General features: G+C 45.7%; 2 protein-coding genes across 20 annotated transcripts in view; both read right to left on the bottom strand.

Moving 5' to 3' along the window:
* Window positions 1–409: 409 nt before the first annotated feature.
* prim1 (DNA primase subunit 1) lies at window positions 410–32,136 on the bottom strand. 2 transcript variants are annotated; one of them, XM_038786596.1, is made up of 13 exons: window positions 31,979–32,136; window positions 30,305–30,462; window positions 25,934–26,040; window positions 24,550–24,623; window positions 19,497–19,633; window positions 19,323–19,381; window positions 17,626–17,738; window positions 15,918–15,994; window positions 14,716–14,836; window positions 6,157–6,226; window positions 3,171–3,268; window positions 1,943–2,041; window positions 410–755 (listed from the first exon to the last, which is right to left on the bottom strand). In XM_038786596.1, the coding sequence occupies exons 1-13, from the start codon at window positions 32,091–32,093 to the stop codon at window positions 736–738; spliced, it is 1,248 nt and encodes a 415-aa protein (XP_038642524.1). In that variant the 5' UTR covers window positions 32,094–32,136; the 3' UTR covers window positions 410–735. The 2 variants fall into 2 exon arrangements, with proteins under 2 accessions (XP_038642524.1, XP_038642523.1); XM_038786595.1 differs by having other exon boundaries at window positions 31,904–32,114.
* Window positions 32,137–41,930: 9,794 nt separating this feature from the next.
* The window catches only part of LOC119958254 (CAP-Gly domain-containing linker protein 1-like), a 113,656-nt gene continuing 94,638 nt past the window's right edge, over window positions 41,931–60,948 (bottom strand). For all 18 annotated transcript variants that reach the window (XM_038786685.1, XM_038786683.1, XM_038786686.1 and 15 more), the window contains 3 exons: window positions 47,668–47,705; window positions 44,093–44,177; window positions 41,931–42,007 (listed from right to left, as the gene is read on the bottom strand). In XM_038786685.1, coding sequence (XP_038642613.1) covers window positions 41,987–42,007; window positions 44,093–44,177; window positions 47,668–47,705 — 144 coding nt within the window. In that variant the 3' untranslated portion in view covers window positions 41,931–41,986. The remainder of the gene's footprint in view (window positions 42,008–44,092; window positions 44,178–47,667; window positions 47,706–60,948) is intronic.

The raw sequence follows: 60,948 nt of genomic DNA, 5'->3' as shown, positions 1-60,948 counted from the left end.
TGGGTTGTGGGGGCGAAACCCACGCAAACATGGGGAGAATGTGCAAACTCCACAGGAACAGTGACCCAGAGCCGGGATCGAACCTGGGACCTCAGCTCCGTGAGGCAGCAGAGCTAACCCACTGCGCCACCGTGCTGCCATACAATAGTTTTTTAAAAAGCAGATGAGTGGGTTGGGGCAATGCAAAATAAAACCCAGTGCTAGGGTTACATCAAGGGAAGAAAACAGGTCAATAGTAAAAAAGAAACAGCAACGAATGACTGGCTATTTCATTTCTCGATTAAATAGTCCGCCATGGCACTGCTGATGGACAAAGCTCTTTCTTTCCAGATCTCCATCTTAATTACAAAGTTCATGCCTCCAATTTATTTCTAATTTCAGTTACGACACATTACTCTTGAAATATATGTAGCTTCAGATTGGTTCCATTTTATTTGAATTTTTAAATGTTTTTAAGCTGCTTTACCCTAGATACAAAATGATTGTACAGAAACTTCAAGTAGGAATTCTGAAACAAGGGTTCCATTTCATTTCATTTTTTTCCACTAGCCTTCTCAGCTGTTCAGAGCTGATAATGTGCATTTTGGTACATCATGAAGAACTTTTAAATCTTCACTGCAGCTACAGAAGCAAAGTCCTGAAGATAGTCACTGGTCCCAGGCTTCAGAATCTGGTCATTCAAATTGACATCCGCCAAAATGCATTTGAAAAAGGAACCTCCACTCATCGCTGACATCAAAAATCTCCTCCCCTATCTGGAAAAAATATGTATTTAAACAATTAATCAAGCAGACCTTTTAAATGAAAGTAGCAGATACAGTATTTCACATTTCTGGCTGTAAGTTTCAAAAACAATTCTCCATACAGACTTCATGTTCCCCAATTCGCTTGTCTCCTGAACTGCCCTCCTTCCTTTCCTGAAGCTACCTTATGGGAAACCGACTTCTTTTCCCCCCTAAATTTAGAGTACCCAATTCATTTTTCAATTAAGGGGCAATTTAGCATGGCCAATCCACCTACCCTGCTCATCTTTGGGGTTGTGGGGGCGAAACCCACGCAAACACGGGGAGAATGTGCAAACTCCACACAGACAGTGACCAGAGCCGGGATTGAACCTGGGTCCTCAGCGCTGTGAGGCAGCAGGGCTAACGCACTGAGCCACCATGCTGCCCTGGGGAAATGACTTCTTGATCAGATATCAGCATTTGCACTACCTTTAGGACTTAGGAGTGAAGTTGCAGTACCTGAGCAGTGAACCACACCGGATGTCTTGGGCTGTCAGGCTGTAGTAAACCACTTGCCCCAGTCACGTTCAGTATTAGAACCATAGAATCCTTACAGTGCAAGAGGCCATCCAATCTGAACTGATCCTCCAAAGTAGCACCTTACTGAGGCCCACTCCCCCACCTTATCCCCGTAACCCCACCTAACCTGCACACCGTTGGACTGCTGACAGTGTTAGAATTCTGACTGTGGAGGAGGCCATCTGACCCATCGATTCTGCACCGACCCTCTGAAAGAGCAGCGTACCTAGGCCCACTCCCCCACCCTATCCCCGTAGCCCCATCTAACCTGCGCATCTTTGGACTTTGGGAGGAAAGCAGAGCACCTGGAGGAAATGCACGCAGACACTGGGAGAAAGCGTGAAGGCCAGAATTAAACCCGGGTCCCTGGTGCTGTGAGGCAGCAGTGCTAACTACCGTGCTGCCCCCACCATGTGTTCGGGATTCTAATTCAAAAATGAAAGGGAAAAACACAGCTCAAGCACATCTTCACTAGAGAACAGTTTCTAGACTTAAATCAAATATATGCTTACAGAAACATTCCAAATTAAAAAAACAAACAGAAAACTCCAGGAAAAAAAAAAAACTTTTCCCACCTGCACTGACTTTGCTCAGAGCTCTGTATTTTGACAAGCTCATGCCATAACATTGATACTCACCACTGTGTTCCAGCAACTGTCCTTTTTGTGACTGCTCCATTTTCTCTATAAACTGTTCAAAAATCTTTACGGGCCCCAGGAGGCTGGTTTTCTTATAATCTGAGTGCAGAGAAATTGAAAGGAACTTATTCACCCATGTGCATTGCTTTCCGTTGCACACTATTTCTGTTCAGTATTCAGTTTCATAAAGATAATAAGAAATTGGAGGCCATTCAGCCCCTCGAGTCTCCGCCATTCAATAGGATCATGGCTAATCTGATTGTGGCCTTAACTCCATTTTCCTGTTTGCCCACCCCCCACAATCCACAACTCCCTTGTCAATCAAAATCTGTCTAACTCCGCGTTGGATATCTTCAACAACCCAACTGCTGTCTGGGGAAGAAAATTCCACAGACTAACTATTCTCAGAGAAGAAATTTCTCCTCATCTCAGTCTTCAATGAGAGATCCTTTACATCCTCTCAGCATCTACCCTATCAAGCACCCTCAGAAACTTATATGTTTCAATAAGGTTACCCCCCAGCCTGCTAAACTCCAATCAACATTGGTCTAACCCGATTAACCTTTTGTCATAGGACAAACCTTTGATTCCAGGACCTGTCAAATGGACCTTCGCTTCCAACACAATGATATCACTCCTCGAGTAAGGAGACCAAAACTGTACACCATACTTCAGATGACATACCAGAGGGTGACTAACATCCTTGGAGTGAGGCCCCAACAGAAACCAGGACATTCGGGGGAGGAAGATGACAAAGATGGGTGATCAGAGGTTTTAGGATCAGATTGGACCTATTGCATTACTACGGATTGCTCCCCCACAAAATACAGTGTCATTGCGGTAATGTCAGTGGACTAGTAATTCAAAGTTCTAGGCTAATAGCAAGGGGACATGGGTTCAAATTCCACCATGGTAGCTAGTAGAATTTAAATTCAAATTAATAATTGCAATTACATTTTTAAAATCTGCAGTTTAAAGCTAGCCTCAGTATCGGTGGCCATGGAACGATTTATAAAACCCACCTAAGTTCACTAATGTCCTTGAGGGAGGGAAATCAGCCATCCTTACCTGATCTGGCTTACATGGGACTCCAGATCCACAGCAATGCGGTTACATCTTAACAGCTCACAAGGACAATTGGGTTCGGGCAACATATGCTGGCCTGGTCATTAATATCTAGATTCCATGGTAGAATAATAAGAACATAATGATCTTGCTATTCATTTACCTCTGATGCGACGCTTCACCTCTGGTCCCTCACCATTCTCAGTATGTGTATTCTCCTGCTCTTCCTTAGCTTTCCTATCAAGTTCCGTGCATAGAGAACTGAAAGACAACACAAAATCAAGGGTTTTTCTGCTGTAAATTACAGGAGACACGGTCCTTTGACTTTCTTTCCCTCTTCCCCAGAAGGCATCAAGCCTATGTGAGGGTAAGGTTACATGGATAACAGGTACCCTTCAACACCTAACCAGCTACTGCAAGTTTAGACAGATTGTATCAGCATGCTATCTGATAAAGGGCATTATAGTTGAGGACCACTGGTGCCTCACGGTGCCGAGGTCCCAGGTTCGATCCCGGCTCTGGGTCACTGTTCGTGTGGAGTTTGCACATTCTCCCCGCGTTTGCGTGGGTTTCACCCCCACAACCCAAAGATGTGCAGGGTAGATGGATTGGCCACCTAAATCGCCCCTTAATTGGAAAAAAAATTGAGTACTCTAAATTTTAAAAAAAATTATAGATGAGCACATTGCTGCCCTCACCATGGTTTCCTCTCCTGCCTCTGCTTGCGGTGCACTTGTTGCACTGTGCAATCCCTTGAATATTGATGCGCAGCCATGCATACGCACATCTTAAAAGGCATTGCCGCCCACATGCAGCCTGTTTGCTCCCTGCATATCACATTCCCAATTGCTGCGTGGCCACATATCTGCACAGTTTAGAGAGAACGAGTCAGCCACCATCCAAACACACTCAGTTTCCAATAAGCAAGCTGGTGTTGCAACGAGGCAGAAACATTAGATGGTTTTCCTAAAGTAATAACTGGATGTCTACCAAAAGGATTGACCCCTTGCTGGGCGATAGTTCTGTGCGGCCAGGTCAGCTTTGTACACTTTGCCCAAGGACTGGTTGGATTGCTCCCTCACAACTTCCAATGAACTAGTCTGATGACAACTGCAGATACTGTGAAAAAAAGCACTTTTTTGCTCCTGTATTTCTCCATATTTGCTCAAAAAGCAATTGTCTGGGCAATAACACCTATATAGCAGTGTTTTTCAAACTTTCTTTCTCCTGGGACCCACTTTTGCCAACCGGCTGTCCTTCACATCCCACCATTTTCACTTATCTTTAATGCGACAGGTCCGCCTGCTTGGTCCTCACTATCTCACTTGAATCAGGTTCACAGGAGGAGAGGACAACGCGCATTTCAGGTGCAGAGTCAGCCAGTTCCTTTGTGAGGACGGTAATTCCAACCTCACACATGTAGGTTGTTGTGAAGGGCAATCGCAACTAAATCCTGGTTTCACTCAGCACAGGATATTCTTCGGAGACTCCAGAATGCTGACAGCCTCATGGACTTATGGTATGTTCTTAATTTGCTGTCACAGGTGAGGCGCAGAAGTTCAATCTTTTCATTTGGAGTCAGCTGTAAGTTAATAATTGACTCCGGGGTCTAAAACTCAAAAGGATTTTTCACCCACTCTTCTCTTACAAAATCTGAAACGTCGCCCCTGGAATGTAGCGACAATATCCGTCAATCAGGGCATCACGGTGGCGCAGTGGTTAGCATTGCTGCCTCACGGCGCCAAGGTCCCAGGTTCGATCCCGGCCCCGGGTCACTGTCAGAGTTTGCACATTCGCCCCGTGTTTGCGTATGTTTCGCCCCCACAACCCAAAGATGTGCAGGGTAGGTGGATTGGCCACGCTAAATTTCCCCTTAATTGGAAAAAATTATTGGGTACTCCAAAATTTTTTTTTTTAAAATCTGAATCTGTCGATCAGTGCAGCCAGACGCGACTGAATAAGGCTTGCCAGTATTTCAACAGTTTCAACATCGTTTTCTTCGATGTGTCGTAGCAGTGTGGGGAACATGTAGTAGTTTTGGCTTTGGACTCGCACTTGACAAACTTTCAATGACTTTTGGAAAGCATCTGTTTCTTCACAGTATCGAAAACAATCATCATCCTTCCCTTGCAATTTGAGGTTCAGTTCGTTTAGTATTGAAAAGATGGCTCCAAGGTAAGACACTGCAATGAGGTTACTGTGAAAGTCTCCTCGTCGCCACATTCCGGCGCCTGTTCGGGTCACAGAGGGAGAATTCAGAATGCCCAATTCACCAAACAGCATGCCTTTCGGGACTAACAAACCCATACCACAAAAATAAAAATCATCTCAACTGCTTTCTTCCCGATTTCAGTTTCTTCTTAATTGTTTGTTCATCAGAGGCCCTGGAGCTCTGTATACTGCTCACACCACACTGCTTTGTCCTGCTGTGGACTCTCCTGTGCAGCTCTCTCCAGCAGATTCAGTTTGTGAGATCCTGGTCTGTTTGGCCCTCTCTTCCTTATTACGAAATGACCCATCTTCAGCTCTTCCCAGTCCTGTTGCTTGCTTGGTAGCAGATCTCTCCTCCGTGATTTTGTGTCCAAAGCACAGAAGTACATGGCGGGTGACGCCAGTGTACGTGCCGGGCACAGGACCTGCTCTCTGCCACTGCATCTGGCGGGAAGAATCCATCGTTCACATTTAAAAGGCAGGTCGCAGCCGGCATTCCTAAAAGTCAGTCACAGTTGTTGGATGGTTCTCTCGCAATCGGGAACGCCGCAACCGATCGTTCCGCTACCCTCCCGACACCCATCCACGGGTCGCGACCCCCAGTTTGAAAAGCCCTGCTATACAGAATGTGAAATTCGAACAGGTTGTACCAACATGTAGTTGGCACTGTCGTGCAATATTCACAATGCGCATGAAATAAAATTTAATATTTTAATACTTTGGGATTTTTTTTTTGATAACTTATGCAATCCTAGCTGATGCACTAAATTACATCTACAAACACCTGGACACTCATGTTTCATTCTATAGAGCTACTTCCCTGCCATATCTAGACTTTAAAGAACTCTAATGCGTGGCATTAACACAGTAAATGAAAAAATAAAGTTAAATCACTTTCTAAAGTATGCAGAAATAATCAATGCCAAAGCCCTTCCTACCTTACTGTAGGGACACTAAAGGGGTCAAACGTTTCCAAATTCTTCACATCTATCGGCACTGAAATGCGTCCTGGAACAGCAACAGAAATGATGAGCAGAATAGAATACTTGCATGCAGAAAACTTGCAACCAATGAGAATAGCGCTCGACAAAAATGAAGTAGTGGCAACACTATAACATATTAGTGACAGGAGATCTTTTTAATGCCGTTTTAATATCAAAGAGAGAACCTAAAAGTGACGTAACACATGTCACATTAAATTGAGTGGATAATGAGGGTCCTGTAGATAGTTACATAGAATATAGAGTGCAGAAGGAGGCCATTCAGCCCTTCAAGTCTGCACCGACCCGGTTAAGCCCTCACTTCCACCCCATCCCCGCAAATAGAACATAGAACATAGAACAGTACAGCACAGAACAGGCCCTTCGGCCCTCAATGTTGTGCCGAGCCATGATCACCCTACTCAAACCCACGTATCCACCCTATACCCGTAACCCAACAACCCCCCCTTAACCTTACTTTTATTAGGACACTACGGGCAATTTAGCATGGCCAATCCACCTAGCCCGCACATCTTTGGACTGTGGGAGGAAACCGGAGCACCCGGAGGAAACCCACGCACACAGGGGGAGGTCGTGCAGACTCCACACAGACAGTGACCCAGCCGGGAATCGAACCTGGGACCCTGGAGCCGTGAAGCATTTATGCTAACCACCATGCTACCCTGCTGCCCATAACCCCTCCCAACCCTTTTAGTCACTAAGGGCAATTTATCATGGCCAATCCACCTAACCTGCATGTCTTTGGACTGTGGGAGGAAACCGGAGCACCCGGAGGAAACCCACGCAGACACGGGGAGAATGTGCAGACTCCGCATAGACAGTGACCCAGCGGGGAATCGAACCTGGGACCCTGGCGCTGTGAAGTCACAGTGCTAGCCACTTGTGCTACCCAGATGTGGTATACCTGGATTTCAAGAAAGCATTTGAGAAGGTGCCCACAAAAGGTTAATACACATGGCAAGATCACATGGGATTGGGGTAATTTATTAGCTTGAATAGAAGACTGGCTTCACCAACAAAAGGCAGGGAGGTGGGATAAATGGGTATATTTCTGGTTGGCAAGCTCTAACTAGTGGAACCCACAGGGTTCGGCCCTTGGGCCCCAATTATTTACAAACTATATCAATGACGTGGATGTAGGTATAGAAGGTACTATAGCCAAATTTGCAGATGACACTAAAAATAGGTGGGTTAGAAAGCTACAATGAGGAAATAAGAAATTTAACAATAGATATAGATAAATTACGTGAATGGGCCAAAATGTGGCAGATGGAGTTGAACGTGGATAAGGAGTTGAACGTGGATAAGTGAGATTATCCATTTTGGTCAGAAAAATGGAAAGGTGACTTATTATTTAAATGGAAAGAAACTGCAAAATATTTGGTTGCAGAGTGATCTGGGTGTCCTTATGCGTGAATCGCACAAAACTAGCATGCAGATAATAAGGAAAGCAAATGGAATTTGGGCCTTTATAGCTAAAGGAATAGGGTATGCTGCAACTATACATGGCATTGGTGAGACCGCACCTGAAGTACTGTGCACAGTTTTAGTTGCCTTATTTGAGATGGATGTAGTTGCATTAGAGACAGTTCAGAGGAGGTTCACTAGATTGAATCCAGAGATATAGGGTTTGTCTGACGAAGAGAGATTGAGCAGTTTAGGCCTGCACTCTCTTGTGTTTCGAAGAATGAAAGGAGATCTAATTGAGGTATGCAAGATGATAAAAAGTATTTACAAAATAGGCATGGAGTGGATGCTTCCTCTTGTGGGTCAATTTAGAATGAGAGGCCAGTTTTTAAGATGAGACACAGCAAATTAAAAACAGAGATGAGGAGAAATTACTTCTCTCAAAAGGGTCATGAACCTGTGGAAATCACTACCCCAGAGTGCAGTGGATGCCAGTTTAAGGAGATAGAGAAATTTTTATTTAGTTTGCAGTTGAAGGGTTAAGGAGTACAGGCAGGAAAGTGGAGTGGAGGCCGAGATGAGATCAGCCATGATCGTATTGAATGGCAGAGCGGGCTCGAGGGGCTGAAATGCCTCCTCCTGCTCCTAGTTCTTACTTTCTTAAGTAGAGGCCTTTCTAGACATGGCACAGAGGAGAAAGACAATTGGTAAGTGGCAGGTGGGTTATTATATTATATTATACCATAGTAAACACATTATAAATACCATAATAAACACTATATACATTTTAGAACAGGTGGCACAGTAGCACAAGTGGTTAGCACTGTTGTTTCACAGCACCAGGGACCCGGGTCCGATTCCCTCTTTGGTCGTTGTCTGTGCCGAGTCTGCATGTTCTCCCCGTGTCTGCGTGGGTTTCCTCCAGGTGCTCTGGTTTCCTCCCACAAGTCCCGAATTCTCCCTCCGTGTACCCAAACAGGTGCCGGAATGTGGTGACTAGGGGATTTTCACAGTAACTTCATTGCAGTGTTAATGTAAGCCTACTTGTGACACTAATAAAGATTATGTAAAGTTTAAGTTGGATATTTTCCCAAATATATTAAATTGCAAGTCATTGTTTTAGCAAAGGTAGGGACTTAGTTATTTATTTTTTAAATACAAGTCTCCTAGTTTTTAATTTAAAGGGTTTAGTCATGGCAGGTGAGGTCAAAGCAGTGGTATGCTCTATGTGGATAGCTAGGCACGTTTCAAGTCCCTGGGACCAGCATGTGTGCAGGAAGTGTGTCCAGCTGCATCTCCCGGAAGCTCGGGTTTCAGAGCTGGAACGGCAACTGGAGACACCGTGGTGCATCCGTGAGTCTGAGAGCAACGTGAATAGCACGTTTAGAGAGGTGGTCACACTGCAGCTGAAGAGACTCGTGGAAGGAAGGGAATGGGTGACCACCAGGCAGCCCCAGAGAAACAGGCAGTTAGTTCAGGAGTCCCCTGGGGTCCCGCTCACAAATCGGTGTTCCATTTTGGAGGATGTTTCCTCCAGCGAGTGCAGACAGAGCCAAGCTTCTGGCACCACGAGGAGCCTGTCTGTACAGACGGATGAGGTCTTGCATCAAAAATTCAGGGAGCTGGGCAGTAGACTAAAAAGCAGGACCTCTCGGGTTGTAATCTCACGATTACTCCCAGTGCCACATGCTAGCGAGCAGAATAGCACAGGTGAATGCGTGGCTTAAGAGTTAATGCAGGAGGGAGGGTTTTAGGTTCCTGGATCACTGGGACTGCTTCCGGGGAAGGTGGGACATGTGCAAGTGAGACGGTCTACATCTGAACCAGAGCGGGACTAACAGTCTTGCCAGTGGGTTTGCAAGTGCTGTTGGGAGGAGTTTAAGCTAATTTGGCAGGGGGCGGGGACACAGACAGTTAGCAGAATGTGGACACAGTATAATACAGTAAAGCTATCAAGTCAGAGGGAATACAGCTGGATTGATTTTCAAGGGGTTAGGCAAGGCTGGAAGGCCTCTACTTTAGAGACAGGAGTATTACTTTAGAGACAAGAGTATTAGAACATAGAAAGGTACAGCACAGAACAGGCCCTTCGGCCCTCGATGTTGTGCCGAGCAATGATCACCCTACTTAAACCCACGTAACCCGTATACCCGTAACCCAACAATTCCCCCATTAACCTTACACTACGGGCAATTTAGCATGGCCAATCCACCTAACCCGCACATCTTTGGACTGTGGGAGGAAACCGGAGCACCCGGAGGAAACCCACGCACACACAGGGAGGACGTGCAGACTCCACACAGACAGTGACCCAGCCGGGAATCGAACCTGGGACCCTGGAGCTGTGAAGCATTGATGCTAACCACCATGCTACCGTGAGGCCTTGCAGGTAAAACAAATGAATCAAGGGCAAGGATGGATTGTGATATAGTAGCCATGGATGGAGACATGGTGGAGGGTGGGGCAGGGTTGGCAGCTCAACATTCTGGGATATAGAATCTTCAGGCGAGACAGAAGAGGGGGTAAAAGTGGAGTCATTGCGAGATTAGCTGAGTCAGTTACTGCAGTAAAGTGAGATGATATCATGGAGGGCGCATCAAATGAAGCTCTGTGGATAGAGCTTAAGAATAAAAAAGGGACAGTCACATTGCTAGGTGTTTATTATAGACCCCCTGATAGTCAGCGGGAAATTGAGGAGCAAATATGCGTGTAATTTGCAGGTGTGTAAAAATAATAACACAAGGGTAATTAATTGTATTATGTGATTTCAACTTTCCCAACCTTAATTGGGGTAGTCATAATGTTAAGGGCTGAGATGGAGTGGATTTCTTAAAATATATACAGGAGAACTTTTGTCAGTAAAAATGTAGAGGGTCCAACAAGGGACAGTGCAGTGCTGAACCTAATTCTGGGGAATGAAGCTGGTTAGGTGGTTGAGGTGTTGGTGGGGAAGCATTTTAGTGATAGCGACCACAATACGGTAAAATTTAAGTTTGTTATGGACAAAGAAATAGACAAGTTGCAAAAAACAGTTTTGGATTGGGGCAAGAGTGGGTTTTAGTAAAATAAGGCAGGATCTGGTCACGGTAGTCTGGGAAGAGTTACTTGCGAGGAAATCTACAGAAGAGCAGTGGGGGGTGTTCAAAAAGGAAATGGGGAGGGTACAGGCCCAACATGCTCCCTCTGGGGTGATAGGAAGGAGTAACAAGCTCAGAGAACCATGGATGTCCAGAGACATTCAGGTTATGATGAGAAGGAAAAGAGAGGCGTTTAGCAAGTACAAGATTAGGAAATCAACAGAGGCATTAGTGGAGCACAGAAAGTGCAGGATGGTGCTTAAGACATCAATTAGAAGAGCAAAGAGGGGATATGAGAAATCTCTGGTAAAAGTAGAGAAAATCCCAAGATATTCTATAAATATATCAATGGGAAGAGGATAACCAGGGAAAGAGTGGGGCCCATTAGGGAAATCTGTGGATGGAGCCAGGGGACATTGGTCAGGTGTTGAACGAATACTTCACATCTGACTTCACCCAAGAGAATAAGGGTGTAGATATGGACTCAGGGAGAGACTGAGGTTCTCGAGCAAATTGACATATGGCGTGACAAAGTATTGGAGGTGTTGGCAGATTTCAAAGTGGACAAATCTCCAGATCTGGATGAACTGTGTCCCAAGCTGCTGAGGGAGGAGACTGAAGGGGCTCTGACCAAATTTTTTTAAATTCCTCTCTCGCCACAGGGGAGGTGCCAGAGGACTGGCGAACAGCGAATGTGATTCCACTATTTATGAAGGGCTGTCGAGATAAGCCTGGGAACTACAGACTAGCGAGTCTCACAACAGTAGTAGGGAAACTATTGGAGAAAATGCATCTTCACTTGGAGAGGCAAGGTTTGATCAGGGATAGTCAGCATGGCTTTGTCAGAGGGGGGTCATGCCTAGCTAATTTGATTGAATTTTTTGAGGTCACCAGGTGTGTAGAGGAGGGTAGTGCAGTTGATGTAGTTTATATGGATTTCAGCAAAGCCTTTGACAAGATCCCACATGGGATGACACGAAGATTGGTCGGGTGGTTAACGAGTGAGGCGGAGAGTCTTGGGTTACGGGAAGATATAGACGAGATGGTCAACTGGGCAGAGAAGTGGCAGATGGAATTTAACCTTGAAAAGTGTGAGGCGATACACCTTGGTCTGACACTGGGAAGTTCAGAGGAACAAAGGGACCTTGCCGTGTTTGTCCATAGATCTCTGAAGGCAGAAGGGCAGGTTAATAGGGTGGTGAAAAAGGCAGCTGGGACACTTTGCCTTTACCAATCGAGGCAGAGATTACAAAAGCAGGGAGGTTATGTTGGAGTTGTATAGAACTTTGGTGAGGTCACAGCTGGAGTACTGTGTGCAATTCTGATCGCCACAGTATAGGAAGGATGTGATTACACTGGAGGGGGTGCAGAGGCAATTCACCAGGATGGGACACATAATTTATGAAGAGGTTGGATGGGCTTGGGTTGTTTTCACTGGAGCAGAGAAGACTGAGGGGTGACCTGATCGAGGTGTACAAGATTATGAAGGACATGGACAGGATAGATAGGGAGCAGCTGTTCCCCTTAGTTGTAGAGTCAGTCATGAGGGGACACAAGTTCAAGGGCAGGAGGTTTTGGGGGGGGGGGGGGGGAAAATCGATTTTACCCAGAGGGTGATGGCGGTCAGGAATGCAGTGTCTGGGAGGGTGTAGAGGCGGGTTGCCTCATATCCTTTATAAAAAGGTACCTGCATGAGCACTTGGCACATCATAACATTCAAGGCTATGGGCCAAGTGCTGGCAAATGGGATTAGGTGGGCAAGTCAGGTGTTTTTTATCTCTCAGTGCACTCGATGGACCGAAGAGCCTCTTCTACAATGTATTTTCTATGATGTGGCAATTCAGCACGTCCATCTGGAATGTGCATCCTGCAGGATGTGGGAAGCTGCACAGGAACAAAGTGCCCTCGATGACTATGTCTGCTGAAGTGTCACCAGCTGCAGAAACTGGAGCTCAAAGTTGCAGAACTTGAACAGTGGCTGCAGTCCCTGAAAGGAATGAATGTGCAAGGCTACGGGGATAAGGCAGGGAAGCGGGACTAGATAGGATGCGCTTTCAGAGAGCCAGTGCAGACTCAATGGGCTGAATGACCTCATTCTGCACTGTAGGTATTCAGTGAGAATCAGAGATTTTGGGGGGGGGGGGGCGTGGAGGAATTTGAAAACCAGGATGAGAATTTTGAAATGAACAGCTTTATTGCATTATCATTTTATTTGGCCTAGGCTTCAAATCTAGCTCTCAAATGGCTAAAAGTCTTTGCTTTTCCAGTTTCATTGGAATCTCGCAAGGTCAATTTGGAACGCCTCAAACCAAATCGTTATGTCTGAGATGACAGCACAAAACAGAAAATTATCACACTAATCAACTCAGAGAGGCTGCCATGGTATTAAAAATAAGAGTGATAGCAATAACCTTCAATTCAGAATTGGCATAAAATTATGAGGGAATGTATCCCAATGGAGTGCCTAACTTGCATACTCGGTTCTAAATCAGATATATTCCGAAAAGTGTGGGACCCCATCTCAAATTTGTAGGCTCCGTAATAGAACATAGAACAGTACAGCACAGAACAGGCCCTTCGGCCCTCAATGTTGTGCCGAGCCATGATCACCCTACTCAACCCACGTATCCACCCTATACCCGTAACCCAACAACCCCCCCCTAACCTTACTTTTTAGGACACTACGGGCAATTTAGCATGGCCAATCCACCTAACCCGCACATCTTTGGACTGTGGGAGGAAACCGGAGCACCCGGAGGAAACCCACGCACACACGGGGAGGACGTGCAGACTCCACACAGACAGTGACCCAGCCGGGAATCGAACCTGGGACCCTGGAGCTGTGAAGCATTTATGCTAACCACCATGCTACCCTGCTGCCCCTGCTGCTTGCTCCTGCAAGGTTTTCCATAAGTTACGTAGCATCATCTTGGAATTCGCTAAACGTGATGGTGTGCATCAGATTATGTTTTCATGGCTTTATCTTTTCCTCCTCCATCCTCTAGCTTATCCGTTCACTGTTTTTTTCATTGTATAATCGGAGTTTAATGATTGAGCTAAACCAACTGTGTTGGTGTTCTCCTGTCGTTTTCAGTATTCATGTACGCTGAAGCGTTTATACTGTAATTGTACCAGTTTTGAGAGTTTGTTGCAATATATTGGTAAAAATGGAAAATCTCTGATAAAAAAATATATTGTTTAAACTTTGAGTGGCGGCAGCAGAGGGCACTAGGAGAGAGCTTCATTGAACTCTCGATCCTACTCATGCTACATCAGGTGTGGGAGTAATTGATAAGGGATAACAAAAGGAGAAAGTGTTTCAATTTCCAGAGCTGATTATCTCCACATTTAAACACAAACGGCTATATAATTACAACAAAATTAGATACTTGCACACAGATTTCTTGAAAAGCCAAAATAAACAAGCTGTCAACTTCAGCTGTGGGGCGTGCAAGGCAAGGAGCAGGTGCCCAAGAGGCAAGATGCGTCACCACTAAATTCTAATAGGACTAGATGGAAGAAGGATGTTCCCTATGGTGGTGGTGTCCAGAAAAAGGGGTCACAGTCTGAGGATTCGGGGTAGACCATTTAGGACAGAGAGGAGGAGAAATTTCTTCTCCCAGAGAGTGGTCGGCCTGTGGAATTCATTACCACAGGAAGTAGTTGTGACTAAAACATTGGATGTTTTCAAGAAGCAGTTAGGGCTAAGGGGATCAAAGGATATTTGGGGGGGGGGGGGGGGGGGAAAGAGAGGTTAGGCTATTGAGTTGGATGGTCAGCCATGATCATAATGACAGAGCAGGCTCGAAGGACCAAATGGCCTCCTCCTACTTCTATCTTCTATGTATCTATGAAGGGAGGATTAAAACAAAATGTACTTATTCCCCATTAAGCTGCAAAGTAGCTACAGACCTAGAATTATGTCTCCTAACGATCCGTTGGACAGGGTTGGTGCAAATCACAGTCAATATTTAAGGGGGCAAAAATAAAATAAAAGACAAGCACACACTACCCGTTTTGGGATGGACAGAGAATGGACTTTTCAGCAGATGGTTGATGCCTTTACTGACATTCACGTCCAAACGAGGATAGCAGTACTGCAGCTTAATCTCTTCTAAATGGATGGTGTTCAACTGTAGAAAACCATTTGATAAATGGCAAGTTATTTTTCAAAGACAACATAAGCAGCCTGTGCAGCAACAAGTCTAGCAGACTTCCAAGTCTCTTCAACCGTTATTTCAATAGCAAAACTGACATCCACCAATCTTTTGAACAAAATGGTCAACTCATTTTCAAGATTTAAAATTTTCACGTGTTGTCATGCAACTAAATACCAACAACTTGGGACAATGAAAACCCTACATTTTGACTTGGAATCTTCTGAACCAACGTTAAACGAGCCTAGAAAATTTATAAACACATTGGCCACATCAGAGATAAAACCCACTATGTGACTATGAAAATTATGAGACCACATTTAATTCCATGCAACCCAGTTTTCCATTCCCCTGTAAGGCGAGGGTTCATACAGGGGTTCAGTTACCCCAGATACAGGCAGAGTAACTCATCCCAGATGGCCATTCTTTACTTGAGCCCGTAGAAGTGAGTTTGATGATGAAATGGAATGAAATTCGGGGAGGCTGGTACGGGAATTGAGCCGTACTGCTGGTCGGCTTTAAAAGTCAGCTATTTAGCCCAGTGTGCTAAATCAGCCCCTGAGACACAAAGGGTGAGCCTAATCTGACATTTATACACACACCAAAATCAGTACACGGAGAATCAATTCCTTGTAACTCACATCTGTGGTCGACCTTGTGATGGATTAAAACTCCATCAGGACTAAGCCATACTGACCAGAACCAGATTCAACTGTTAGTCTGTGTGGAGCTAGCCATTTTCAACCAAAGGCAGCAAAGGAACACAATACGGGATGGTTAGGGGGACAGGATGAGGTCTGCAGTACTGCTTTCAAACAACCTGTTGACACTCTTCTCGTATTTACAAATGATGATGTGGATGAGGAACCCATGGCTTCCAATACCCACAGAACTGTACTGTAGCAGGGCAGTGCTGTATGAGGAGAAAGCGGAAAATATTTGAAGATTCAATGCATCAGCATTAATGCTGACATCCCATTTTCTCAAATGCGCCATTTGTTCGAATCGCTCTTGGGTGCGCGGTGGCTAATTAAGGTTCAATTGTGTGATCACTTACGGTGCGCTGCAACAATTTCCAACGCTCGGCTGAATTCCGCACTTCGACAAAATCAATTTGCAATCCCTCTCGCAACTGTGCATCGCTGTTAAAGAAGATACCTCCACTGTCTCATGTAAATACTTGGAACAGATTTTTAACCACAGCACAAAAGTTTAAAGAAACAAATCTTATCAAGAGATCAATTCTTGTAAGGAACTTAACTTTCTGCTCCTTTGGAATTTTGAGAATGGAACAGTTGTGTAATAGTAATCTAAGAAGTTGCTGTGTTAACATTAGCTAAGTCAACATGTCCCAACATTTTACAGCAGGAACCGTTGTTGCATTTTTGCATCATGTGTGGTTACACTGTGAAATCTGGTGCATCAGTCAGACGATTGTGTGTTTACATGCTTTCTATATACTTATTTGGTAATTGATACAGCAACCATAAAACAAGAGTCAAATTACAGAAAACAGAGTTCTGAAAAAAATCAGTTCACTTTTTGCACGTTGGAGTCACTGACGTCAGAGCTTATTGACCATAACTCCCACTCCATCATAAGGCAATAAGTGATAAATTCTGATGATTACAATGTTCAGCATAATTTCCGACTCCTCAGATACTGAAGCAGTTTGTGCCCAAACACAGCAAGATCTGGACAACACGAAAGCTTCGGCTGATAAATGGCAAGTAACAGTCGTGCCACACAAGTGCCAGGCAATGGCAAAAGAGAATCTAACCATCTTCCCTTAATATCCTGAGAGTTACCATTGACCAGAAACTGAACTGGATTAGTCATATAAATACTGCAGCTACAAGAGCAGGTCAGAGGCTGGGAATCCTGTGGTGAGTAACTCACCTCCTGACCCCCCAAAGCCTGTCCACCACCTGCAAGGCACAAGTCAGGAATATGATGCGTACTCTCCACTCACCTGGATGAATGCAGCTCCAACAACATTCTGATCTTCAACACCATCCAGGGCGAAGCAGTCCCAGTTGATTTGCATCCCATTCACTGCCTTAAACTTTCACTCCCTCTGTCACCAGCGCACAGTGGGAGCTGTGTGTACCATGTACAAGATGCACTTCAGGAACTCACCAAGGATCCTTCAACCTTCCAAACCCACAACCTCTACCACCTAGAAGGACAAGGGCAGCAGCTGCACGGAACACCACCAGCTGCACGGAACACCACCACCTACATGTTCCCCTCCAAATCACACACCATCCTGATTTGGAAATATATCAGCTGTTCCGTCATTCTTGCTGGGGCCAAAATCCTGGAGCTCCCTCCCAAAAGCACTGAGGATCTACACCACAAGGACTGCAGCAGTTCAACGTGGCAACTCGCCACCTTCTCAAGGGCGCTCAGTGATGAGAATAGATGCTGGCCTAGCCAGTGATGCCCACACATCACAAAAGATATTTAACAAAAACGTAGCTGTATCAAATATTGGTGTGGGAATGGCACCAAAAATAAAGCAGACCAGGAAAGGCGTCAAGATTCCTTTCCTGAAGGACGCAAGTGAATCAGTTTGATTTTTCCCAAGGAGAAACGATTATCCTTCCTATCTATACAAGATCAATGTAGAGACATAGGGACAGGACAGCAATATTCAGAGACACTGCACCAAGCAAGCAACTTCCAGCATCAATGGAAAATAGGTACTTTAAAAAAAGTTTCTACAGATTTGCCAGATGTTGCTAATTCCAATGAAAGGATATTATCATCAGGGATCAAAGCAAGGACTTTCTGCCAGGTTTCTTTACTGCCAAAGATGTCTTGCTCATTCACGGCATAGTCTTCAAAGTAGCTATCTATCACAGTGATAGCTTGCCTACAGGTAGATAAACAGCAATGGTTAGCAATTGCACCTACAAAGTAAACCCTTATCAACTCATCATTCCTACTTCACTCTCCTGATCACCAATGCAACACAAGCAGAAAATTATTTGCTTAGACCTCATCAAGGCATCAAATTTAGTATACAGGCTAACTATCATAATCAACTGAATTACAACAAACAAAAGTACAAAGTTTTTTTTAAACTTTAGAGTACCCAATTATTTTAAATTTTTTTCCAATTAAGGGGCAATTTAGTGTGGCCAATCCACCTAACCTGCACATCTTTGGGCTGTGGGGGTGAAACCCACGCAGACATGGGGAGAACGTGCAAACTCCACACGGACAGTGACCCAGGGCCAGGATTCGAAACCGGGTCCTCAGCGGCGTAGTCCCAGTGCTAGCCACTGCACCACATGGCACCCTCAAAAATACAAAGATAATCAGAGTTTGTGCTCAGTAATAACCAACATTCCCATACAAACGGGAGGGTGGCACAATGCCGCAGTAGTTAGCACTGCTGCCTCATGGCACCGAGGTCCCAGGTTCGATCCTGGCCCCGTGTCACTATCTGTGTGGAGTTTACACATTCTCCCTGTGTCTGCGTGGGTCGCAGCACCACAACCCAAAGATGTGCAGGTCAGTGGATTGGCCACGCTAAATTGCCCCTAAATTGAAAAAAAAAGCATTGGGTACTTTATTAAAAACATACCCATTCAAATGCAATTTAACTTCAACCACTAGATCACCAGCATTAATATAATGCACATTATACAGCATACTCTGATGCACTGAGCAATGCCACAGGTAATTTGCCATACTGTATAATATAGGAGCTTTATATATGCACATTTCAGTCAATCACACAGGCAAAGCACTGAACACAAAAGGCTAAAGTCACAATATCTTGTCTCATCGTTGACCTTGTGACAAAGGTACGGTTTTCATTGACAGCCTTGAATAAATTAACCTTTGAACTCATTGTGTGGTTAATCACCATACTTTAAGGACAAGACATTGTATTTTAAATGGTACAATGCTCCGGTCCTTGCATGGTAATGATCCAGCTACAGATGGATACATTCAGATGTCCCATAAAAGCTAGCATTTCACAACCTTGACATGCAAAGAAATGCTTCATAGCCCATGAAGGGCTTTTAAAGTGTAGTACTGCCGCAATAGGAGGAAATGCAGAAGCCACTTTGTGTCCAGCAAGGTCTCACAAACAGCAATGAGGTAACAATCAAATAGTCTTTTTTGTGATCTATACTGGAGGGAGACACTGAGGATAACTCCCCTGCTCTTTTTTTGAATGGTGCCATCAGATCCACAAGGGGGTAGATTTAATGGTCTCATCTCAAAGACAGCACCTTGAACAATTCAGCCTAGATTGTGCTCAAGTCTCTGGAGTAGGGTTTGAACAAGTGACCTACTGGGTCAGAGGAGAGAATGCTCCCAATACAGGCACAGTTGACACTTAATCCAGAAAATGAGGTTTGTATCTTATAACCACATTCGTGCATCAGACATTCTCCATGTAACCATAGACGGAGTTACTGTCTTACTCTAATTCACTCACTGAATAGAAGGATGAATGGGATTAGTCAGATGGACTTTCTTGATTGCTTCTGTTCCACCCTGTAAAACATTCAGTCGCATTTGTTGGTACAAACTGATGGTAAAGTGGTTACATATTATGATTTCTATGAAGGGGCAATTAATCACATGGCTTATGTGAAGATAACATACATACCTTAACCACACTCAGATACTCTGCAACAGCAGACCGAGCTGCCTGGGAAAGATTCCGTGCATTTTTATCACAGACCCAGCAATGGACCCCTCTTCGGCCAGAATACACCCAGAGCCGGTGCCTAAACCCAAAGTCCTCTGTGATGGGAACATAAGAAACTTGCATTATAACAGGTGCTGAACTTCTCGGAGTACCTGTGACGTTGAATTTCAGAATACATGGACCATTGCATTCCTGTTACGACAATAATGTCTTTTTTTTTTAAAAAGGGGTTCATTCTTATTTAAAGTCTAGTATTTCTTTTATTTAGTTAATTAACTTAAAAGTGGCTGTTTGGTCTATAAGAAGGTGAATTTTGAATCAGCTTTAAACAAGGTTCTACTTGTACTTACTTGCAGCTGGAGCTTGTTAATTAGTTAATTGCATTAGGCCAGTTTTCAGAAGCTAGAGTCACAGCATAAATAGGAGCTAGTTACAGTGCAGACTTTGTTTGCACGGGAGTGCTGAGCTTGTGGCATTTGAGTGCTACAGTGAGAGTTTGGTGACTGAGGGAGTGCTGAGCTTGTGGCATTTGAGTGCTACAGTGAGAGTTTGGTGACTGAGGGAGTGCTGAGCTTGTGGCATTTGAGTGCTACAGTGAGAGTTTGGTGACTGAGGGAGTTAGGCGAGGAGGAAGGTGCTCCTTACATTTCATTTCCTATATTTATCAAAGAGCGTGAAGGGAGCCAGGAGTTTAGAGTACAGCTGGAAGCAGAGTCGGAGGGCGGAGGTCCAGTTGGTCCACGGGGCAGCTAATTTTGTAAAGTAAGAGGGGATGGAGGCTAGGGCAGTTGCATGCTCCTCCTGCAGGATGTGGGTGGTGAGGGATACCACTGGTGTCCCCGCTGACTATACCTGCGGGAAGTGCACCCAACTCCAGCTCCTCAGAGACAGTGTTAAGGAGCTGGATGAACTTCGGATCATCCGGGAGGCAGAGGGGGTTATCGGGAAGAGTTACAGGGAGGTAGCCACACCAAAGGTACTGGACAAGAGTAGCTGGGTTACAGTCAGGGGAAAGAAAACTAACAGGCAGACAGTGCAGGGATCCCTCGTGGCCGTCCCCCTTCAAAACAAGTATACCGTTTTGGATGCTGTTGGGGGGGGGGGGGATGACCTACCGGGGGAAGGCCCCAGCGGCCAGGTCTCTGGCACTGAGTCTGGCTCTGGGGCTCAGAAGGGAAGGGGGGAGCATAGAAAAGCAATAGTAATAGCAGATTCAATGGTTAGGGGAATAGATAGGAGATTCTGTGGTCGCGAGCGAGACTCCCGAAAAGGTATGTTGCCTCCCGGGTGCCAGGGATGTCTCGGATCGTGTCTTCAGGATCCTGAAGGGGGAGGGTGAGCAGCCAGAAGTCGTGGTGCACATTGGTACCAACGACGTAGGTAGGAAAAAGGGAGTTAGGCTGGAAGTTAAAGGCCAGGACAGACAGAGTTGTCATCTCTGGTTTGTTGCCGGTGCCACGTGATAGCGAGGCTAGGAATAGGGAGAGAGTGCAGTTGAACACGTGGCTGCAGGAATGGTGTAGGAGGGAGGGCTTCAGGTATTTGGATAATTGGAGCGCATTCTGGGGAAGGTGGGACCTGTACAAGCAGGACGAGTTGCATCTGAACCAGAGGGGCACCAATATCCTGGGAGGGGGTGGTCTTCGGGAGGGTTTAAACTAATTTGGCAGGGGAATGGGAACCGGATCTGTAGTCCAGCAACTAAGGAAGCCGATATTCAGGACGCCAAAGCACGTAGTGATGCAGTGGGGAAGGTAACACTGACAAAGGAGAGTACTTGCAGGCAAGGAGATGGGTTGAAGTGTGTATACTTTAATGCAAGAAGCATCAGGAATAAGGTGGGTGAACTTAAGGCATGGATCGGTACTTGGGACTACGATGTGGTGGCCATCACGGAAACTTGGATAGAAGAGGGGCAGAAATGGTTGTTGGAGGTCCCTGGTTATAGATGTTTCAACAAGATTAGGGAGGATGGTAAAAGAGGTGGGGGGGGGGGGGGGGGGGTGTGGCATTGTTAATTAGAGATAGTATAACAGCTGCAGAAAGGCAGTTCGAGGGGGATCTGCCTACTGAGGTAATATGGGTTGAAGTCAGAAATAGGAAAGGAGCAGTCACCCTGTTGGGAGTTTTCTATAGGCCCCCCCAATAGCAGCAGAGATGTGGAGGAACAGATTTTGGAAAGGTGCAGAAGTCACAGGGTAGTAGTCATGGGTGACTTCAACTTCCCAAACATTGAGTGGAAACTCTTTAGATCAAATAGTTTGGATGGGGTAGTGTTTGTGCAGTGTCCAGGAAGCTTTTCTAACACAGTATGTAGATTGTCCGACCAGAGGGGAGGCCATATTGGATTCAGTACTTGGTAATGAACCAGGGCAGGTGATAGATTTGTTAGTGGGGGAGCATTTTGGAGGTAGTGACCACAATTCTGTGACTTTCACTTTAGAAATGGAGAGGGATAGGTGCGTGCAACAGGGCAAGGTTTATAATTGGGGGAAGGGTAAATACAATGCTGTCAGACAAGAATTGACGTGCAGAAGTTGGGAACATCGGCTGTCAGGGAAGGACACAAGTGAAATGTGGAACTTGTTCAAGGAACAGGTACTGCGTGTCTTTGATATGTATGTCCCTGTCAGTCAGGGAAGAGATGGTCAAGTGAGGGAACCATGGTTGACAAGAGAGGTTGAATGTCTTGTTAAGAGGAAGAAGGAGACTTATGTAAGGCTGAAGAAACAAGGTTCAGACAGGGCGCTGGAGGGATACAAGATAGCCAGGAGGGAACTGAAGAAAGGGATTAGGAGAGCTAAGAGAGGGCATTAAAAATCTTTGGCGGGTAGGATCAAGGAAAACCCCAAGGCCTTTTACACATATGTGAGAAATATGAGAATGACTAGAGCGAGGGTAGGTCCGATCAAGAACAGTAGCGGGAGATTGTGTATTGAGTCTGAAGAGATAGGAGAGGTCTTGAACAAGTATTTTTCTTCAGTATTTACAAACGAGAGGGGCCATATTGTCGGAGAGGACAGTGTGATGGTGGATGGCACATATTCAGCCTGGAGCCCAGTTATCAGTGGCGTACCGCAGGGATCAGTTCTGGGTCCTCTGCTGTTTGTGATTTTCATTAACGACTTGGATGAGGGAGTTGAAGGGTGGGTCAGTAAATTTGCGGATGATACGAAGATTGGTGGAGTTGTGGATAGTGAGGAGGGCTGTTGTCGGCTTCAAAGAGACATAGATAGAATGCAGAGCTGGGCTGAGAAGTGGCAGATGGAGTTTAACCCTGACAAGTGTGAGGTTGTCCATTTTGGAAGGAGAAATATGAATGCGGAATACAGGGTTAACGGTAGGGTTCTTGGCAATGTGGAGGAGCAGAGAGATCTTGGGGTCTATGTTCATAGATCTTTGAAAGTTGCCACTCAAGTGGATAGAGCTGTGAAGAAGGCCTGTGCTAGCGTTCATTAGCAGAGGGATTGAATTTAAGAGCCGAGAGGTGATGATGCAGCTGTACAAAACCTTGGTCAGGCCACATTTGGAGTACGGTGTGCAGTTCTGGTCGCCTCATTTTAGGAAGGATGTGGAAGCTTTGGAAAAGGTGCAAAGGAGATTTACCAGGATGTTGCCTGGAATGGAGAGTAGGTCTCACATGGTTGAGGGTGATAGGCCTTTTCTCATTAGAACAGAGAAGGATGAGGGGCGACTTGATAGAGGTTTATAAGATGATATGGGGAATAGATAGACAGTCAGAGACTTTTTCCCCAGGTGGAACACACCATTACAAGGGGACATAAATTTAAGATAAATGGTGGAAGATATAGAGGGGATGTCAGAGGTAGGTTCTTTACCCAGAGAGTAGTGTGGGCATGGAATGCACTGCCTGTGGAAGTAGTTGAGTCGGAAACGTTAGGGACCTTCAAGCGGCTATTGGATAGGTACATGGATTAGGGTAGAATAATGGAGTGTATGTTAACTTCTTAAGGGCAGCACGGTAGCATTGTGGATAGCACAATTGCTTCACAGCTCCAGGGTCCCAAGTTCGATTTCGACTTGGGTCACTGTCTGTGTGGAGTCTGCACATCCTCAGTGTGTGTGCGTGGGTTTCCTCCGGGTACTCCGGTTTCCTCCCACAGTCCAAAGATGTGCAGGTTGGGTGGATTGGCCATGAAAAATTGTCCAAAATTCTATGATTAACCTAGGACAAAAATTCGGCGCAACATCGTGGGCCGAAGGACCTGTTATGTGCTGTATTTCTCCATCTATCTATTTACTCTTTTGCTCACCCTTACTTTTCCTTCAAGGGCAATACAATATATTGGATCCAATCTCTCTGCCACAAATTGGTCAGATATGGGTGTGATCCACATGAAGTTGCTGCTTACAGAATGTACTGGACAGAAACAGACCACTAGTTCTTGCTGGTTATTTGTAATCTCAGCATACAGGGAAAGACATGAGTCACTCCAGAGAATCTGGGTTGAATGATAGAACACCATGTTCCTGTCTCAACCTCAGAAAAACAATAAGATAAGAGTCCAATCAGGTTCAACCACTTTGGTGGTAGTTTATTAGAGAAGAGCTAAAGTGAACAAAATGTAGATGTCCACCAGCATTTAAAAATCAAAATCCATTTATTAGGATAGAGACAAAGCAAATATCTCCACGTTGAGGTGTCTGGTGTATTGTCGAGTTAACCTAGAAAGACTAAACTACCAACAGGTTTGAGGCTAGCTGAGGCAGCATTAGCATGTTTCAATTAACCTCAGCACTCAGGTGGCAATAGAACGGTAAAGAAGGCAAAACAAGTAAGAGTTTGTGTCTCCGAACACTACCCGTGAGCTCCTTTGGAATGTGTGATGCTCTCCACTGTCTATTAGCTCGCTGACACTCACTCAAGGACAAAGGCACTTGCTTCTAGTATCAAAAGGGCTGCAAGGCCCCTGAAGACCTGCAGCAGAGATTAATTGCGCAAAAAAACAAAAAGCAGAATTACTGGAGAAAAAGCTCAATGCAATTTTACCTCCCAAGGCTCTGTCCAAAATCTTGATAGCAATGGTCATTAGTGTCCAGCACTTGCGGCAAATATCTGCAGAGCTGAAGAATACAAAATAATTTGACAGAATTCTTCTGAAAGATTTCAAAGACATTCCAGCACAGGGCTAAATCGCTGGCTTTGAAAGCAGACCAAGGCAGGCCAGCAGCACGGCTCAATTCCCGTACCAGCCTCCCCGAACAGGCGCCGGAATGTGGCGACTAGGGGCTTTTCACAGTAACTTCATTTGAAGCCTACTCGTGACAATAAGCGATTTTCATTTCATTTTCAATACGAGCACTACAGGCTTCAGCCACGATGCACAGGAGACACGAGTAACGGTGAACTATCACAATCCAATATGAGCCAGTCCACTTCCCACCCCTTCAAACATCAACCTGCAAAGGATTTAATAAAAAAATATAAACAGTAAAACGCTTCCATGACCAATAAACAAGTTAACCAGTAGAAAATTTAATCCAAACCAAAAACACCTAGCTAATTGGAGTTGTGTTCCAATTTACTAAACACAAAGACTAACTACCTAGTCAGTTTCCAAAGTTCCTGAATATTGAAACACAACTTAAATTGCACCCACATCTTTCAAACTATTGCACAATTCTCATTATACACATTCTTCTACCCCAACTTTCTGTAAAAGCTGTGGGGTTCTAGAACAAGAGGCAACATAGTCTTAGGGGTGGCAGAATTTAAAACAGAAGTCCACTCAAAGGACTGTGAATCTGTGGAATTCTTGACACAAGAGTGCAGTGGAAGGTGGAACACAAAACAAATTTGAGGAGACATAGGTTTTTAATTAGTAGCGAGATGAAGGATTATGGGGAGCAGGCAGGAAGGTGGAGATGAGGCCTAGAGGAGATCAGCCATAACCGTATTGAATAAAGAGCAGATTTGAGGGGAGGAAAAGCCTACTCCTGAGGTAATTTAAAATCCAACAGTAGCCCTTTCTATCACTGAAATTACAGCTAACAGGAAGCCTCAAAGTTCCTTTTGAACATACTTGCCTAGCACATGTACTTTTATCACTTTACTCTCCTTAACTATGCCACACATTGCAACATTTTAGCATCCTTAGCCGACAGATCTACTGTTAGCGTAAGGGAGCTACTTTTAGCAGGGTTAATGCAGGGAGTCAGTGCTCCTCTGCAAACCAAACTACAAAAGTGCCAATTGTAAAAACAACTTTTCCAGAATCTGATGACAAGTCAGCAATCTGAAACATTAACTCTGCTTCCCTTCCCAGATACAACAATTGTTGCCAGCATTTTCTGTTTTAGTAGCAAGAACCACCTCAGGTTTAGCACTGCAAAACGCTGGGTCCGTGCAAAAAAAACATTTCAAATCAACATACCTGCAACAAGTTCGAACATCATCATAGTCTGTCATGTCAATATCAAAGACCAGCTCTTTAGATTCAGCATGGAAGGATCCTGACTTCACCGAGTTATGCTGACTAGGCTACAAAAGACAAAACACTGAACAGTTATGAATCACTCCACATCACTAATTTCCTCCTCTCTCCACCTGAAAGAATTAACACTTTAGTGAGAACTGACTGCTATTAATAACTGAATTTTCAGAGTACCTACAGGCCATCTTATTGCACAGGCAGCATAGCTGAGCTCAATACACAACATGCACACAATTGCATTCCCCCCTCCCTCTCTCTCCCACAACCATGGTCAATGGATTCTATTACAGTTATATCCCTGCTGGAAGCATGGCTACAATCAGCTAAAGTACTCAATAATATGCCAGTCAATTCATTCATCGGTCACATATTGATGGTACACAGTGCATATGTATCATTCAAAACTGAACAGATGTGTCTGCATTACTGATTACTCCTGTAGGTGGTACTGTGTTACATGTTCACTGGTGCTATTTAAGTACACATTACTGAGAATTTGTGCAGGCGCAGTGGATATCATCCCTACACCCGAGCCAGAAGCACCAGATCAAACCCCACCCCATGACTGGATGTTCAAATAAAAAAGCGATGTTCATAATGCAGCCAATCGGTTTGACTATCAACTTGCAAATCCTTCCAATGCATCCGATAGCAGGTGTAGGAGCAGAGAGATTCCTGATCAACTATGTGATGGAAGAATGTTGCAGCCTCTACCATCGCTAACCATAGTTCCAGACTACAACATGCTTATAAAAGTGTATGCTGCCACAGCAATTCAGGCTCCCTCTTTTAAAAAAAAAAAATCAATTTACAGGATGTGGGCATCGCTGGTTAGGCCAGCATTTATTGCCCATCCCTAGGTGCCCCACGAGAGGGTGATCATGAGCTTATTTCTTGAACCGCTGCAGTCCCTGCAGTGTAGGTGCACCAACTGTGCTGTTAGGGAGGGAGTTCCAGGATTTTGACCCAATGACACTAAAGGAACGGCTGATATATTTCCAGTCGGGATGGAGAGTGACTTGGAGGGGAACCTCCAGGTGGTGGTGTCCCCACGTGTCTGCTACCCATTGTCTACTAGATGGTAGCAGGTGCGAGTTTGGAAGGTGCGGCCTATGGAACCTGGTTGAGGTTCTGCAGTGCATGTTGCAGAAGGTACACACTGTACAAAACAGTGCGTTGGAGGGACAATGTTTGTGGAAGGGGGAGCAAACAAGTGGGTTACCTTCACCTGGATGAAGTTGAGCTTCTTTTAAATAATAATCTTTATTATTGTCACAAGTTGGCTTACGTTAACACTGCAATGAAGTTACTGTGAAAAGCCCCTAGTCGCCACATTCCGGCGCCTGTTCGGGTCACAGAGGGAGAATTCAGAATGTCCAATTCACCTAACAAGCACGTCTTTGGACTGTGGGAGGAAACCGGAGCACCCGGAGGAAACCCACGCACACACGGGGAGAACGCGCAGGCTCTGCAGACAGTGACCCAAACCGGGAATCGAACCTAGGACCCTGGCGCTGTGAAGCAACAGTGCTACCCACTGTGCTACCGTGCCGCAGCACTCATCCAGGCAAGTGGACAGTATGCCATCACACTCCTAATTTGTGCCTTGTATATGATGGACAGGTTCAGGGGGTAATTTAATCACTGATAGATTCCTAGCCTCTGACCTGCTCTTGTAGCCAAAGTATTTATAAGGCTAGTCCAGTTCAGTTTCTAATCAATGGTGCACGCACGCACCCCCCCCAAAAGGATGTTGATAGTGGGGGATTCAGTGATGGCAATGCCATTGAATGCCATGGGCAAGATCCTCTCTTGTCGGGGATGGCCATTGTCTGGCACAATATGCTGCTAGCCACTTGTCCACCAAAGCCTGAATATTGTCCAGGTCTTACTGCAAGTACAGTAAGAAGTCTTACAACACCAGGTTAAAGTCCAACAGGTTTGTTTCAATCACTGGCTTTCGGAGCACTGCTCCTTCCTCAGATGAATGAAGAGGTGGGTGCCAGAAACACGTACATAAACAAAGTCAATGATGCAAGACGATACTTTGAATGCGAGTAATTGCAGGTAATTAAGTCCACAGGTCCAGATGGAGCATCTGGAGAGAGGGATAATCACAGGTTAAAGAGGTGTGAATTGCCTCAAGCCAGGACAGTTGGTAGGATTTTGCAAGCCCAGACCAGATTTTGGGGGGGGGGGGGGGGGGGGGGGGGGGGGGGGGGGGGGGAGGGGAGAGAGCATGAATCCAAGGTCCCGGTTGAGGCCATACTCGTGTGTGCGGAACTTGGCTACAAGTTTCTGCTCGCCGATTCTGCGTCGTCATGCGTCCCGAAAGCTGCCTTGGAGAACACTTACCCGGAGATCAGAGGCTGAATGCCCTTGACTGCTGAAGTGTTCCCCGACTGGAAGGCAACATTCCTGCCTGGCGATTGCCGCACGATATCCGTTCATTCGTTGTCGCAGTGTCTGCATGGTCTCGCCAATGTTCCACATCATTGCTGCATGTAGACACGAGCTGTTTCACTACAGGTTGCGAATGGTGCCAAACATTCTGCAGTAATCTGCAACCAACCCCATTTCTGACCTCATGATGGAAGGAAGGTCATTGAGTAGCTGAAGATGGTTAGGCCTCAGACACTACCCCGAGGAACTTCTGCAGTGATGTCCTGGAGCTGAGATGATTGACCTCCAACCACCACAACCATCTTCCTTTGTGCCGGGTATGACTCCAACAATCAAAGGGGTTCCCCCCGATTCCAGTTTTGCTAGGGCCCCTTGATGCCCTATCAAATGATGTCTTGATGTCAAGGGAAGCCACTCTCAGCTCTGGAATTCAGCTCTTTTGTCCAATGCTTAAATTAAGGTTGTAATGGAGGTCAGGAGCTGAGTGACCCTGGTGGAACCCAAACAGAGCAGGTTATTGCTGAGCAAGTGCAACTTGATAGTGCTGCTGATGACTCCTTCCATCCCTTTACTGATGAGCGAGTGCACTGATAGGGTGGTAATTGGCCAGGTTGATATTGTCCTGTTTCTTCTGCACAGGACACACCTGGGCAATTTTCCACATTGCCAGGTAGATGCCAGTGTTGTAGTTGCACTGGAACAGCTTGGCTAGTGGCATGGCAAGTTCTGTAGGGCAAGTCTTCAGTATTATTGCTGGAATATTGTCAGGGCCCATAGCCTTTGCAGTATCCAGTGCCTTCAGCTGTTTCTTGATATCTCGTGGAGTGTATCGTATTGACTGAAGACTGACATCTGCGATGCTGGGGACCTCTGGAGGTCATCCACTCGGCACTTCTGGCTGGAGGTTGCTGCAAATACTTCAGCCTTCTTTTTTGCACAGATGTGCTGGGCTCCTCCATCATTGAAGATGGGGATATTTGTGGAGTCTCCTCTTCCAGTGAATTGTTTAATTGTCCACCACCATTCACAGCTGGATGTATGTCAAGACTGCAAAATTCAGATCTGATCCGTTGGTTGTGGAATTGTTTTGCTGTCTATTACTTGCTGCTCATGTTGTTTGGCACACAACTGGTCCTGTGTTAAAGCTTCACTAGTTGACACCTCATTTTTCAGTATGCCTGGTGTTGCTCCTGGCCTGCTCTCCTGCACTCTTCATTGAACCAGAGTTGATACACTAGTTTGGTCGTAATGGTAGAGTGGGGGATATGTCAGGCCATAGGGTTACAGATTGTGATTGGGAACAATTCTGCTGCTGATGGCCCACAGTCTGGAGTTGCTACATCCGTTCTGAATCTATCCCATTTAGCGCGGTGGTAGTGCCACACAACATGATGGAGGGTATCCTCAATGTGAAGATGGGACTTCATCTCGACAAGGACTGTGCGGTGGTCACTTCTACCGATACGGTCATAGACAGATGCATCTGCAGCAGGCAGGTTGGTGAGGATGAGGTAATGTATGTTCTCCCCCCCCCCTGCCCATGTTGGTTACCCCACCACCTGCCACAGTCCCAGCTTAGCAACTGTTTTTGGACCTGGCCACCTCGGTCCTTGGTGATGGACATTGAAGTCCCCCACCCAGAGTACCCACAGTCTGTACCCCTGCCACCCTCAAGTGCTTCCCCCATGTTGGTGGTGTTCAACATGGAGGAGTGCCAATTCATCAGCTGATGGTGGGCAGTACCTGATAATCAGCAGGAGTTTCCTTGCCTATGTTTGACCTGGTGCTAAAAGCCATATAAAATAAATACTGATGTCTGAACCATCACTATTATGATGTCTTAAAATTGGTAGTTTCCTATCCAACCTATGAACTTTGAGTCTTCTGATGTTTGCACTGAAGGGTTACCTTGTTTGAGTAGACAGCTCCGATGTCAATCTTATACGGGACCATTTTCTGCATCTCTTTCTCCAGTTCATTCTGATTATTAAAGGATAGGTAACGCACATAGATGTCATCTTTCAGGGTGAAGGAGAATTCTCGATTTTGGAAATATTTCTCAGGGACTGTTGACACAAAGAACGAGTCACTAACCAACCAATACCCTTGCGAGTTAAGACAGTCTGTGTGGTACAGAGCCATAAAAAGCAGGTCACACTGTTCCAAGAGACATATTATACAATGACTCAATGGTTTCTTTAGCATATTGGCTTTTTGTACGACAGAGTTCATTTTTAAACTGTTTCACTCACCAGTGGCAGATGTATTTCACCATGGTTATTCAACCCAAGTTTGGCAGGGGGAAAAACATTGATTTGTAAAAACTGGGTGATTTTAAAACTATTCTGGTGGACACTTTCAAAACATACACCTTTAACAGTGCACAGAAATCACAGATGTGCGCATTTCAGTGAGAGATGCTCACATGGCTGCAGTTATTAGCCATCCCTTGTTACCTTGGCTGTGTTTTCTTACAAGCGGTTTAAACGACTCTAAAAGAGCATTAGTTAATTATATTGTGGGATTGGAGTCGCACGTAGGCCAGGTAAAGTTGGATCTGTTCCCTGCAGGGCATCTGTGACCTTGTTGGATTTTTAACAGCAATCTATAAGCTCGTCATGTCAGTTTTACCTGCTGCCAACCTGCAACATAAATGAACTGACAGTAGTTATGTTTTGAACAGTGAAAATGGTGCTCCAAACCAACCTTGAAGCTTCAAGAGATGTTGTTTAACACAGAAAACCTGTGTAAATGTTGCGTAAGAGGCAGCCTCTGTTCTTGCACAAGTTACATGGTAGATTTGTATGTCGTATTTATGTACTTTTATGGCATAAACATGGATTTAAATACAATTCTTGCCTATAACTAATTTGAACTTCCTTTCCATAATTTTGTAACTGGTATCCATCTGTTTCATAGAAATCTCAATCACCTACCTTGATGGCCGTCTAAATGGGGTGGGTGGGTGTTGGTGTGCCAAATTAGCAGCAATTTGCAGTTGTCAATAAAATATAAGACAATGTTGAAATCACATAATTGCAGAGCTCTTTTACATGACTGGACTTTCCTCATCTTTTTTATAATTCGTTCTTGGGCATCACAGGCTGTGCCAGCATTTGCCCATCACTAATTGCCCTCGAGGGTGGGACTGGAGTCACATGTAGGCTAAACTAGGTAAGGCTGGCAGATTTGCTTCCCTGAACAACATTAGTGAACCAGATGGTTTTTATATAACTTTTAATATTCGACTTTTAATTCCAGATTTTTAAAACATTGAATTCAATTTGCAGTGGTGGGATTTGAACCTGGGACTCCCAGAGCATTACTCTGGATTACTAGTCCAGTGACAATACCAGTACGCCACTGCCTCCCCCTAATTACAGGATCCATTATACTTTTAAACATTTTATATCGAACAAAAGAGAATGACTAAATAGCAAAGAAATGCATTTTAGGTAGTTTTAAATAAGTACAGAGGCACCTTTGAATAGAAAGCAACCAATATACCTGAACCCAGGAACGAAAGTTTAGTCATAAAATAGCAAACAGCACTTGCAAAGAAAAAAAATGTTTCTTCCTTACCACCACCATAGTTTAACCACCTGAAGTACTGCGAATATGGAAAAAGACGTCTATAATAAACAGGGAGTAAATCTGGTAATTCAGCCGCATCATACCGATTGTCGCTTGAAGCCATTTTCTGAGGCAAAAAAAGGCGCGGAAAGCTGTCACCCGGAAGCACTCCGTCCCACACCGGAAACCCCCACTAGGCCTGCCGGGAGTTGTAGTTTGTGTACATCTTTCTGCCTCCCAATCACGAGCGCAGTTGCAGAAAAATATTTGCCAAGCGTTTTTTTGAGCTGTTGTTTTCCATCTCCTTTCCTCCAAAATGTGTCATTATGTTACACTCCTTCAAGTTGTTTCTGGCTCGGGAAAGCATCACTGCCTATAAAGTTCGGGCCTGTATGGAACACAGGAACAGGAGTAGGCCATTCCGCCCCTCAAGCCTGAGCCTCTATTCAATTAGATCAAGGCAGATCTGTGACCTAACTTCAGAAACCTGCCTTTGGCCCAGATCCCGTAATATTTTTGCTTAACAAAAATCTACCTCAAATTTTAAATTAACAACTGATGTAGCTTCAACTGCTGTTCATGGAGGAAAGTTCCAAACCTCTACCACCCTTTGAGTGGCATCTCCCCTGAACGGTCTGGCCTAATTTTTAGACTATGTCTCTTAGTTTTCAAATCTCCAACCGGTAGAAATAGTTTATCTTTATCTACCCTATCGTTTCCTGCATGGCATTTGTTCCGAGCTCAAAGGCTAGTCTTTCTAGTGTGATGTCAGTAAGAAGTCTTACAACACCAAGTTAAAGTCCAACAGGTTTATTTGGGATCACGCGTTTTCGGAGCGTAGCTCCTTTATCAGGTGAGTCTGTCCTTAGTGTGATGTCCTTATTTTAAAAAAAAAATTAGAGTACCCAATTCATTTTTTCCAATTAAGGGGAAATTTAGCGTGGCCAATTCACCTACCCTGCACATCTTTGGGTTGTGGGGGCGAAACCCACGCAAACACAGGGAAAATGTGCAAACTCCACACGGACAGTGACCCAGAGCTGGGATCAAACCTGGGACCTCGGTGCCGTGAGGCTGCAGTGCTAACCACTATGCCACCATGTGATGTCCTTATTGAACTGAATGTGATATGGCTGGCCGCCAGACATTCCTGCACAGCATAAGTCACATGAATATGGAAAGCCAAGTAGTATAGAAAGTAATGATTGCATTTCAAAACTCAAACAGCATTTGATGTAAGGTGGTCTCTTGGACTAGTGTTGATTGCCTCAAGGAATATGAGAGAAATTTTCCATATTTTGTCCAATTACTGGCCTGGATTTTTATCTATCCTAAGTCTGAGCTGAGTTTCCAATTTTCACCATTACCAAGACCGCCTAGTTTTGCCTCTATCACCCTTGCATTTGTTCATCTGCTGCTGAAACTGTCATCCATGCCCTTATTACCTCCAACCTCAACGATTCCAATGCTCTCCATCTGACCAGTAGCCCATCTTTCAGTCTCTGTAAACTTGAGCTCATCCAAAATTGCTGCCCGTTGTTGGGGATTTGTATTGCTAAACATTAGAAATAAGGTACAGTTTTTGGTGGGTTCAATCCCTGTGCCTGGATGGGACCTATAGTTAGATTGATGCTGGATAAAGGTGTTTGTCTGTGCGTGTAATGGTTAAGTTCCAACTGGGATTCCATTGTGGTAAAGAGAGCTACGACATAAAGAATAAATATAGTTGCTTAGTAACTATATTAGTAAGGGAAAACAAAACGTTCCTCTGCTCTTTTGTTTTAGCTGTTGTAGCTTCTACAACAGTTGGGGAAAGGCAACTGGAGTGGGAACATCTTTCTCAGCTTTGCTAGATGAAAAGCCATACAATGGAGTAATGGTTAAGAAATCCAGTGCCAGCTGCTTAAGGAAACTAGATAAATTAAGAGGAGTTTCCAGGGAGCCTGAAGGTATAAGTATTGTATTTTTTTTTCGAAAAATATTTTTATCCTCCATTTTCACATTTTCTTCAGAATTTACCCCCCACCACCCACCAACAAACAGTAAACGGTAACAAATACAATGTCAATTCCCTTATTAACTACAACGATCCCATCCTCCCACCAACCCCCTAATAATGACCCACCTGACAATATATAAGCATCAAATAAAACTAAACCTCCCAAGGAGGAAAAAGGAATCGCCCCGGTCACCGTTGACACATATAGTCCACCACCCACCTAATATTCAATGCCATCCAATCCCCGAAAGAGTACCATGAATGGCACCCATGAATTGTAGACACCCCCTCCCAGAGTCCTCACCTCCACTTCCTCTTTACACTCCTCCCCCCAACCTCAGTTCCTTCCCCCAACTTTTAACCCCGGCTATGTTCTACCAGGCTCCGATGGCCTCAGCCCCTCCCACCACCTCACTCCCGCAGTGTGGAGGCCCCCGCCCAGGTCTCCTTCCCCCTTGCCCGGTCCCAGGAAAACCAAGAAATCCCCTTCAGCACACAACCCCCGCATACACACCCACACCCCAAAGAACCATCATTGCAAATGAAAGTCCCAACTCTTCCCTTGTCCAAATATACAGCGTCGACTCATTTAGTACATACACCAACACGTAGTGAAAAAATAAAGTTACATGAGGCTACATCGGTACACTCAGTCCCATTTCTCAATTCTGCCACAGTCCTTCTGCCTTTGCAAACTCCTCCGTCGCTTCCGCTGTCCCAAAATAAAAGTCCTTGGATTTGTAGGTCACCCTCAACTTAGCTGGATATGCTATGCTACACTGCACCTTGCTAATGTACAGCGCCCTCTTCACCCGGCTGAAGGCAGCCCGCCTCCTCACCAGCTCCACCGTAAAGTCCTGGTATATGCGTGTACCAGCTCCAGCCCACTGCACCACCCGCTTCTGCTTTGCCCAGCACAGGACCTCCTTCTTCACGCTGTACCTACGGAAAAATAGATACTACTCTTGGCGGCTCACTCACCTTTGGTATAGGCCTCCACGAACGATGAGCCAGATCCAGTTCGTATCGAGAGGGATTGTCCCCCTCCCCTAATCGCTCCGCCAACATCGTGGCAAAATACTCCGTCGGCCTCGGGCCTTCCACCCCTTCGGGCAGACCCAAAATTCCTCAGATTCTGCCGCCTGGATCTGTTTTCCAGGTCTTCCATTTTGGCTCGCAGACCCTTGTTGGTCTCTGCCACCTTCCGCAACTCCTTCCCCATCAAGGTGAGTTGATCACTGTGCTGCGATAATACCTCTTCCACGTCCTTCAGTGTCTCCCCTTGCTCCCGCACTTCCGCCACTGCGCTCAATACCGCCGCCCTCACCGGGGCAATCGCCTCCTCCACCAGCACTTTGAATACCACCCCCATCTCCTTCTTCATTGCCTCCATGTGCTTTGTGAACTGTTTTTCAAGTTCCACAGCCATCACTTTGGTCATTTCTTCTGCTGAGAGCGATGCGGCCACCCCTGGTGCTCCCGCCTCCGCTTTCCTTACAGTTCCTGCGCTGACTTTTTCACTCACCGGCAGACATTCATGAACCCACTTTTTCACAGCCGTTTGTTTCCCAAACTTGGACATTTCTCCTCCCTGTGCCTTCTTACAGCTGTTTCAGCCTCCGTTGCCCCCGGGGCCGGGCGTTAAAACCCCAAATTTCTATTCCCGAGCGGGAGCCCTCCAGTGTGCAGCTGCCTCCTGTCTGCCGTCACCGGAAGTCCTCAGGAGTATTATATTCTAATCCAATTTTTCCATGTTTAATAATTTTTTTTGTTGTTAAAACTAATTAGCGGTCCTGTAACTGTTCCTCCACGTTTGATTTTTTTAAAAAGTCAGTCTTTTGAGCCATCCCATCCAGGTACAACATCAACTGGGATCGTAACACTATATTAATTTGTACCTAGTTCTGTTCATCAATCTGTCCTCACCAACCTACACTGGCTCTGCTTTCATTTCCTTCAAATCCCTCCATAGTCTCAACTCTCTCCATCTTTGTAACCTCCTACATACCTACAACTCTCCAAGATATCTGCATGCACCCCCTAATTTGTGGCGGGGGAGGCGGCATGGCAGCGGGATCTACCGGTCCCGCCATTGTCAACGGGATTTCCCATTGACAGCACCCCTCACCACTGGGAAACCCGTGCGCGGCGTGGGACTGGAATTTCTGGCTGGCGCCACAACTGGGGTATTGTGTGCAATTTTGGTTGCCACATTACAGGAACGACGTTACTGCTCTGGAGAGAGTGCAGAGGTGGTTTACAAGAATGTTGCCAGGGCTAGAAAAGTGTAGCTATTCATAGATAGAATTTACAGTGCAGAAGGAGGCCATTCGGCCCATCGAGTCTGCACCGGCTCTTGGAAAGAGCACCCTACCCAAGGTCAACACCTCCACCCTAACCCCATAACCCAGTAACCCCACCCAACACTAAGGGCAATTTTGGACACTAAGGGCAATTTAGCATGGCCAATCCACCTAACCTGCACATCTTTGGACTGTGGGAGGAAACCGGAGCACCCGGAGGAAACCCACGCACACATGGGGAGGATGTGCAGACTCCACACAGACAGTGACCCAAGCCGGAATCGAACCTGGGACCCTGGAGCTGTGAAGCAATTGTGCTAACCACTATGCTACCGTGCTGCCCTCGAAAGTAATTTAATTTTTTTTTTGAGAGGAGATTGGATGGTTAGGGTTATTTTCCTTGGAAATAGAGGACTTGATTGAGGTGTACAAAATTATGAGGACAGTAAGAAGTCTTACAACACCAGGTTAAAGTCTAACAGGTTTGTTTTGAATTACTAGCTTTCGGAGTACAGCTCCTTCCTCAGGTGAATGAAAAAGTATGTTCCAGAAACATATATATGGACAAATTCAAAGATGCAAGACGATACTTTGAATGCGAGTCTTTAAGACTTAATTACCTCGCAGTCAAAGTATCGTCTTGCATCTTTGACTTTGTCTATATATATGTTTCTGGAACCCACCTTTTCATTCACCTGAGGAAGGAGCTGTGCTCTGAAAGCTAGTGATTCAAAACAAACCTGTTAGACTTTAACCTGGTGTTGTAACTCTGCTTGCTGTGCTCACCCCAGTCCAACAGTGGCATCTCCGCATTAAAATTATGAGGGGATGAGATAGAGTGGACAGGATCAAACTGTTTCCCTTGGCGGCGAAATCTAGAACCAGGGGACATAGATTCAAGATAGGGGCCGTGAAGAAGAACATTTTTTATGCAGAGGGTACTGGGAGTCTGGAATTTGCTGCCCGAGTTGGTGGTGGTGGCAGAGACCCTAAACTATTTTTAAAAGTAAGAAGTCTTACAACACCAGGTTAAAGTCCAACAGGTTTGTTTCAAACACGAGCTTTCGGAGCACGGCTCCTTCTTCAGGTGAATGGAAAGGCTTGTTCCAGAAATGTTTATATAGACACAGTCAGAGATGCCCCGGAATGCGAGCACCTGCAGGCAATCAAATCATCAAAGATGCAGAGAGAGAGGTAACTCCAGGTTAAAGAGGTGTGAATTGTCCCAAGCCAGTTCAGTCGGTAGGCCTCTGCAAGTCCAGGCTTGTTGGTGGGGGCCGAATGTAATGCGACATGAATCCCAGATCCCGGTTGAGTCCGCATTCATGCGTGCGGAACTTAGCTATAAGTTTTTGCTCAGCAATTTTGCGTTGTCGCGTCTCCTGAAGGTACCTGGATCTGCTCCTTAAGTGCTGTAAGCTACAGGCCAATGGACCGGGTGCAGGAAGGTAGGATTAAAAATGGCACCTGGATCTCCTAGGGCTGGCATGGACAAGATGGGCCAAATGGCATCCTTCTGTGCTGTAACTTTTCTATGGTTCTATGGATTGCACAATATTCAGCACCATTCGCAACTTCTATTTCATGTCCATGCTGGATCTCGAATAACAACGATTCAGAATACAGGAGGGATATAGAGAACCTAGTGGAGTGGTGCAGCGACAACAATCTCTCCCTCAATGCCAACAAAACTAAAGAGCTGGTCATTGACTTCAGGAAGCAAATTACTGTAAGCACCCCTGTCTGCATCAACGGGGCCGAGGTGGAGATGGTTAGCAGTTTCAAATTCCTAGGGGTGCACATCTCCAAAAGTCTGTCCTGGTCCACCCATGTCGACGCTACCACCAAGAAAGCACAACAGCGCCTATACTTCTTCAGGAAACTAAGGAAATTCGGCATGTCCACATTAACCCTTACTAACTTTTACAGATACACCATAGAAAGCATCCTATCGGGCTGAATCACAGCCTGGTATGGCAACTGCTCGGCCCAGGACCGCAAGAAACCTCAGAGAGTTGTGAACACCGCCCAGTCCATCACATGAACCTGCCTCCCATCCATTGACTCCATTTACACCTCCCGCTGCCTGGGGAAAGCGGGCAGCATAATCAAAGACCCCTCCCACCCGGCTTACTCACTCTTCCAACTTCTTCCACCGGGCGGGACATACAGAAGTCTGAGAACACGCACCAACAGACTCAAAAACAGCTTCTTCCCCGCTGTTACTAGACTCCTAAACGGCCCTCTTATGGACTGACCTCATTAACACAACACCCTGTATGCTTCACCCGATGCCGGTGTTTATGTAGTTACATTGTGTACCTTGTGTTGCCCTATTATGTATTTTCTTTTCTTCCCTTTTCTTCCCATGTACTTAATGATCTGTTGAGCTGCTCGTAGAAAAATACTTTTCACTGTACCTTGGTACATGTGACAATAAACAAACCCAATCCAAATGCAGCAAGACCTGAAAAATATCCAGACTTGGGCTGGCAAGTGGCAAGTAACATTCACACCACATAAGTACCAGGCAATGACCTTCTCCAACAAGAGAGAATGTCGCCTTTTGACATTCAATGGCATTACCATTGCTGCATTCCCCATTGCCATTGACCAGAAACTGAACTGTAAGCCATATAAATATTGTGGCTACAAGAGCAGGCCAAAGGCTAGATCCCGTTCCTGGGATCTACCCGGATCGCAACGCCTCATGAGATCCAACGCGACATCGCGAGACGTTGCGATATAAATCCTGTCCACAATGGTCAGGATCACCTTTTGGCAAATCTGCATATTAGAGCGAGACAGTAAGTCTCACTCTAACGTGCAGATTCCCGAGGTACCCGAGGCCTTGGAATTCAACCCCTTTGCCTCAGAGACCTCGGGTGCACTGCCAGGGTGCCAGGCTGGCATTTTCTGTGTGAGATTGGGCCGCAGGTGTACTGCGTGTGTGTTGGGGGGGGGGGGGGGGGGGGGGTGCAGGGGCCCTCCCATAGTGTGTTCGGGCCGGGGGCATCCAGATCTCTCACTACACTGGGGAGTTCTGGCGAGCGAAGCTTCCCACTGTACAAAAAGGGGCTATGCGCACCCTTGGCCATGCATTTCCCGGTCAGGCCCCTTATAGAACATGACTCGCATTGAATAGCCATGCGTTTCTCGGCACTGCGAATGCCAGGACACACGCGGCTAAACGCACTCGCTATGGGAATTTGTTCCCATTTGGTTGAATCGAGCCCATGGAATCCTGCGGTGAATAACTCACCTCCAGTCTCCTCAGAGCCATTGATAAGGCAGTCTGGAGTGCGATGGAATACTCTCCCCTTGCTTGGATGAGTGCAGCTCCTGCAACACTCTAGCTCGACACCATCCATGACAAGGCAACCCCGCTTGATTAGCACCTCCTCCACAAACATTCACTCCCTTCACCACTGATACACGGTGGCAGCTGTGTGTGCCATCTACAAGATGTACTCCAGGGACTCGCCAAGGCTCCTTAGACAGCACCTTCCAAACCCACACCCGCTTAGAAAGACACACATATGGAAACACCACTGCCTGGAAGAGACCATCTGGGCGGCATGGACAAGTTACGCCGAAGGGCCTGCTTTCATGCTGTAAACCTCTATGACTCTACATCCTCCAAGCCACTCAACATCTTGAAGTTCAACCAAACATTTTATGAATTTAGATACGGATAATGATGTCTGCTATGCTGACAGAAACGCTCAGTTAAAGAGAACATTTTACCATCTAGGCATGAAACTCATCTGCGCAGTGTGCATCAGGTGCTAGACTCACTTCACTCAGTACTACCAGTTTTACAAACTGGCCTCAAAAACAATCCTTGAAGGGACATTTGGAGGCTGCCGCTGAAAATCTATTTTGTTCATGCTCACCTGCAAAGAACTATTCTCAACTTACGCTCACCCACCCACCACCACAGAAGGCCGCTAACGGAGGCAAGCAGTACAAAATTCTATTTGGCCATGGGTGAGCTGCCTTTAGAAGCACAACAGGCTCCAGCAGCTGGCTGATTGTTACAGTGAGGCCTGAGGACTAATTTAATAATCTTTATTATTGTCACAAGTAGGCTTACATTAACACCGCAATGAAGTTACTGTGAAAAGCCCCTAGTCGCCTGTTCGGATACACAGAGGGAGAATTCAGAATGAACAAATTACCTAACAGCACATCTTTCGGGACTTGTGGGAGGAAACCGGAGCACCCAGAGGAAACACACGCAGACACAGGAATCGAACCAGGGACCCTGGAGCTGTGAAGCAACAGTGCTAACCACTGTGCTAATGAGGACCATCTTCATGCTTGCAGGTTTGGGGATGTCTGGATGCTTCCAGCAATTATACACCCAAATATGGGCCCCTACATTAGTGTTCTGCAAATTTATCAGCAACTCAATGTTCTTGATTAAGTAGTTGATTATATTACAGTGATAAGCTGTGCCCACGAGAATTTGCTGTATATAGGAACAGGAATAGGTAATTTCAGCTCCACAAGCCTGCTTCACCATTTTTATTCGCAATAGCATGACATCAGCTACCTTTTAATGCCCAATTCCTCGCATTTTCTCCACATTTGTTCATACCCTTACTTTCCAAGTATCTATTATGTCTATATTAAAGGGCCAGTTGACTTGGTATCTGTGATCTTCAGGGATAATGGGTTCTACGTTTTCACAACCTTTTCTGTGAAAAAGTATTCACGTTGTGAGATGACATCTACTGGTTATAATTTTGATCAACTATTTTCCTGGTTTAGTACCATGTGAGAATTTTTCACTTAAAAAAAAGTTAAGTGGATGGATAATAAAATAATACATTGTTCCGCACATCTTACTTTTGCAATTCAGCATGATGAATATCTTTACTGCCCAGTCACTTTATGTGTGAAAACATTCACTTTTTAAACAACCGCTGCTAATGCAGCACATATTTCATAAGATTGGCATCACTTCTGTCCATCAGAGAAATGGAAATAAACAAATAAACAGTTACTTGGCCAGGGGCTTACAGGATATGCAAGTTTATTTTCAACTATAATTATCACGTGTTACTCAATCAGGTATGCGGATTTGACTAACATAAATATCCAACAAGGTCCAGGTACACATTCGCCATGTAATATGGAACAGATTATAGTCCGTAATTTAAGAATAAATAGAAGTGATATAGGGTGGTAATACAAAATGGACAAGAATGAATCAAATTCTGTTTTATGTACTGCATGAGTTTCTTTTCTACTGACCTCAATGAAAAGAAAATCGAGCAGAGTGTGAAACGAATTGTCAATTCTGCCTCTTTTAAGCAATTGGCCAAGACCAATTTCACACCTATATTCCTTTTAACATAAAGTTATCAATCCTTTTTTAATAAACTGCAATGATAAATCAATCACAGTTTAGTAAAATATTTTTAAAAATAGCTTTTACACATTACACACACAGTCAGTCAATGTACTGTATAAAGGCTTGGAACTGTTATATGCCATCTCACTGTACAATGTATCTATATTCTTGTCACAGTGAGAATATTAATAGAATATTTTATGCTGTGGATTCTCACTTTTGGAGTTCAGACTGATTCCATGTGGTACCTTTGTAACTAACAAAGGAGTGTATAGTGGAAAAAAATACTCAGCTGGGATATCTTATATATTTTATTATGATCTTTATACATGAAAATCCATATTAGCAATGAGTTAGTTGTTACTATCTTCAACCTACAAAAAGAAAAAAAAATCAATATTAACCAGAGAAATATTTACTAAAAAGTCACACAAAGAATAAAAAAGTTTACATGTAGCTGAGCATTCATGAATGCCAGAGATATAAAATTAAAATTAAATGTCTCTAGTTTCCCCTATTTTTATCCCCTTAAGAACGTAAGAACAAGGAGCAGGAGTAGGCCATCTGGCCCCTTGAGCCTGCTCCGCCATTCAATGCAATCATGGCTGATCTTTTGTGGACTCAGCTCCACTTTCCCGCTCGAACATCATAACCCTTTATTCTTCAAAGAACTATCAATCTTTTACTTGAAACATTTAATGAAGGAGCCTCAACTGCTTCACTTGGCAGGGAATTCCATAGATTCACAACCCTTTGGGTGAAGAAGTTCCTCCTAAACTCAGTCCTAAATCTACTTCCCCTTATTTTGAGGCTATGCCCCCAAGTTCTGCTTTCACCCGCCAGTGGAAACAACCTCCCCGCATCTATCCTATCTATTCCCTTCATAATTTTATGTTTCTATAAGTTCCCCCCGCATCCTTCTAAATTCCAACGAGTACAGTCCCAGTCTATTCAACCTCTCCTCGTAATCCAACCCCTTCAGCTCTGGGATTAACCTGGTGAATCTCCTCTGCACACCCTCCAGCGCCAGTACGTCCTTTCTCAGGTAAGGAGACCAAAACTGAACATAATACTCCAGGTGTGGCCTCACTAACACCTTATACAGTTGCAGCATAACCTCCCTAGTCTTAAACTCCATCCCTCTAGCAATGAAGGACAAAACTCCATTCACTTTCTTAATCACCTGTTGCACCTGTGAACCATCTTTTTCCGACTCATGCACTAGGACACCCAGGTCCCTCTGCACAGCAGCATGTTTTAATATTTTATCATTTAAATAATAATACCTTTGCTGTTATTCCTAATAAAATGGAAAACCTCACATTTGTCAACATTGTATTCCATCTGCCAGACCCCAGCCCATTAACCTAAACTATCCAAATCCCTCTGCAGACTTCCAATATCCTCTGCACTTTTTGCTTTACCACTCATCTTAGTGTCGTCTGCAAACTTGGACACATTACACTTGGTCCCCAACTCCAAAACATCTGTGTAAATTGTGAACAATTGTGGGCCCAACACTGATCCCTGAGGGACACCACTAGCTACTGATTGCCAACCAGAGAAACACCCATTAATCCCCACTCTTTGCTTTCTATTAATTAACCAATCCTCTATCCATGCTACTACTTTACCCTTAATGCCATGCACCTTTATCTTATGCAGCAACCTTTTGTGTGGCACCTTGTCAAAAGCTTTCTGGAAATCCAGATATACCACATCCATTTGCTCCCCGTTGTCTACCGCAGTGGTAATGTCCCCAGAAAATTCCACTAAATTAGTTAGGCATGACCTGCCCTTTATGAACCCATGCTGCGTCTGCCCAATGGGACAATTTCTATCCAGATGCCTCGCTATTTCTTCCTTGATGATAGATTCCAGCATCTTCCCTACTACCGAAGTTAAGGTAACTGGCCTATAGTTACCTCCTTTTTTAAACAGTGGTATCAAGTTTACTAATTCCAATCCGCCGGGACCACCCCAGAGTCTAGTGAATTTGCAATTTCCCTCTTTTAGTATTCTGGGATGCATTCCATCAGGGCCAGGAGACTTGTCTACCATTAGCTTGCCCATCACTACCTCCTTAGTGATAACAATCGTTGAGCCCCCCCATGCCACACACCATGCCAGCTGAGAGGGCAGATAGAGAACTGGCTCTCCCTCTAACTGGTTGATGTTGCATAGTGGGTTGATCTTTCATCCCCTTGTGAATGGTTGTGTCTGTTTCATTTGTTAGCTCATCCTTGTGAATAAATTCACAGTGCACTAGACGTTTGGGCAAAAGCACCCGCACACTTCAGGAGACAGCTTAACCATAACCAATCTGCAGTCTCACCAACTAGTTTGAGAGAGAAAATGATTCCGTACCAAGGAACCTGGTTGCAGCACCCAAGTAAACTCTTAAACAAAACAAGTGCTACTCAATGTCACAACTGGAACATAAATCTGTTATCACTCACTTTAATTTTTTGTGGTCCAGCCAGATCACTGAGCTCTGCAATTTCATTTTCCAATGTTGCAATTTCTGCGTCTTTCTCCTTCAGGCTAAAACAAGGGAATGGCATAGACAATAATCATAGTATAAACCTCACTTTGTGTTTCTTGTTTGAGTCAGAAAACTTGCAAAACTGAGTACAAGTGTAATGTCAATTATAGGCAATGAATTATTGCCTGTGTGTGCCTGGAATTTCAACCAAAGTGCCAATCTATTAGCAAAAGTGGTATCATGACCTTCCAATGAACAAGAGCAGCCACTAGAAAGAATGGAGGAAAACAGAATGCAACAATCCTCCATCACATCTACTGGCCAACAAACAATGTCCTCACTGTTTAACAGGATTCAAGCTAGTTGGTGAAGTCAAAAAAGACAGAGTCGGGCGGCACGGCGGTGCAGTGGTGAGCACTGCTGCCTCACGACACCTCACCATCCGATCCTGGCCCTGGGTCACTGTCTGTGTGAAGTTTGCACATTCTCCCTGTGTCTGCGTGGGTCTCACCCCCACAACCCAAAGATGTGCAGGGTAGGTGGATTGGCCATGCTAAATTACCCCTTAATTGGAAAAAAAATAATTGGGTACTCTAAATTTATAAAAAAAAGACAGAGCCTTTCCTTGCTGATAAGAATTTATTGACTCTGCCCAGTGCCAACACTGCTCACCCACACCCGGTGTCCCAGCTATCTCCTAATTATATGTAGTCAAATACTCATCCCCTGTTTTCCTTAACAATGTGATTGACATTAACAAAATTGAACAATGCAATTGATAATACATTGACACTCACTGGTGAGAGCCTGTAAGGCCAATGTAGAGCCCATCTACGAATCTATAGCCAACACTAATCCCATTTCTACCAAGCTACATGCAAGAAAAAAATCAACCTCGATATGAGGGATTGCCGATGATGATGAATGCCTATTTTTAAAAAATTGATCTAGGTTATAATTTTCTTGATATGTCTCAAATGTAAGTGACCAAAGCTACCATTTAGAATCCCCCAGATGGCTCAGTGGGTAAAGTTTCCAGGTTCCATTCGTGGCCTGCTGAATGAGCGGATTTCAGTTGGAGCAACAGAATGAAAATTCAACTGGCTTCAGTCTCCCAGGGCTCGGATGGGTTGGAAGGAAAATCACCCAGCGTACCAATGTTGCACACGATCCAATAACCTCTGCTAGAAAGTCCTTTTATGTAGATGAATAGGATGTGAACAAAATCAAAGCTCAGCAACGGTACCCCCCAGCAGTTGAATAGCCCACCAATACCAATATGAAAAATAGTCGCTTAGTTGAAATATGGGAAGTGTGACAGGACATTCACCCCAGGAAGAATTACCACTTTCAGGGAAGGAGGGTATAAAATTGGGGAGAACTTGTTTTTGTAGTTACTAATGGAATAAGGTCTTATGATCAACCAGCACAAAATAAATTACCAAATGAAATGAACATCACTCATTGTCACAAGTAGGCTTCAAATGAAGTTACTGTGAAAAGCCCCTAGTCGCCATATTCCGGCGCCTGTTCAGGGAGGCTGGTACGGGAAGCGGCTGAGTGGCCAAGTGGCTGAGTATTAAAATGAAGATCATTAATTATTAATTTAACTGCGCATAGCACATTACAGGGATTTCTAGTTTAAGGCTTTAATCTAATGTTATGATCAATCAAGGTTTATTGATCAGCTGGGGCTACAACCTTGAAAGGAGGCACATTAGAGGGGACCCTCGTGAGCTACAAAGACAGCAAGTGGAATATAAAAAGTTAGTTTGGAGGACTATTCCAGGTTGAACTATAACTGTAGGACAAGGGGACATAGGCATTTGATAGGGGAATGAGCCCTTATCTACCAAGTGTCATTTAATATATTTTAACGTTATGCACATGGATACAAGCATGTTTCAGTAGCAGAGTTGTATACTCTAGGCCATTAAGTGAGAAGTATCTATGAATCATCGGCGTGAATTTTCTGTTCCCACCCACAGTGGGAATTGTTATGGGCAGGACAGAACATTTGGTGGACCATTGAAAGGTCCATTGACCTCGGGCTGGAACCTCGGGTCTCTGGGCAGCTATGACCGGGAAATTCAACCCTAAATTAGTGCATGAACCTCAGAAGGTCCGTGACCATTGCTGTAAGGCTATTACAATCAGAATGTTAGGGTGTATTACTAGAATTATTCACCAAACACCACTAAAACAGATGGTACAAAATAACAGAAAACAATCAATATTAACCAGAGAACAAATACTTAGTGAAGATCAAACAAATTAAAAAATCAGAAACAATGGATATACCGCTGGATTTTGAATACCAGAGATATAAAAGCCAAGTTAAATATTATAGTTTTCCCGTGTATTTTATCCCCTTAAGACTCTCCTGTGCCAGACACCATAGCAGCAGAGAGAGTGGATAAGTAACTTATTTCCAGGCCTCTCCCAGTACCATTCTCTAATTGGTTGGTGTTGTGTATGAAAACAGTGTGGGTTGATTCATCCTTTGATACTTCCTTTTCCTGCTAAGGAGGAGTCTCAGTTTCATTTGACACCTCACCTTGATAGCTTAGCTCGGTGATGGAAGTCTCCAATGGCACGACTCATGATGATTTGGATAATATTATGCGCAGATATATAGGGCGCTATTCAACGGCCTTATCGCGCCAGCCTTGGTGTCGGGTCCAGGCCATTGAATCTTGCAAGATTTAACGGAGCCTCGCGAGACGTTGTGATCTGGATCGCGCCGATCTGGCGAGTTCGTCATTAGGCAAATTTAAATGTGCATTCGCCGATTCTCCTGAGGCCCAGTATTCACTGGCCACGCCTGGGAGATATTGCAGGGCGCCGTTTAGTACTGGTCATGGACAAACATAGACCAGTCATAACGGCACCTGGGGGAAGTCACCCAGGCCATTGGAGATGCCCAGGTGGTCGAACATTGAGCAGGGTGGTACCCTGGAACTCCTTTTGGCACCTGGGCACCTTGGCTTTGCCAGCCTGGCACTAAGGGTGCCTGGGTGGCACTGGCAGGGGCACTGCCAGGGTGCTAGGCTCACAGTGCCAAGGTACCAGGTTGTCTGTGCCACGAGTCAGACCTAGGGGTGCCTTTCCCATAAGAGATGGGGCGAGGGAGGGCGGACTCGAAGACCCCGGAAGAGGCAAGTTGGGTGCAGTGGGTGGGGGTGGGAGGCAGTCCGGAAGCCGCAGTGGGGTTGAAAGTTCGGGGCTGCCTTTAAAAATGGCTCCCCTATCTGCGGGTAGTCTTCCTGCACTGGCAAGCTGAGCTCGTCAGTGCAGGAAATGACGCGTGCGGCCTCGCTGAGGCAAAAGAAACGGCAAAGTGCCGTTGAATAGCAGGGTCTTTCTTGGCGCTGCCAGGGCCGAGAAACACCCTGCTAAACGCACCCGAAACAGGACAAAGAAATGTTTTGGTTGAATCGCGCCCATAGTTAAAACTTGGGGGCTATGAGATTAGTTCTTTAGATCAAAATTGCTTCATAAATCATGCAACAGATACATGATTTTCATAATGGTGATAAAGTACTTTACCTGTTTTCCAGTTGTTCTACTGCTTCTAATTTGGTGAGCTAGAATAATGGAAAAAAGAAAATCAAAATGATGAAATGAGCAAATGCCATTCATCCCATTAAGCTTGTTTTGTCATCATTAGCCTTTTCAGGATCGAGATAGCAATTTGTCATCTATTTCTGACCTTATGCCAATGCGCTCTACTACCTGATCAAATTAGTCTTTTTAAAACATTTTCTGTGTCATGCATCAGTCCATAACTTAGCTCAGTGTGAATGAGTTACTCCTTATACTTAACTGCATCTTAAAACTCTAATACTCATACATATACCACTATATCTAACATTAAAGGGTTGCTTGTTTCTTATTGAACCTGGAGTAACTAAGTGAGATGCCTGCAGAGTAAGTGAGTAACCTACAGAATTCTTCAAGCATTTTCCAAGAAAATCCCAAAGGAACCTAGGTTGACTTCTCCAATTTCCTCCCCTCCATGTTGGAAAGCATTGGCCTCCATTTGACACACACCTTTGACAGTATGGCTAAGTTCAGGAGATCTCCATGAGGAATCATGGGTATGAATGTACATGCTACAGTTTCATTCGTATAGCATGTCATTACGCCAATGGTGGTGCTGTTCCAAAGCTTACTGTGATAGTATTCAGGTTGTTTAGTACTATCTCGGACCGTAGAGCTGATCTACAATGGTGCACTGGGTGAGCGCTTCTTGGCTGCAGCAAATCTGGCCGACACTGTTAATTCCAATTGTAGGTGGAGAAAAAATGAGTCTGAAGCTAACCTAAAAGTGAAAACAGGTTTCTTTCCAGGTTAGCAAAGTGTCACAGGCTCTCCCAGTTCCTGCCAGACACCTAGTGAACTGGTTTATTTACTCTTGTAATTATTCCCTAATCCTTCCCCAATTGAGGACAGCTGTGCTTAATTACCAATTTAAAACATGTATCTATCGCAGCAACATTTCAAATTAACAGATCACCTTTAAAAAAATTAAAATAAACACAAGTGCATTTGCTTTTCAGAAAAATGAAAAAACTGAAGAAAAAAATCATCTATTTAAAAAAAAACTCATGTCCTGAGTCGTCCTTCTAATGCCCCCAGGAATCTTTCACCACAAGCATTCCTATTGGTAAAGGTGTGATAGCTGATATCTTGTACCAAACCAGTGGAGCTTCGAGATTTCCTTTTTCCACACTTTTTGTTTTAGATTTGCATTCTCATTTCATAATCTTTTTTCACTCACTATTTGTGAAGTATACATTATCCCAAAGGGATCGATTGTCAATATAACATCTGATTGCCAATACAGAGGTCTGGCAGCTGGCCCCCCTGCCCCCCACAATGCAAATCCTGCCCCCCCCCCACCCCCCGCCCGACAAATAGGGACTTTCTCCCCCGCCACTGTGGGAATTGCTAGGTCACCCCCTCTGCAGCATGTACGCTTAAGGCTGACCTGACAGCACCCCCTCCCATGACCACCATCAGACCCTCCCAACATATCTGAACACTATCCTCCAATCAGTCACCCCTGCCTGGAAGCTAAAGCGCAGTCCAGGCAGAAACTGAACAATCACTGCTTTTTCACTCACCTGTCCCTTACACCTGCTACCTCAGACAGAGGGGCAGAAATCAGCAGATGTTACTTCACAGAAAGCCAAAACCACATCTCAAGGCTTTAAATCCCTCAGATACTTTGATCTGCAAGGCTTTCAAAGTGAAAAAGCTTTTAGTCGGCTGTAATTGACAGGGCGCCAGCTTACAGGCAGCCAGGTGTCTGGTTTGTTTATTTTCATTTCATAAATGCACCTTAAGTACCCTACTTTGAACCAAACCTCAATGTTTATAAACAGGGACAGCACGGTAGCATTGTGGATAGCACAATCGCTTCACAGCTCCAGGGTCCCAGGTTCGATTCCGGCTTGGGTCACTGTCTGTGCAGAGTCTGCACATCCTCCCCGTGTGTGTGTGGGTTTCCTCTGGGTGCTCCGGTTTCCTCCCACAGTCCAAAGATGTGCAGGTTAGGTGGATTGGCCATGATAAATTGCCCTTAGTATCCAAAATTGCCCTTAGTGTTGGGTGAGGTTATTGGGTTATGGGGATAGGGTGGAGTTGTTGACCTTGGGTAGGGTGCTCTTTCCAAGAGCCGGTGCAGACTCGATGGGCTGAATGGCCTCCTTCTGCACTGTAAATTCTATTCTATGAAAAAATCTAGTCATGATTGACAGCTCACAAACACATCAAAAGCAGTTCAATGTTTTCAGCTGAGAAAAAGAGGAAGTGAAAGCACTTTGTAGAAGCAGCAACAATCCTGTTTTTTCCCAACATGAGATTCTCCGCTGCATCAGGGACTCCACTACTGGTGGCAGGTAGCAGAGAATCCTCCCCTCAGTTAAAAAAAAATGCTGGAGGCGGGACCCACAACATCATGCTGACCAGCAACCCCGGCCTTCAAGAGATCAAGGTGCTCTTTTTAAAAGGAACCCTGATCTAACAAAAATAAAAACAAGAATTCCCCCCCCCCCCCCGGGAACATACTCGGGGGACCCCCCTCCCATGGACCCAGGGAAACCCCTCTCAGACAAGGGGAACCAGGCAAACATGGCAGGATTAGCCTTCAGTTGGAGACAAGCCAACTTCAACAACACTGATATAACTGAAAAATAGCAAACTCTAGAGAAGCATTGTTTAAACCATATACACACTGATCAATTTCCAAAGCTTTCCCTCCAACTGTGATGCTGCCTTCGGAGGTTTGAATAACATTTCCCTCTGGAGGTGAACCCCCTGCAGAAATGCAGCTTTTATATCAAGTTATATTCGAAAACATTGCAAATAGAGCCAAAGAAAATTTTCAAAATTACCTTCCCTGCTGTGGGAGAGTCCACTCTGATTTCCTTATATGCTAAGCATTCTTTAAATCTCCAGGCCACTAACCTAGCCTTGGCCTGATAAGTGCCATCTGGTAGGACCTTTTCCATGCAGACCCACCTAGACCATAAGACATAGGAACAGAATTAGGCCACTTGGCCCATCGAGTCTGCTCCGTCATTTAATCATTGCAGATATTTTTCTCATCCCCATTCTTCTGTCTTCTCCCCATAACCCCTGCTCCCCTTATTAATCAAAAACCTATCTATCTCTGTCTTAAAGACACTCAGTGATTTGGCCTCCACAGCCTTCTGCGGCAAAGTGTTCCACAGATTCACCACCCTCTGGCTGAAGAAATTCCTCCTCATCTCAATTTTAAAGGATCATCCCTTCAGTCTGAGGCTGTGCCCTCTGATTCTAGATTTTCCTACAAGTGGAAACATCCTCTCCACATCCACTCTATCCAGGCCTCACCGTAACCTGTAAGTTTCGATAAAATCCCTCTTCATCCTTATAAACTCCAATGAGTACAGACTCAGAGTCCTCAACCATTCCTCATATGACAAAATCTTCATCCCAGGGATCATTCTTGTGAACCTTCTCTGAACCCTTTCCAAGGCCCAGCACATCCTTCCTTTGATACGGGGTCCAATACTGCTCACAATACTCCAAATGGAGTCTGACCAGAACCTTATACAGCCTCAGAAGTACATCCCTGGTCTTGTATTCTAGCCCTCTCAATATGAATGCTAACATCGCATTTGCCTTTCTAACTGCCAACTGAACCTGCATGTTAATCTTAAGAGAATAGTGAACAAGGACTCCCAAGTCCCTTTGTTCTTCTGATTTCCTAAGCATTTTCCCATTTAGAAAATAGTCTATGCCTCCACTCTTCCTACCAAAGTGCATAACCTCACACTTTTCCACATTGTTTTCCATCTGTCTTTGCCCACTCTCCTCGTCTGTCCAAGTCATTTTGCAGCCCCCCTGCTTCCTAAATACTACCTGTCCCTCTGCATATCTTTGTATCTTCTGAAAACTAGCAACAGTGCCTTCAGTTCCTTCTTCCAGATCGTTAATGTATAATGTGAAAAGTTGTGGTCCCAACACCGACCCCTGAGGCACACCACTAGTCACCGGCTGCCATCCTGAGAAAGACCCCTTTATCCCCACTCTCTGCCTTCTGCCAGTCAGCCAATCCTCTATCCATGACAGTACCTTACCCTTAACACCATGAGCTCATAACTTATTTAACAGCCTCCCATACGGAACCTTGTCAAAGGCCTTCAGAAAATCTAAATAGATCACGTCCACTGGTTTTCATTTGTCTAACTTCCTTGTTACCTCCTCAAAGAATTTTAACAGATTTGTCAGTCATGACCTCCCCTTGACGAAGCCGTGCTGACTCAGTCCTATTTTACCATGCACTTCCAAGTACTCTGCAATCTCATCATTAATAATGGACTCTAAAATCTTACCCACGACCGAAGTCGGGTTAACCGGCCTACAATTTCCCATCTTCTGCCTCCCTCCCTTCTTAAACAACGGTGTTACATTAGCCACCTTCCAGTCCTCTGGGACCCTCCCTGCCTCCATTGATTCCTGAAAGTTCACCACCAAGCCTCCAAAATCTCCTCAGCTTTCTCCTTTAGTACCCTGGGATACAGTCCATCCAGTCCAGGTGATTTATCCACCCTCAGGCCTTTCAGTTTCACAAAATGTCTTATTCAGCAAGCAATCACGATACAGTAGCTTAATGTTCGTCTTCTGCTGCCATGTTTATTCCAATAATTGTGTGTTGAGGAAGAATGGGTCTGAAGTTAACCCTTACTTTAAAATGGGTTTTATTTCCAAAACAGCAAAGTAAAGTTACAGACTCCTCCAGTTGAAAAATGAAAATGAAATGAAAATCGCTTATTGTCACACGTCGGCTTCAAATGAAGTTAGTGAAAAGCCCCTAGTCGCCACATTCCGGCACCTGTTCGGGGAGGCTGGTTCCTCCCATACATCCAGAGTGAACTGGTTTATTTACTCTTGTAATGATTCCCTAATCCTTCCCAAGTTGGGGCCAGCTGTGCTTTATAAAAAATAAATTTAGAGTAGCCAATTATTATTTTTTCCAATTAATGGGCAATTTAGCGTGCCTCCTCAACCCACCACACACCCTTCCTTTCCCTTCTATTGGTACAGAGGCGAGGGTATCTGGTCTTTCCAGTGCAAAGTTTTTTTTTTAAAATTTAGAGTGCCCAATTCATTTTTTCCAATTAAGGGGAAATTTAGCGTGGCCAATCCACCTACCCTGCACATCTTTGGGTTGTGGGGGTGAAACCCACGCAAACACGGGGAGAATGTGCAAACTCCACACGGACAGTGACCCAGGGCCGGGATTCGAACCCGGGTCCTCAGCGCCGTAGGCAGCAATGCTAACCACTGTGCCACCGTGCTGCCCATTTCCAGTGCAAAGTTGAGTGCTTGTACCATTTGTTTTTTGTACAACTGTGTTGTGAGCTGTTTTAATAATCAGAGTAACCTCCCCCCCTCCCCGTACGTTGGTACTGAGGGGAGGGTACCTGGGTGGGATTCTCCGACCCCGCGGCGGGTCGGAGAATCGGCGGCGGGCCGCGCGAATCGCATCACGTCGCCCCGACGCCGGCACGCGATTCTCCGCGAATCTGCGGCATTTGCACCGGCGTGGTTGGCGCGGCGCCAGTCGCGGGCCGGTCTACGCGGCTGGCCCACCGATTCTCCGGCCCGGATGGGACAAGCAGCCGTAAGAAAAGAGCCAAGTCCCGCCATCACCGTTCTAACCTGCTCTGGGTCGGCGGGACCTCGGCGTGTAAGGGTCGGGTTTGGGGAGGGTCCGACCCTGGGGGGGCCTCTGATGTGGCCTGGCCCGCGATCGTACCCACCGATCGGCGGGCCGGCCCCTGTGGCTGGGGGCCTCCTTTCCTACGCGCAGGCCCCATGTTGCGTCGGGGCCGGCGCGTTGAAGGAGGCCACTGCGCATGTCCTCATTGGCGCTGGCGCAACTGCGCATGCGCAGATCCCACGGCGCACAGTTCACGCCGGGATCTGCAGTTGGAGCGACGGCGTTTACAATGGCGTGGACACTCTGCCGCGGGTTTGGAGAATCCTCCCCCTGTTTCTCCAACACAAAATTAGTGTTTGTACTGTTGGGCCTTGTATATATTTTTTACTGTTTTAATAAAAAAATATGGCCAATCCACCTACCCTGCACATCTTTGGGTTGTGGGGGTGAGAGCCACGCAGACATGGAGAGAATGTGCAAACTCCACAGGGACAGTGACCCAGAGCCGGGATCGAACCTGGGACCTCAGCGTCGTAGGCAGTAGTGTTAACCACTGCACCACTCCTGCGGCCAGCTGTGCTTAATTATGAACTTAAAGCACATATTCCATTGCAGCATAGTTTCAACATTAACGTGCAAAATCAAGAAAATTAACCTCAGCACATTCAGCGCTGTTTTCCCAATTTTGCAGAATAATTTATTTTTGAGGCAATAGAGGTTAAAGATCCAATGGGAGTTTTTGAATTAGAATACAGGGTTGGTTGCCTAAACAACCTCTGTCCCTCAAACAACTGTTATGGGAGGTGTTTTCAGAACCCCAAAATGTATCATGGAGTTCATCAACCCCCACCTTTAATGGATTGTTGGTTTTGAAGCACACGGCTTGTTCCCCAGGTGTTGTATTACAATTATGGACACGTGGTTTTGAAAACAAAACAATGTTTATTCCATGAACTCAAATTAACCTTTTAAATAAACATTGGATCTCTTAACACCCCTTACTTCAAAGATAACCCCGAAAATAATACAACACTACCCAATCCTGCAAACTGTTCCATTACACATCCAAAAGACTTAACAAATCTTTCAAACAGAAGCACATTAGATTTATATTCAATACTGAGACCTTTTTACAATTCCGATTTCACCAAAGGAATAAGAGATAGTCCTTCATGGCAGAGATCACCAACAATGCAGCTCACAGCCACATCCAAGCTTTCTTCAAACTGAAACTAAAACTCCCAAAAAGCAGAAGTGAGCTCAGCTCCCCCCCCCCCCCCCCCCCCCGTGACATCACTTCAGTAATATGATCAGCCTCATTTCTTAAAGGTACATTTCTTAAACATCCAATTCTTAAAGGCACTCTTACATGACACAACCCCATTAAATGGACAAACTGGTCATTCATCTCATTGCAGCCCACACAAAACAGCTACTGCATAATCACTTCAAAAGTAATTGTGTAAAATGCTAAATGTTTCAAATTGAGAAGACACTATATAAATATCGAGCCTTGAATTGGTTGGGCCATGGCAGGAAATAGTGCAAAGGTATGTCATGATGGCCCTCGCCCCACTTTCCTGCTCATTCATTTACAGCCTTTGCTTCCAGTGGTTGGTGGGAGCATCAACCTTAAACAGGCAGAAAGAAAATTTAAATATTCATTTTAGGAGTTAATGTTCTGTCTTCCAATTCCTGCTGTTCTTCCGTCCAGGATGTCAAAGATACAAATCACACCCCTGAAAATTGTGTTTGCAGGGTAGCTAGGTGTCAGTATTCATATAGAAGGTCATGGAGAGGGCACAGTTTCATGTTAAAGTAAAACTATTTCAACCATTTCTCAACCAATTTTTAAGCCTCTGTGCCAACTGTCAATTATTTTTTTTAACCTCCAACACCATTACCAGCATCCACAGATTTCCCAATGGGAATCTTCCTTCCGAAGGTGTTTAGAAGTAAAGGACCAACATAGGGATGCCAGAAAGATCAGGGTGCTCGAGGGATGCGGTTTGTCCGCCTGCCAGGTCCAACACTCCCGCATTGATAAAGAGTGAACATACCTTGCTTTGCCACACAATTTGCACCAATCTTTGGAATTACTGCTACTATTGTCCCTGGAGCAGCCACCCACTCCAAGGTGACCTGTAATGTTGCAAAGTCATCTAGCATTATATAGTGCATGTAGATGAAGGATTTAAATTGTCACATGCAGGACATTGCCTGACATGGCCTCAGTATCTGTACATATATTTAATACCCTACTAGCATCCTTTTAAAAGCATCTGTTGAGATGGGGCTCAACAGATGGGGCGTGGGGCTGCCCCACAATGAGAAATCCCATTGACCAGCCGGCGAAACGGAGAATCCCGACGGCATGCCGCACCAGATTTCAGTACGGAGAAATCTGCCCAGAGTAACTGTTCAACATCTCTGCCATTTCCTGTGTTTCTATTATCAATTCCCCAGACTCACACTCTGAGGAAGAGCAACTAGCTTTAGTTACCCCTTTCCTATTTAAATACTAGTCGAAATTCTATCTGCTTTTATATTACTTGCCAGCTTTCTCTCAGACTCTACTTTCTCCTTCTTTATTATTTTTTTAAGTCATCCTCTGCTGGTTCTTAAAATCTGACCAATCTTGTGATCTACCACAATCTGCCGATTTGTCCAGTTTTTCTATCAATTTGGTGCTATCCTTAATCTTCCTTATTCAATCATGGATGATGCATCCTTCTCAATGAGTCTTTCTTCCTCACTGGGTTAACCTTTGCTGAGAGTTATTAAATATCTCCTTAAACATCTCCCACTTCATCTCTACCGTCCTATTTTCTAACCTAATTTCTCAATTCACTTTGGCTAGATCTGCTCTCATACCCGTAAAGCACTTTTATTCAGGTTTAACTCATTTGTCGTAGGCCCATATTTCTCCCCTTCAATCTGAACACGAATTTCTAATGATTGCTGTCATCTAGAGGCTCCTTTACCATGAGGTTATTAATTAATCCTGTCTCATTGCTCAGGTCCAGAATAGCCAGCTCTGTTTAGCTCTAAAACTTACTGCTTGTCCCGAATTCTCGTGAATACATTCTATAAATTTATTTTTCAGGTTATCTTTGCCAGCCGGCTGAGAAGCATTGACAAAATGTTTTCTGTTCAACACCTCTGGCTTAGATTCTTTTTTTAAATAAATTTAGAGTACCCAATTAATTTTTTCCAATTAAGGGGCAATTTAGCGTGGCCAATCCACCTATCTTGCACATCTTTGGGTTGTGGGGGTGAAACCAACGCAAACACGGGGAGAATGTGCAAACTCCACACGGACAGTGACGCAGAGCCAGGATCGAACCCGGGACCTCGGCGCCGTGAGGCAGCAGTGCTAACCACTGCACCACCGTGCTGCCCTACCTCTGGCTTAGATGACAATTGTATTACATCATTGTTAGCGGCTGTGGGTGTTACTTCTTTCTGTCTGTTTGAAAAGCCCTATCATGGGCAGGAGCCTTTGTTCCCCAGGAATCCTGATTGGGTGGAGAATTCCGCGTAGGGTAAAAAACAGGTTAGATGGGGCTGGTTTAGCTCACAGGGCTAATCGCTGGCTTTTAAAGCAGACCAAGCAGGCCAGCAGCATGGTTCGATTCCCGTACCAGCCTCCCCGGACAGGCGCCGGAATGTGGCGACTAGGGGCTTTTCACAGTAACTTCATTAAAGCCTACTCGTGACAATAAGCGATTTTCATTTCATTTCATTTCAGATGCCAGACGGCAGACCCGTCCCCAGTCTCCGCTCCCACCATAGCGGGATTCCCACCCCGCATCAACAGGAACATGCAAACAACTGATTTGCATTCATTTGAATGCAATTCAGAGGCTGGAAGCCCAAATCTCCACCCCCCCCCCCCCCCCCCCACCCCATTATGATCGACCCCTCCCAGCCGGGAGCGTGATTTGTGATGAGACCATCAATTCACACAACACGTGGTTAGAAGCGAACAGTGGTTTTAATCGTCTTACAACAGAGCCTGCCTGTAACGAGATGAACTCTAGATGAACTGGCAGGCAGGCTCACAACAGCAACCTTTATACTTCCGGTTAGGGAGAGGAGCCATGGGCGGAGCCAAGGGTGGAGCCCAGTACAAGCTCCTCATCTCCCCCTATGGGTAGAGCTGGGTAGAGCTGAGCAACTACACATGGTCTAGAACAAGGTACAGGCTCAACACATGTTGTACAATACAGTGTGGATTATTAGTGTTTATAATTCACCACATTTTGGAGTGTGTATTTAGAAACAGGGTCCTGGCACCATGTTGAGGGGGAGCAAGAAGGTAAGTACACTTTATATTGTCTCCAGGCTTGCTGGGGGGGTGTATGGCTGGAACTCTGGGACTAGTGGCGACTTGGTGGCAAGGGTGTGGACCCGGGTGTCCCCCTCGAAATCGGGGTGCCGTGATTGGACCTTCCATTGCTGCTGTAAAAAACTAGCAACTCAACCCTTAGGTCTTACTTACAGGATCTTAACTCTGTTTAAACCGTTGACTGCTGCCAGTATCCTGGAAATGCTCTGAGGTCTCCTGATCATGTAGATATCCATCTACCCCACTCATCTGGAAACCCTCATGTATCCGCGGTACATTCAAGGGGATGGGTGTGGCCATGCTCAATCGCCAGCCCACCAGGTGTTGGGACTCCTCATTGCACTCCTTAGGTGCACACCTCCACAGCAGAGGAAGCAGTGAATTAACAGAGCTCACCCGACAAAAAGGACACATGCACCAGTGGCCGCTGGAACCCTCCCTGGCACACAGCTCCTCTCAGAGTAACAGCCTCATTAGTGAGACCAACAGCTAACCCACTCCTAAGGATCAGGCTTTAATAAAGAGTCCACACCGATTAAAAAGAGAAACAAAGTTTATTTACAAGAACAGGTTTTGTGTGCACGATCCAGTAGATCCTATTGGGTTCTCCTCTGGTCGGTGTCTTACTGGCTGACCTTTTGTACAGTGATTAACGAGATACCCCGCTCCGAGCGGGGGAGCTCGTACTCCGTGAGCAGCACGGGGTAGACAAGTATTCCCACCCCGGAGGTCCTGTGCATAATATTACAAAGGCGATGGCTCCAGGCCCTGCAGGTCAAACATGGCCCATTGGTTTCAGATGCTACGAGTGTATGGATCCTGGACCCACCTAAGAAACCTGAACAGCTCTCTCTCACAACCTGTGTTAAACCAAGGCTGCACATCACACTTCCAGCTTCCAGCAAAGGTACTCCCTCAGTTACTCCCGTCTGTAGGATGTGCCCACACACCAGTCACCTAGCATGGAGCCGCATGCCCGCATAGTGTGAACGTCTGCACCACACAACCAGCTGCCCCGGTGGGAAGATACCAGGCTCACTCAATGAGGACACCCACAGTAGACCACACTGGGAGAACCAGAACAGGGGCCACACAGCCCATCGCTAACACCTGTTGTGGCAGCCACCAGTACCCCATTTGGCAGGGATGGGTGCAGAGGATAGGAGTTTCCCACGTCAAGGGCCGGGTGGAAGTCACTGGTGGGGACAGGTCTGCATTGTCAAGTACATGACCTAGAAGAGGGTGGGGGGAATGGTAAGGGTAGCTGAGTAGTCAAACCCAGGATGATCGTATAATTCGGGGGGTTTGGATGGTGAAGGGAAGCATCACCTTGTTGACAGTCTCTGTCTCTCCCCCTTCCCCTGCACAGAAATAGAATTTGGAGCTTAGTCTGCCATGCGAGCTATCTACCTGGCAGCTGCTGCTGCTGCTACCGATGCACGGTGGTGAGAGTGCCAGGGTCAGCCCAGGGAAGACCCTGTACACCAGGACCTGCCCCAGAACAGTAGGGGCCAGCCAGTGAGGCTGAGGAAGAGGTACGAAGGCGGCGCCAATCAGATCACGTTTCTACCGTCAATACTTGTCCTTCGAGGAGCTGCCAGACCATCGACTCTGCTTCACCAAGGAGACCGTGTGCCACCTGTGCCAGAGGGTGGTGGACCGACCACCGCAAGGAAAAGGAGGAGGACACTGGATCCCGGTGGCTGTCAAGTTGACGGCTGCCCTCAACTTCTAGCTCGTTCCAGGGCTCAAGCCGGGGCATATGTGGAATTTTGCAAACGTCCACGCGCAGGTGTGATGGATACCCTGCGCCTCGGCAGCCACCTACATCCACTTCAACCTGGACCAGGTCCACCAGGATGCCCGGGCTGCTGGATTTGCTACTATCCCATCCCTTCCTCATCCCTCGGGGTGCTCGCTGGCTTTCGGGCTACTCCATGGAGGGGCATCAAGAGTGAGCTCCAGTGACCTCAGCATCATCTGGTGCTACCAGTCCTGGAGGCCCGCCCTTGTCTGAACCATGGTGTCAATGTGCTCAGCAATGCTGCTCTGTGACTGGGACATGTCCCTTAGCGAGTGAGCCATGTCCCTCAGCGAGTGAGCCATGTCCCTCATTGCCTCGGTCATGACCCTCTGTGACTGGTTAAGGTCAGTCAGTGCCCAGCCAATGCTCTTGATGCCCTCAGCCATGATCCGTTGTCAGTGGGCCAAGCTCTGGAGCGCTACAGCAATGTCCATCTGCGGCTGGGACATGTCTGCCTGTAACTGGGCTCTCCTGTCCTATGCCTTAGCCATGGACAGCACAGTGTGCCCCAAGCCTTGGACACATAGTTCTGACTTCTTGTCCCAGGCCTTCTACTGCTGATGCCACCATCTCAGTGTTGGTCTGGGTGCCACGCATTGTCGCATTGTCGACAACATCTCCTGCACCTGAAGGTGATTGGATTCCTCCAGTTGTACTTTCAGGTGCTGGAATGTAGCTGGCATTCCCTCCTGTAAATTCAGGCTCTGACTCTGCATCAGTGATGGGATCATCTTTTCCAGATGGCGCGACATCTGTCTTGGGAAAATCAGTTCCCTGGGATCGGGCAGCCCTCCGATCAGTCGTTCCCTTGGGAGTCCCTGCCTTCACCTGATGTGCTCCAGCATCTGTGTGATGCTCACCAGAGGATGACCCAGGAACCTGACCGCTAACATTTCCCATCGAGGTGATGCTTTCTGTGCTGGTGGATGGTGCTGGTGAAAGCAGTGCCGTGAAGTCTGTGTCTTCCCCCGAGGTCTGCTCTGGGGTTTTCAGAGGGTCTGGAGGGGGGGGGATGTGATCCCGATGGCCTGGCCTCATCTGACAGGGGTTCCTGGAAGACAAATGACAAGGGATCGGCTGTTGGGAAGGTTAGGGCTGTGAGAGATGACTCACTTGAGATAGGACAACTGAAAAAGTTGCATTGGATTCTCACTTCTTCGGCACATGTCAAACTCCTTGTTAACCACTGCCCTCTCCTCGGCTTCCCCTGCAAGTTCCATGGCCCTTTCTTCAAAGGGGCTGTGGAACTATATGTCGGGCAAGCCCCCCTGCTATCTTCTGACGTTCCCATCTATTATGGCCTGCTTTATCCTTGGGGATAGTGAGATGCCGGCATGCCCTACACTATCCTCCTCACAATTCACAATGCTTCCAAGTTTCATATCATCTGCAAATTTTGAAATTATAGCTTTACATCAAGGTATAGGTTAATAATATACATCAGGAAAAGCAAGGGAC

This window comes from Scyliorhinus canicula, chromosome 28, assembly GCF_902713615.1.
Source record: "Scyliorhinus canicula chromosome 28, sScyCan1.1, whole genome shotgun sequence".
Lineage (NCBI taxonomy): Eukaryota > Metazoa > Chordata > Chondrichthyes > Carcharhiniformes > Scyliorhinidae > Scyliorhinus > Scyliorhinus canicula.
This window is presented reverse-complemented; position numbering and strand designations above follow the sequence as displayed.

Excerpts from the sequence above, each read along its gene's own strand:
- prim1 (XM_038786595.1), bottom strand. The coding sequence starts at position 32,093 with ATGGCTTCAAGCGACAATCGGTATGATGCGGCTGAATTACCAGATTTA. Across the intron at positions 30,463-31,903 it reads ACTTTCGTTCCTGGGTTCAG|TCCCTGAGAAATATTTCCAA; the intron begins GTATATTGGTTG and ends TTGTGTCAACAG. Across the intron at positions 24,624-25,933 it reads GATGTTCGAACTTGTTGCAG|CTCTGCAGATATTTGCCGCA; the intron begins GTATGTTGATTT and ends TGTATTCTTCAG.